General features: G+C 47.9%; 1 long non-coding RNA gene across 1 annotated transcript; it reads left to right on the plus strand.

Moving 5' to 3' along the window:
- The first annotated feature begins 5,776 nt into the window (after positions 1-5,776).
- Positions 5,777-51,333, plus strand: LOC125774516 (uncharacterized). The gene is made up of 3 exons (XR_007420997.1): positions 5,777-6,490; positions 38,439-39,670; positions 51,179-51,333. It is a non-coding gene; the product is annotated as an uncharacterized LOC125774516 (long non-coding RNA).
- The last annotated feature ends 15,096 nt before the right edge of the window (positions 51,334-66,429 follow it).

Raw genomic sequence — 66,429 nt, forward strand, 5'->3', positions numbered from 1 at the left:
TGGCTAATGTGTCTCGGCTAATGTGTCTCGGCTAAGGTGTCTCGGCTAATGTGTCTTGGCTAAGGTGTCTTGGCTAAGGTGTCTTGGCTAATGTGTCTTGGCTAATGTGTCTTGGCTAATGTGTCTTGGCTAATGTGTCTTGGATAAGGTGTCTTGGCTAATGTGTCTTGGCTAAGGTGTCTTGGCTAATGTGTCTTGGCTAATGTGTCTTGGCTAAGGTGTCTTGGCTAATGTGTCTTGGCCAATGTGTCTTGGCTAATGTGTCTCGGCTAATGTGTCTTGGCTAAGGTGTCTTGGCTAATGTGTCTTGGCTAATGTGTCTCGGCTAATGTGTCTTGGCTAAGGTGTCTTGGCTAATGTGTCTTGGCTAATGTGTCTTGGCTAATGTGTCTTGGCTAATGTGTCTCGGCTACGGTGTCTTGGCTAATGTGTCTCGGCTAACGTGTCTTGGCTAAGGTGTCTTGGCTAAGGTGTCTTGGCTAATGTGTCTCGGGTAAGGTGTCTTGGCTAAGGTGTCTTGGCTAATGTGTCTCGGCTAATGTGTCTTGGCTAATGTGTCTTTGCTAAGGTGTCTTGGCTAATGTGTCTTGGCTAATATGTCTTGGCTAAGGTGTCTAGGCTAAGGTGTCTTGGCTAATGTGTCTCGGCTAAGGTGTCTTGGCTAAGGTGTCTTGGCTAAGGTGTCTCGGCTAAGGTGTCTTGGCTAATGTGTCTTGGCTAAGGTGTCTTGGCTAAGGTGTCTTGGCTAAGGTGTCTTGGCTAAGGTGTCTTGGCTAATGTGTCTTGGCTAAGGTGTCTTGGCAAAGGTGTCTTGGCTAATGTGTCTTGGCTAAGGTGTCTTGGCTAAGGTGTCTTGGCTAATGTGTCTTTGCTAATGTGTCTTGGCTAATGTGTCTCGGCTAATGTGTCTCGGCTAAGGTGTCTTGGCTAAGGTGTCTTGGCTAAGGTGTCTTGGCTAAGGTGTCTCGGCTAATGTGTCTTGGCTAAGGTGTCTTGGCTTATGTGTCTTGGCTAAGTTGTCTTGGCTAAGGTGTCTTGGCTAAGGTGTCTTGGCTAATGTGTCTTGGCTAAGGTGTCTAGGCTAAGGTGTCTTGGCTAATGTGTCTCGGCTAAGGTGTCTTGGCTAAGGTGTCTTGGCTAAGGTGTCTCGGCTAAGGTGTCTTGGCTAATGTGTCTCGGCTAAGGTGTCTTGGCTAAGGTGTCTTGGCTAAGGTGTCTCGGCTAAGGTGTCTTGGCTAATGTGTCTTGGCTAAGGTGTCTTGGCTAAGGTGTCTTGGCTAAGGTGTCTTGGCTAAGGTGTCTTGGCTAATGTGTCTTGGCTAAGGTGTCTTGGCAAAGGTGTCTTGGCTAATGTGTCTTGGCTAAGGTGTCTTGGCTAAGGTGTCTTGGCTAATGTGTCTTTGCTAATGTGTCTTGGCTAATGTGTCTCGGCTAATGTGTCTTGGCTAAGGTGTCTTGGCTAAGGTGTCTTGGCTAAGGTGTCTTGGCTAATGTGTCTCGGCTAAAGTGTCTTGGCTAAGGTGTCTTGGCTAAGGTGTCTTGGCTTATGTGTCTTGGCTAAGTTGTCTTGGCTAAGGTGTCTTGGCTAAGGTGTCTTGGCTAATGTGTCTTGGCTAAGGTGTCTAGGCTAAGGTGTCTTGGCTAATGTGTCTCGGCTAAGGTGTCTTGGCTAAGGTGTCTTGGCTAAGGTGTCTCGGCTAAGGTGTCTTGGCTAATGTGTCTTGGCTAAGGTGTCTTGGCTAAGGTGTCTTGGCTAAGGTGTCTTGGCTAATGTGTCTTGGCTAAGGTGTCTTGGCAAAGGTGTCTTGGCTAATGTGTCTTGGCTAAGGTGTCTTGGCTAAGGTGTCTTGGCTAATGTGTCTTTGCTAATGTGTCTTGGCTAATGTGTCTCGGCTAATGTGTCTCGGCTAAGGTGTCTTGGCTAAGGTGTCTTGGCTAAGGTGTCTTGGCTAAGGTGTCTCGGCTAATGTGTCTTGGCTAAGGTGTCTTGGCTAAGGTGTCTTGGCTAAGGTGTCTTGGCTAAGGTGTCTTGGCTAATGTGTCTTGGCTAAGGTGTCTTGGCTAATGTGTCTTGGCTAAGGTGTCTTGGCTAATGTGTCTTGGCTAAGGTGTCTTGGCTAAGGTGTCTTGGCTAATGTGTCTTGGCTAAGGTGTCTTGGCTAATGTGTCTCGGCTAATGTGTCTTGGCTAAGGTGTCTTGGCTAAGGTGTCTTGGCTAAGGTGTCTTGGCTAATGTGTCTCGGCTAAGGTGTCTTGGCTAATGTGTCTTGGCTAAGGTGTCACGGCTAAGGTGTCTTGGCTAATGTGTCTTGGCTAATGTGTCTTGGCTAATGTGTCTTGGTTAAGGTGTCTTGGCTAATGTGTCTCGGCTAATGTGTCTTGGCTAAGGTGTCTTGGCTAATGTGTCTTGGCTAATGTGTCTCGGCTAATGTGTCTTGGCTAAGGTGTCTTGGCTAATGTGTCTTGGCTAATGTGTCTTGGCTAATGTGTCTTGGCTAATGTGTCTTGGCTAATGTGTCTCGGCTAAGGTGTCTTGGCTAATGTGTCTTGACTAATGTGTCTTGGCTAATGTGTCTTGGCTAAGGTGTCTTGGCTAATGTGTCTTGGCTAATGTGTCTCGGCTAATGTGTCTTGGCTAATGTGTCTTGGCTAATGTGTCTTGGCTAAGGTGTCTTGGCTAAGGTGTCTCGGCTAATGTGTCTTGGCTAAGGTGTCTTGGCTAATGTGTCTTGGCTAAAGTGTCTTGGCTAATGTGTCTTGGCTAATGTGTCTTGGCTAAGGTGTCTTGGCTAATGTGTCTTGGCTAATGTGTCTTGGCTAATGTGTCTTGGCTAAGGTGTCTTGGCTAATGTGTCTTGGCTAATGTGTCTTGGCTAATGTGTCTTGGCTAATGTGTCTTGGCTAATGGGTCCTGGCTAAGGTGTCTTGGCTAATGTGTCTTGGCTAATGTGTCTTGGCTAATGTGTCTCGGCTAATGTGTCTCGGCTAAGGTGTCTTGGCTAATGTGTCTTGGCTAATGTGTCTCGGCTAATGTGTCTCGGCTAAGGTGTCTCGGCTAATGTGTCTTGGCTAAGGTGTCTTGGCTAAGGTGTCTTGGCTAATGTGTCTTGGCTAATGTGTCTTGGCTAATGTGTCTTGGCTAATGTGTCTTGGATAAGGTGTCTTGGCTAATGTGTCTTGGCTAAGGTGTCTTGGCTAATGTGTCTTGGCTAATGTGTCTTGGCTAAGGTGTCTTGGCTAATGTGTCTTGGCCAATGTGTCTTGGCTAATGTGTCTCGGCTAATGTGTCTTGGCTAAGGTGTCTTGGCTAATGTGTCTTGGCTAATGTGTCTCGGCTAATGTGTCTTGGCTAAGGTGTCTTGGCTAATGTGTCTTGGCTAATGTGTCTTGGCTAATGTGTCTTGGCTAATGTGTCTCGGCTACGGTGTCTTGGCTAATGTGTCTCGGCTAACGTGTCTTGGCTAAGGTGTCTTGGCTAAGGTGTCTTGGCTAATGTGTCTCGGGTAAGGTGTCTTGGCTAAGGTGTCTTGGCTAATGTGTCTCGGCTAATGTGTCTTGGCTAATGTGTCTTGGCTAAGGTGTCTTGGCTAATGTGTCTTGGCTAATATGTCTTGGCTAAGGTGTCTAGGCTAAGGTGTCTTGGCTAATGTGTCTCGGCTAAGGTGTCTTGGCTAAGGTGTCTTGGCTAAGGTGTCTCGGCTAAGGTGTCTTGGCTAATGTGTCTTGGCTAAGGTGTCTTGGCTAAGGTGTCTTGGCTAAGGTGTCTTGGCTAAGGTGTCTTGGCTAATGTGTCTTGGCTAAGGTGTCTTGGCAAAGGTGTCTTGGCTAATGTGTCTTGGCTAAGGTGTCTTGGCTAAGGTGTCTTGGCTAATGTGTCTTTGCTAATGTGTCTTGGCTAATGTGTCTCGGCTAATGTGTCTCGGCTAAGGTGTCTTGGCTAAGGTGTCTTGGCTAAGGTGTCTTGGCTAAGGTGTCTCGGCTAATGTGTCTTGGCTAAGGTGTCTTGGCTAAGGTGTCTTGGCTTATGTGTCTTGGCTAAGTTGTCTTGGCTAAGGTGTCTTGGCTAAGGTGTCTTGGCTAATGTGTCTTGGCTAAGGTGTCTAGGCTAAGGTGTCTTGGCTAATGTGTCTCGGCTAAGGTGTCTTGGCTAAGGTGTCTTGGCTAAGGTGTCTCGGCTAAGGTGTCTTGGCTAATGTGTCTCGGCTAAGGTGTCTTGGCTAAGGTGTCTTGGCTAAGGTGTCTCGGCTAAGGTGTCTTGGCTAATGTGTCTTGGCTAAGGTGTCTTGGCTAAGGTGTCTTGGCTAAGGTGTCTTGGCTAAGGTGTCTTGGCTAATGTGTCTTGGCTAAGGTGTCTAGGCTAAGGTGTCTTGGCTAATGTGTCTCGGCTAAGGTGTATTAGCTAATGTGTCTTGGCTAAGGTGTCTTGGCTAAGGTGTCTTGGCTAATGTGTCTTTGCTAATGTGTCTTGGCTAATGTGTCTCGGCTAATGTGTCTTGGCTAAGGTGTCTTGGCTAAGGTGTCTTGGCTAAGGTGTCTTGGCTAATGTGTCTCGGCTAAAGTGTCTTGGCTAAGGTGTCTTGGCTAAGGTGTCTTGGCTTATGTGTCTTGGCTAAGTTGTCTTGGCTAAGGTGTCTTGGCTAAGGTGTCTTGGCTAATGTGTCTTGGCTAAGGTGTCTAGGCTAAGGTGTCTTGGCTAATGTGTCTCGGCTAAGGTGTCTTGGCTAAGGTGTCTTGGCTAAGGTGTCTCGGCTAAGGTGTCTTGGCTAATGTGTCTTGGCTAAGGTGTCTTGGCTAAGGTGTCTTGGCTAAGGTGTCTTGGCTAAGGTGTCTTGGCTAATGTGTCTTGGCTAAGGTGTCTTGGCAAAGGTGTCTTGGCTAATGTGTCTTGGCTAAGGTGTCTTGGCTAAGGTGTCTTGGCTAATGTGTCTTTGCTAATGTGTCTTGGCTAATGTGTCTCGGCTAATGTGTCTCGGCTAAGGTGTCTTGGCTAAGGTGTCTTGGCTAAGGTGTCTTGGCTAAGGTGTCTCGGCTAATGTGTCTTGGCTAAGGTGTCTTGGCTAAGGTGTCTTGGCTAAGGTGTCTTGGCTAAGGTGTCTTGGCTAATGTGTCTTGGCTAAGGTGTCTTGGCTAATGTGTCTTGGCTAAGGTGTCTTGGCTAATGTGTCTTGGCTAAGGTGTCTTGGCTAAGGTGTCTTGGCTAATGTGTCTTGGCTAAGGTGTCTTGGCTAATGTGTCTCGGCTAAGGTGTCTTGGCTAATGTGTCTTGGCTAAGGTGTCTTGGCTAAGGTGTCTTGGCTAATGTGTCTCGGCTAAGGTGTCTTGGCTAATGTGTCTTGGCTAAGGTGTCTTGGCTAAGGTGTCTTGGCTAATGTGTCTCGGCTAAAGTGTCTTGGCTAAGGTGTCTTGGCTAAGGTGTCTTGGCTAAGGTGTCTTGGCTAATGTGTCTTGGCTTATATGTCTTGGCTAATGTGTCTCGGCTAATGTGTCTTGGCTAATGTGTCTTGGCTAAGGTGTCTTGGCTAAGGTGTCTTGGCTAATCTGTCTTGGCTAAGGTGTCTTGGCTAATGTGTCTCGGCTAAGGTGTCTTGGCTAAGGTGTTTTGGCTAAGGTGTCTTGGCTAAGGTGTCTTGGCTAATGTGTCTTGGCTAATGTGTCTTGGCTAAGGTGTCTTGGCTAAGGTGTCTTGGCTAAGGTGTCTTGGCTAATGTGTCTTGGCTAAGGTGTCTTGGCTAAGGTGTTTTGGCTAATGTGTCTCGGCTAAGGTGTCTTGGCTAAGGTGTCTTGGCTAATGTGTCTCGGCTAAAGTGTCTTGGCTAAGGTGTCTTGGCTAAGGTGTCTTGGCTAAGGTGTCTTGGCTAAGGTGTCTTGGCTAAGGTGTCTTGGCTAATGTGTCTTGGCTAAGGTGTCTTGGCTAAGGTGTCTTGGCTAAGGTGTCTTGGCTAATGTGTCTTGGCTAATGTGTCTTGGCTAAGGTGTCTTGGCTAAGGTGTCTTGGCTGAGGTGTCTTGGCTAATGTGTCTTGGCTAAGGTGTCTTGGCTAAGGTGTCTTGGCTAATGTGTCTCGGCTAAAGTGTCTTGGCTAATGTGTCTTGGCTAAGGTGTCTTGGCTAAGGTGTCTTGGCTAATGTGTCTTGGCTAAGGTGTCTTGGCTAAGGTGTCTTGGCTAATGTGTCTTGGCTAAGGTGTCTTGGCTAATGTGTCTCGGCTAATGTGTCTTGGCTAAGGTGTCTTGGCTAATGTGTCTTGGCTAATGTGTCTTGGCTAATGTGTCTTGGCTAAGGTGTCTTGGCTAAGGTGTCTTGGCTAAGGTGTCTTGGCTAAAGTGTCTTGGCTAAGGTGTCTTGGCTAAGGTGTCTTGGCTAAGGTGTCTTGGCTAAGGTGTCTTGGCTAAGGTGTCTTGGCTAAGGTGTCTTGGCTAATGTGTCTTGGCTAAGGTGTCTTGGCTAAGGTGTCTTGGCTAATGTGTCTCGGCTAAGGTGTCTTGGCTTAGGTGTCTTGGCTAATGTGTCTCGGCTAATGTGTCGTGGCTAAGGTGTCTTGGCTAAGGTGTCTTGGCTAAGGTGTCTTGGCTAATGTGTCTTGGCTAAGGTGTCTTGGCTAAGGTGTCTTGGCTAATGTGTCTCGGCTAATGTGTCTTGGCTAAGGTGTCTTGGCTAATGTGTCTCGGCTAAGGTGTCTTGGCTAATGTGTCTTGGCTAATGTGTCTTGGCTAAGGTGTCTTGGCTAAGGTGTCTTGGCTAATGTGTCTCGGCTAAGGTGTCTTGGCTAATGTGTCTTGGCTAAGGTGTCTTGGCTAATGTGTCTTGGCTAAGGTGTCTTGGCTAAGGTGTCTTGGCTCAGGTGTCTTGGCTAAGGTGTCTTGGCTAAAGTGTCTTGGCTAAGGTGTCTTGGCTAAGGTGTCTTGGCTAATGTGTCTTGGCTTATATGTCTTGGCTAATGTGTCTCGGCTAATGTGTCTTGGCTAATGTGTCTTGGCTAAGGTGTCTTGGCTAATGTGTCTTGGCTAAGGTGTCTTGGCTAAGGTGTCTTGGCTAAGGGGTCTTGGCTAATGTGTCTTGGCTAAGGTGTCTTGGCTAATGTGTCTTGGCTAAGGTGTCTTGGCTAAGGTGTCTTGGCTAATGTGTCTCGGCTAAGGTGTTTCGGCTAATGTGTCTTGGCTAAGGTGTCTTGGCTAAGGTGTCTTGGCTTAGGTGTCTTGGCTAATGTGTCTTTGCTAATGTGTCTCGGCTAAGGTGTCTTGGCTAATGTGTCTTGGCTAAGGTGTCTTGACTAATGTGTCTTGGCTAAGGTGTCTTGGCTAACGTGTCTTGGCTAATGTGTCTCGGCTAAGGTGTCTTGGCTAATGTGTCTTGGCTAAGGTGTCTTGGCTAATGTGTCTTGGCTAAGGTGTCTTGGCTAAGGTGTATTGGCTCAGGTGTCTTGGCTAATGTGTCTTGGCTAATGTGTCTTGGCTAAGGTGTCTTGGCTAAGGTGTCTTGGCTAATCTGTCTTGGCTAAGGTGTCTTGGCTAATGTGTCTCGGCTAATGTGTCTTGGCTAAGGTGTCTTGGCTAATGTGTCTTGGCTAATGTGTCTTGGCTAAGGTGTCTTGGCTAAGGTGTCTTGGCTAATGTGTTTTGGCTAATGTGTCTCGGCTAAGGTGTCTTGGCTAATGTGTCTTGGCTAAGGTGTCTTGGCTAATGTGTCTTGGCTAAGGTGTCTTGGCTAAGGTGTCTTGGCTCAGGTGTCTTGGCTCAGGTGTCTTGGCTAACGTGTCTTGGCTAATGTGTCTCGGCTAAGGTGTCTTGGCTAATGTGTCTTGGCTAATGTGTCTTGGCTAAGGTGTCTTGGATAAGGTGTCTTGGCTAATATGTCTTGGCTAAGGTGTCTTGGCTAATGTGTCTCGGCTAATGTGTCTTGGCTAATGTGTCTTTGCTAATGTGTCTTGGCTAATGTGTCTCGGCTAAGGTGTTTTGGCTAATGTGTCTTGGCTAAGGTGTCTTGGCTAAGGTGTCTTGGCTAAGGTGTCTTGGCTAACGTGTCTTGGCTAATGTGTCTCGGCTAAGGTGTCTTGGCTAATGTGTCTTGGCTAAGGTGTCTTGGCTAATGTGTCTTGGCTAAGGTGTTTTGGCTAAGGTGTCTTGGCTCAGGTGTCTTGGCTCAGGTGTCTTGGCTAAGGTGTCTTGGCTAAGGTGTCTTGGCTAAGGTGTCTTGGCTAATGTGTCTTGGCTAAGGTGTCTTGGCTAATGTGTCTTGGCTAAGGTGTCTTGGCTAAGGTGTCTTGGCTCAGGTGTCTTGGCTAAGGTGTCTTGGCTAAGGTGTCTTGGCTAATGTGTCTCGGCTAAGGTGTCTTGGCTAATGTGTCTCGGCTAATGTGTCTTGGCTAATGTGTCTTGGCTAAGGTGTCTTGGCTAATATGTCTTGGCTAATATGTCTTGGCTAATATGTCTTGGCTAAGGTGTCTTGGCTAAGGTGTCTTGGCTAAGGTGTCTTGGCTAAGGTGTCTTGGCTAATGTGTCTTTGCTAATGTGTCTTGGCTAAGGTGTCTTGGCTAAGGTGTCTTGGCTAAGGTGTCTTGGCTAAAGTGTCTTGGCTAATGTGTCTTGGCTAAGGTGTCTAGGCTAAGGTGTCTTGGCTAATGTGTCTTGGCTAAGGTGTCTTGGCTAATGTGTCTTGGCTACGGTGTCTTGGCTACGGTGTCTTGGCTAATGTGTCTCGGCTAACGTGTCTTGGCTAAGGTGTCTTGGCTAAGGTGTCTTGGCTAAGGTGTCTTGGCTAATGTGTCTTGGCTAAGGTGTCTTGGCTAATGTGTCTTGGCTACGGTGTCTTGGCTAAGGTGTCTTGGCTAATGTGTCTCGGCTAACGTGTCTTGGCTAAGGTGTCTTGGCTAAGGTGTCTTGGCTAAGGTGTCTTGGCTAAGGTGTCTTGGCTAAGGTGTCTTGGCTAAGGTGTCTCGGCTAATGTGTCTTGGCTAAGGTGTCTTGGCTAAGGTGTCTTGGCTAATCTGTCTTGGCTAAGGTGTCTTGGCTAATGTGTCTCGGCTAAAGTGTCTTGGCTAAGGTGTCTTGGCTAAGGTGTCTTGGCTTATGTGTCTTGGCTAAGGTGTCTTGGCTAAGGTGTCTTGGCTAAGGTGTCTTGGCTAATGTGTCTTGGCTAAGGTGTCTTGGCTAAGGTGTCTTGGCTAAGGTGTCTTGGCTAAGGTGTCTTGGCTAATGTGTCTTGGCTAAGGTGTCTTGGCTAAGGTGTCTTGGCTAATGTGTCTTGGCTAAGGTGTCTTGGCTAAGGTGTCTTGGCTAATGTGTCTTTGCTAATGTGTCTTGGCTAATGTGTCTCGGCTAATGTGTCTCGGCTAACGTGTCTTGGCTAAGGTGTCTTGGCTAAGGTGTCTTGGCTAAGGTGTCTTGGCTAATGTGTCTCGGCTAATGTGTCTTGGCTAATGTGTCTTGGCTAAGGTGTCTTGGCTAAGGTGTCTTGGCTAAGGTGTCTTGGCTAATGTGTCTTGGCTAATGTGTCTTGGCTAAGGTGTCTTGGCTAAGGTGTCTTGGCTAATCTGTCTTGGCTAAGGTGTCTTGGCTAATGTGTCTCGGCTAAAGTGTCTTGGCTAAGGTGTCTTGGCTAAGGTGTCTTGGCTTATGTGTCTTGGCTAAGGTGTCTTGGCTAAGGTGTCTTGGCTAAGGTGTCTTGGCTAATGTGTCTTGGCTAAGGTGTCTTGGCTACGGTGTCTTGGCTACGGTGTCTTGGCTAATGTGTCTCGGCTAACGTGTCTTGGCTAAGGTGTCTTGACTAATGTGTCTTGGCTAAGGTGTCTTGGCTAAGGTGTCTTGGCTAATGTGTCTTGGCTAAGGTGTCTTGGCTAATGTGTCTTGGCTACGGTGTCTTGGCTACGGTGTCTTGGCTAATGTGTCTCGGCTAACGTGTGTTGGCTAAGGTGTCTTGGCTAAGGTGTCTTGGCTAAGGTGTCTTGGCTAAGGTGTCTTGGCTAAGGTGTCTTGGCTAAGGTGTCTTGGCTAAGGTGTCTTGGCTAATCTGTCTTGGCTAAGGTGTCTTGGCTAATGTGTCTCGGCTAAAGTGTCTTGGCTAAGGTGTCTTGGCTAAGGTGTCTTGGCTTATGTGTCTTGGCTAAGGTGTCTTGGCTAAGGTGTCTCGGCTAATGTGTCTTGGCTAAGGTGTCTTGGCTAAAGTGTCTTGGCTAATCTGTCTTGGCTAAGGTGTCTTGGCTAATGTGTCTCGGCTAAGGTGTCTTGGCTAAGGTGTCTTGGCTAAGGTGTCTTGGCTTATGTGTCTTGGCTAAGGTGTCTTGGCTAAGGTGTCTTGGCTAAGGTGTCTTGGCTAATGTGTCTTGGCTAAGGTGTCTTGGCTAAGGTGTCTTGGCTAAGGTGTCTTGGCTAAGGTGTCTTGGCTAATGTGTCTTGGCTAAGGTGTCTTGGTTTATGTGTCTTGGCTAAGGTGTCTTGGCTAAGGTGTCTTGGCTAATGTGTCTTGGCTAAGGTGTCTTGGCTAATGTGTCTTGGCTAAGGTGTCTTGGCTAATGTGTCTTGGCTAAGGTGTCTTGGCTAAGGTGTCTTGGCTAATGTGTCTTGGCTAAGGTGTCTTGGCTAAGGTGTCTTGGCTAAGGTGTCTTGGCTAATGTGTCTTGGCTAATGTGTCTTGGCTAATGTGTCTTGGCTAAGGTGTCTTGGCTAAGGTGTCTTGGCTAAGGTGTCTTGGCTAAAGTGTCTTGGCTAAGGTGTCTTGGCTAAGGTGTCTTGGCTAAGGTGTCTTGGCTAAGGTGTCTTGGCTAAGGTGTCTTGGCTAAGGTGTCTTGGCTAATGTGTCTTGGCTAAGGTGTCTTGGCTAAGGTGTCTTGGCTAATGTGTCTCGGCTAAGGTGTCTTGGCTAATGTGTCTTGGCTACGGTGTCTTGGCTACGGTGTCTTGGCTAATGTGTCTCGGCTAACGTGTCTTGGCTAAGGTGTCTTGGCTAAGGTGTCTTGGCTAAGGTGTCTCGGCTAATGTGTCTTGGCTAAGGTGTCTTGGCTAAGGTGTCTTGGCTAATCTGTCTTGGCTAAGGTGTCTTGGCTAATGTGTCTCGGCTAAAGTGTCTTGGCTAAGGTGTCTTGGCTAAGGTGTCTTGGCTTATGTGTCTTGGCTAATGTGTCTTGGCTAAGGTGTCTTGGCTAAGGTGTCTTGGCTAAGGTGTCTTGGCTAATGTGTCTTGGCTAAGGTGTCTTGGCTAAGGTGTCTTGGCTAAGGTGTCTTGGCTAAGGTGTCTTGGCTAATGTGTCTTTGCTAATGTGTCTTGGCTAAGGTGTCTTGGCTAAGGTGTCTTGGCTAAGGTGTCTTGGCTAAAGTTTCTTGGCTAATGTGTCTTGGCTAAGGTGTCTTGGCTAATGTGTCTTGGCTAAGGTGTCTTGGCTAAGCTGTCTTGGCTAAGGTGTCTTGGCTAAGGTGTCTTGGCTAAGGTGTCTCGGCTAATGTGTCTTGGCTAAGGTGTCTTGGCTAAGGTGTCTTGGCTAAGGTGTCTTGGCTAATGTGTCTTTGCTAATGTGTCTTGGCTAAGGTGTCTTGGCTAAGGTGTCTTGGCTAAGGTGTCTTGGCTAAAGTGTCTTGGCTAATGTGTCTTGGCTAAGGTGTCTTGGCTAAGGTGTCCTGGCTAATGTGTCTTGGCTAAGGTGTCTTGGCTAATGTGTCTTGGCTACGGTGTCTTGGCTACGGTGTCTTGGCTAATGTGTCTCGGCTAACGTGTCTTGGCTAAGGTGTCTTGGCTAAGGTGTCTTGGCTAAGGTGTCTTGGCTAAGGTGTCTCGGCTAATGTGTCTTGGCTAAGGTGTCTTGGCTAAGGTGTCTTGGCTAATCTGTCTTGGCTAAGGTGTCTCGGCTAATGTGTCTCGGCTAAAGTGTCTTGGCTAAGGTGTCTTGGCTAAGGTGTCTTGGCTTATGTGTCTTGGCTAATGTGTCTTGGCTAAGGTGTCTTGGCTAAGGTGTCTTGGCTAATGTGTCTTGGCTAAGGTGTCTTGGCTCAGGTGTCTTGGCTAAGGTGTCTTGGCTAAGGTGTCTTGGCTAAGGTGTCTTGGCTAATGTGTCTTGGCTAAGGTGTCTTGGCTAATGTGTCTTGGCTAAGGTGTCTTGGCTAAGGTGTCTTGGCTCAGGTGTCTTGGCTAAGGTGTCTTGGCTAAGGTGTCTTGGCTAATGTGTCTCGGCTAAGGTGTCTTGGCTAATGTGTCTCGGCTAATGTGTCTTGGCTAATGTGTCTTGGCTAAGGTGTCTTGGCTAATATGTCTTGGCTAATATGTCTTGGCTAATATGTCTTGGCTAAGGTGTCTTGGCTAAGGTGTCTTGGTTAAGGTGTCTTGGCTAAGGTGTCTTGGCTAAAGTGTCTTGGCTAATGTGTCTTGGCTAAGGTGTCTTGGCTAAGGTGTCTTGGCTAATGTGTCTTGGCTAAGGTGTCTTGGCTAATGTGTCTTGGCTACGGTGTCTTGGCTACGGTGTCTTGGCTAATGTGTCTCGGCTAACGTGTCTTGGCTAAGGTGTCTTGGCTAATGTGTCTTGGCTAAGGTGTCTTGGCTAATGTGTCTTGGCTACGGTGTCTTGGCTAAGGTGTCTTGGCTAATGTGTCTCGGCTAACGTGTCTTGGCTAAGGTGTCTTGGCTAAGGTGTCTTGGCTAAGGTGTCTTGGCTAAGGTGTCTTGGCTAAGGTGTCTTGGCTAAGGTGTCTCGGCTAATGTGTCTTGGCTAAGGTGTCTTGGCTAAGGTGTCTTGGCTAATCTGTCTTGGCTAAGGTGTCTTGGCTAATGTGTCTCGGCTAAAGTGTCTTGGCTAAGGTGTCTTGGCTAAGGTGTCTTGGCTTATGTGTCTTGGCTAAGGTGTCTTGGCTAAGGTGTCTTGGCTAAGGTGTCTTGGCTAATGTGTCTTGGCTAAGGTGTCTTGGCTAAGGTGTCTTGGCTAAGGTGTCTTGGCTAAGGTGTCTTGGCTAATGTGTCTTGGCTAAGGTGTCTTGGCTAAGGTGTCTTGGCTAAGGTGTCTTGGCTAAGGTGTCTTGGCTAAGGTGTCTTGGCTAATGTGTCTTTGCTAATGTGTCTTGGCTAATGTGTCTCGGCTAATGTGTCTCGGCTAACGTGTCTTGGATAAGGTGTCTTGGCTAAGGTGTCTTGGCTAAGGTGTCTTGGCTAATGTGTCTCGGCTAATGTGTCTTGGCTAATGTGTCTTGGCTAAGGTGTCTTGGCTAAGGTGTCTTGGCTAATCTGTCTTGGCTAATGTGTCTTGGCTAATGTGTCTTGGCTAAGGTGTCTTGGCTAAGGTGTCTTGGCTAATCTGTCTTGGCTAAGGTGTCTTGGCTAATGTGTCTCGGCTAAAGTGTCTTGGCTAAGGTGTCTTGGCTAAGGTGTCTTGGCTTATGTGTCTTGGCTAAGGTGTCTTGGCTAAGGTGTCTTGGCTAAGGTGTCTTGGCTAATGTGTCTTGGCTAAGGTGTCTTGGCTACGGTGTCTTGGCTACGGTGTCTTGGCTAATGTGTCTCGGCTAACGTGTCTTGGCTAAGGTGTCTCGACTAATGTGTCTTGGCTAAGGTGTCTTGGCTAAGGTGTCTTGGCTAATGTGTCTTGGCTAAGGTGTCTTGGCTAATGTGTCTTGGCTACGGTGTCTTGGCTACGGTGTCTTGGCTAATGTGTCTCGGCTAACGTGTCTTGGCTAAGGTGTCTTGGCTAAGGTGTCTTGGCTAAGGTGTCTTGGCTAAGGTGTCTTGGCTAAGGTGTCTTGGCTAAGGTGTCTTGGCTAAGGTGTCTTGGCTAATCTGTCTTGGCTAAGGTGTCTTGGCTAATGTGTCTCGGCTAAAGTGTCTTGGCTAAGGTGTCTTGGCTAAGGTGTCTTGGCTTATGTGTCTTGGCTAAGGTGTCTTGGCTAAGGTGTCTCGGCTAATGTGTCTTGGCTAAGGTGTCTTGGCTAAGGTGTCTTGGCTAATCTGTCTTGGCTAAGGTGTCTTGGCTAATGTGTCTCGGCTAAAGTGTCTTGGCTAAGGTGTCTTGGCTAAGGTGTCTTGGCTTATGTGTCTTGGCTAAGGTGTCTTGGCTAAGGTGTCTTGGCTAAGGTGTCTTGGCTAATGTGTCTTGGCTAAGGTGTCTTGGCTAATGTGTCTTGGCTAAGGTGTCTTGGTTAATGTGTCTTGGCTAAGGTGTCTTGGCTAAGGTGTCTTGGCTAATGTGTCTTGGCTAAGGTGTCTTGGCTAATGTGTCTTGGCTAAGGTGTCTTGGCTAATGTGTCTTGGCTAAGGTGTCTTGGCTAAGGTGTCTTGGCTAATGTGTCTTGGCTAAGGTGTCTTGGCTAAGGTGTCTTGGCTAATCTGTCTTGGCTAAGGTGTCTTGGCTAATGTGTCTCGGCTAAAGTGTCTTGGCTAAGGTGTCTTGGCTAAGGTGTCTTGGCTTATGTGTCTTGGCTAAGGTGTCTTGGCTAAGGTGTCTTGGCTAAGGTGTCTTGGCTAATGTGTCTTGGCTAAGGTGTCTTGGCTACGGTGTCTTGGCTACGGTGTCTTGGCTAATGTGTCTCGGCTAATGTGTCTTGGCTAAGGTGTCTTGGCTAATGTGTCTTGGCTAAGGTGTCTTGGCTAAGGTGTCTTGGCTAATGTGTCTTGGCTAAGGTGTCTTGGCTAATGTGTCTCGGCTACGGTGTCTTGGCTACGGTGTCTTGGCTAATGTGTCTCGGCTAACGTGTCTTGGCTAAGATGTCTTGGCTAAGGTGTCTTGGCTAAGGTGTCTCGGCTAATGTGTCTTGGCTAAGGTGTCTTGGCTAAGGTGTCTTGGCTAATCTGTCTTGGCTAAGGTGTCTTGGCTAATGTGTCTCGGCTAAAGTGTCTTGGCTAAGGTGTCTTGGCTAAGGTGTCTTGGCTTATGTGTCTTGGCTAAGGTGTCTTGGCTAAGGTGTCTTGGCTAAGGTGTCTTGGCTAAGGTGTCTTGGCTAAGGTGTCTTGGCTAAGGTGTCTTGGCTAATGTGTCTTTGCTAATGTGTCTTGGCTAAGGTGTCTTGGCTAAGGTGTCTTGGCTAAAGTGTCTTGGCTAATGTGTCTTGGCTAAGGTGTCTTGGCTAATGTGTCTTGGCTAAGGTGTCTTGGCTAAGCTGTCTTGGCTAAGGTGTCTTGGCTAAGGTGTCTTGGCTAAGGTGTCTCGGCTAATGTGTCTTGGCTAAGGTGTCTTGGCTAAGGTGTCTTGGCTAAGGTGTCTTGGCTAATGTGTCTTTGCTAATGTGTCTTGGCTAAGGTGTCTTGGCTAAGGTGTCTTGGCTAAGGTGTCTTGGCTAAAGTGTCTTGGCTAATGTGTCTTGGCTAAGGTGTCTTGGCTAAGGTGTCTTGGCTAATGTGTCTTGGCTAAGGTGTCTTGGCTAATGTGTCTTGGCTACGGTGTCTTGGCTACGGTGTCTTGGCTAATGTGTCTCGGCTAACGTGTCTTGGCTAAGGTGTCTTGGCTAAGGTGTCTTGGCTAAGGTGTCTTGGCTAAGGTGTCTCGGCTAATGTGTCTTGGCTAAGGTGTCTTGGCTAAGGTGTCTTGGCTAATCTGTCTTGGCTAAGGTGTCTCGGCTAATGTGTCTCGGCTAAAGTGTCTTGGCTAAGGTGTCTTGGCTAAGGTGTCTTGGCTTATGTGTCTTGGCTAAGGTGTCTTGGCTAAGGTGTCTTGGCTAAGGTGTCTTGGCTAATGTGTCTTGGCTAAGGTGTCTTGGCTAAGGTGTCTTGGCTAAGGTGTCTTGGCTAAGGTGTCTTGGCTAAGGTGTCTTGGCTAAGGTGTCTTGGCTAAGGTGTCTTGGCTAATGTGTCTCGGCTAAGGTGTCTCGGCTAAGGTGTCTTGGCTAAGGTGTCTCGGCTAAGGTGTTTCGGCTAAGGTGTCTTGGCTAATGTGTCTTGGCTACGGTGTCTTGGCTACGGTGTCTTGGCTAATGTGTCTCGGCTAACGTGTCTTGGCTAAGGTGTCTTGGCTAAGGTGTCTTGGCTAAGGTGTCTTGGCTAAGGTGTCTCGGCTAATGTGTCTTGGCTAAGGTGTCTTGGCTAAGGTGTCTTGGCTAATGTGTCTCGGCTAAGGTGTTTCGGCTAATGTGTCTTGGCTAAGGTGTCTTGGCTAAGGTGTCTTGGCTTAGGTGTCTTGGCTAATGTGTCTTTGCTAATGTGTCTCGGCTAAGGTGTCTTGGCTAATGTGTCTTGGCTAAGGTGTCTTGGCTAATGTGTCTTGGCTAAGGTGTCTTGGCTAACGTGTCTTGGCTAATGTGTCTCGGCTAAGGTGTCTTGGCTAATGTGTCTTGGCTAAGGTGTCTTGGCTAATGTGTCTTGGCTAAGGTGTCTTGGCTAAGGTGTATTGGCTCAGGTGTCTTGGCTAAGGTGTCTTGGCTAAGGTGTCTCGGCTAAGGTGTCTTGGCTAATGTGTCTTGGCTAAGGTGTCTTGGCTAATGTGTCTTGGCTAAGGTGTCTTGGCTAATGTGTCTTGGTTAATGTGTCTTGGCTAATGTGTCTTGGCTAATGTGTCTTGGCTAATGTGTCTTGGCTAAGGTGTCTTGGCTAAGGTGTCTTGGCTAAGGTGTCTTGGCTCAGGTGTCTTGGCTCAGGTGTCTTGGCTAATGTGTCTTGGCTAAGGTGTCTTGGCTAAGGTGTCTTGGCTAAGGTGTCTTGGCTTATATGTCTTGGCTAATGTGTCTCGGCTAATGTGTCTTGGCTAATGTGTCTTGGCTAAGGTGTCTTGGCTAAGGTGTCTTGGCTAATCTGTCTTGGCTAAGGTGTCTTGGCTAATGTGTCTCGGCTAAAGTGTCTTGGCTAAGGTGTCTTGGCTAAGTTGTCTTGGCTAAGGTGTCTTGGCTAATGTGTCTTGGCTTATATGTCTTGGCTAATGTGTCTCGGCTAATGTGTCTTGGCTAATGTGTCTTGGCTAAGGTGTCTTGGCTAAGGTGTCTTGGCTAAAGTGTCTTGGCTAAGGTGTCTTGGCTAAGGTGTCTCGGCTAAAGTGTCTTGGCTAAGGTGTCTTGGCTAAGGTGTCTTGGCTAATGTGTCTCGGCTAAGGTGTCTTGGCTTAGGTGTCTTGGCTAATGTGTCTCGGCTAATGTGTCTTGGCTAAGGTGTCTTGGCTAAGGTGTCTTGGCTAAGGTGTCTTGGCTAATGTGTCTTGGCTAAGGTGTCTTGGCTAAGGTGTCTTGGCTAATGTGTCTCGGCTAATGTGTCTTGGCTAAGGTGTCTTGGCTAATGTGTCTCGGCTAAGGTGTCTTGGCTAATGTGTCTTGGCTAATGTGTCTTGGCTAAGGTGTCTTGGCTAAGGTGTCTTGGCTAATGTGTCTTGGCTAAGGTGTCTTGGCTAATGTGTCTTGGCTAAGGTGTCTTGGCTAATGTGTCTTGGCTAAGGTGTCTTGGCTAAGGTGTCTTGGCTCAGGTGTCTTGGCTAAGGTGTCTTGGCTAAAGTGTCTTGGCTAAGGTGTCTTGGCTAAGGTGTCTTGGCTAATGTGTCTTGGCTTATATGTCTTGGCTAATGTGTCTCGGCTAATGTGTCTTGGCTAATGTGTCTTGGCTAAGGTGTCTTGGCTAATGTGTCTTGGCTAAGGTGTCTTGGCTAAGGTGTCTTGGCTAAGGGGTCTTGGCTAATGTGTCTTGGCTAAGGTGTCTTGGCTAATGTGTCTTGGCTAAGGTGTCTTGGCTAAGGTGTCTTGGCTAATGTGTCTCGGCTAAGGTGTTTCGGCTAATGTGTCTTGGCTAAGGTGTCTTGGCTAAGGTGTCTTGGCTTAGGTGTCTTGGCTAATGTGTCTTTGCTAATGTGTCTCGGCTAAGGTGTCTTGGCTAATGTGTCTTGGCTAAGGTGTCTTGGCTAATGTGTCTTGGCTAAGGTGTCTTGGCTAACGTGTCTTGGCTAATGTGTCTCGGCTAAGGTGTCTTGGCTAATGTGTCTTGGCTAAGGTGTCTTGGCTAATGTGTCTTGGCTAAGGTGTCTTGGCTAAGGTGTATTGGCTCAGGTGTCTTGGCTAAGGTGTCTTGGCTAAGGTGTCTTGGCTAAGGTGTCTTGGCTAAGGTGTCTTGGCTAATGTGTCTTGGCTTATATGTCTTGGCTAATGTGTCTCGGCTAATGTGTCTTGGCTAATGTGTCTTGGCTAAGGTGTCTTGGATAAGGTGTCTTGGCTAATATGTCTTGGCTAAGGTGTCTTGGCTAATGTGTCTCGGCTAATGTGTCTTGGCTAATGTGTCTTTGCTAATGTGTCTTGGCTAATGTGTCTCGGCTAAGGTGTTTTGGCTAAGGTGTCTTGGCTAACGTGTCTTGGCTAATGTGTCTCGGCTAAGGTGTCTTGGCTAAGGTGTCTTGGCTAATGTGTCTTGGCTAAGGTGTCTTGGCTAAGGTGTCTTGGCTCAGGTGTCTTGGCTCAGGTGTCTTGGCTAAGGTGTCTTGGCTAAGGTGTCTTGGCTAAGGTGTCTTGGCTAATGTGTCTTGGCTAAGGTGTCTTGGCTAATGTGTCTTGGCTAAGGTGTCTTGGCTCAGGTGTCTTGGCTAAGGTGTCTTGGCTAAGGTGTCTTGGCTAATGTGTCTCGGCTAAGGTGTCTTGGCTAAGGTGTCTTGGCTAATGTGTCTCGGCTAATGTGTCTTGGCTAATGTGTCTTGGCTAAGGTGTCTTGGCTAATATGTCTTGGCTAATATGTCTTGGCTAATATGTCTTGGCTAAGGTGTCTTGGCTAAGGTGTCTTGGCTAAGGTGTCTTGGCTAAGGTGTCTTGGCTAATGTGTCTTTGCTAATGTGTCTTGGCTAAGGTGTCTTGGCTAAGGTGTCTTGGCTAATGTGTCTTGGCTAAGGTGTCTTGGCTAATGTGTCTTGGCTACGGTGTCTTGGCTACGGTGTCTTGGCTAATGTGTCTCGGCTAACGTGTCTTGGCTAAGGTGTCTTGGCTAAGGTGTCTTGGCTAAGGTGTCTTGGCTAATGTGTCTTGGCTAAGGTGTCTTGGCTAATGTGTCTTGGCTACGGTGTCTTGGCTAAGGTGTCTTGGCTAATGTGTCTCGGCTAACGTGTCTTGGCTAAGGTGTCTTGGCTAAGGTGTCTTGGCTAAGGTGTCTTGGCTAAGGTGTCTCGGCTAATGTGTCTTGGCTAAGGTGTCTTGGCTAAGGTGTCTTGGCTAATCTGTCTTGGCTAAGGTGTCTTGGCTAATGTGTCTCGGCTAAAGTGTCTTGGCTAAGGTGTCTTGGCTAAGGTGTCTTGGCTTATGTGTCTTGGCTAAGGTGTCTTGGCTAAGGTGTCTTGGCTAAGGTGTCTTGGCTAATGTGTCTTGGCTAAGGTGTCTTGGCTAAGGTGTCTTGGCTAAGGTGTCTTGGCTAATGTGTCTTGGCTAAGGTGTCTTGGCTAAGGTGTCTTGGCTAATGTGTCTTGGCTAAGGTGTCTTGGCTAAGGTGTCTTGGCTAATGTGTCTTTGCTAAGGTGTATTGGCTAATGTGTCTCGGCTAATGTGTCTCGGCTAACGTGTCTTGGCTAAGGTGTCTTGGCTAAGGTGTCTTGGCTAAGGTGTCTTGGCTAATGTGTCTCGGCTAATGTGTCTTGGCTAATGTGTCTTGGCTAAGGTGTCTTGGCTAAGGTGTCTTGGCTAATCTGTCTTGGCTAATGTGTCTTGGCTAATGTGTCTTGGCTAAGGTGTCTTGGCTAAGGTGTCTTGGCTAATCTGTCTTGGCTAAGGTGTCTTGGCTAATGTGTCTCGGCTAAAGTGTCTCGGCTAAAGTGTCTTGGCTAAGGTGTCTTGGCTAAGGTGTCTTGGCTAAGGTGTCTTGGCTAAGGTGTCTTGGCTAAGGTGTCTTGGCTAAGGTGTCTTGGCTAATGTGTCTTGGCTAAGGTGTCTTGGCTAATGTGTCTTGGCTAAGGTGTCTCGGCTAAGGTGTCTTGGCTAAGGTGTCTTGGCTAATGTGTCTTGGCTAAGGTGTCTTGGCTAATGTGTCTTGGCTAAAGTGTCTTGGCTAAGGTGTCTTGGCTAATGTGTCTCGGCTAAGGTGTCTTGGCTAAGGTGTCTTGGCTAATGTGTCTTGGCTAATGTGTCTCGGCTAAGGTGTCTTGGCTAATGTGTCTCGGCTAATGTGTCTTGGCTAATGTGTCTTGGCTAAGGTGTCTTGGCTAAGGTGTCTTGGTTAAGGTGTCTTGGCTAAGGTGTCTTGGCTAATCTGTCTGGGCTAATGTGTCTCGGCTAAAGTGTCTTGGCTAAGGTGTCTTGGCTAAGGTGTCTCGGCTAAGGTGTCTTGGCTAAGGTGTCTTGGCTAATGTGTCTTGGCTAATGTGTCTTGGCTAAGGTGTCTTGGCTAAGGTGTCTTGGCTAATCTGTCTTGGCTAATGTGTCTTGGCTAAGGTGTCTTGGCTAATGTGTCTTGGCTAAAGTGTCTTGGCTAAGGTGTCTTGGCTAATGTGTCTCGGCTAAGGTGTCTTGGCTAAAGTGTCTTGGCTAAGGTGTCTTGGCTAATGTGTCTTGGCTAAGGTGTCTTGGCTAATGTGTCTTGGCTAAGGTGTCTTGGCTAATGTATCTTGGCTAAGGTGTCTTGGCTAATGTGTCTTGGCTAAGGTGTCTTGGCTAAGGTGTCTTGGCTAAGGTGTCTTGGCTAATGTGTCTTGGCTAAGGTGTCTTGGCTAATGTGTCTTGGCTAAAGTGTCTTGGCTAAGGTGTCTTGGCTAATGTGTCTCGGCTAAGGTGTCTTGGCTAAGGTGTCTTGGCTAATGTGTCTTGGCTAATGTGTCTCGGCTAAGGTGTCTTGGCTAAGGTGTTTTGGCTAAGGTGTCTTGGCTAAGGTGTCTTGGCTAAGGTGTCTTGGCTAATGTGTCTTGGCTAAGGTGTCTTGGCTAATGTGTCTTGGCTAAGGTGTCTTGGCTAAGGTGTCTTGGCTAAGGTGTCTTGTTTAATGTGTCTTGGCTAAGGTGTCTTGGCTAATGTGTCTTGGCTAAAGTGTCTTGGCTAAGGTGTCTTGGCTAAGGTGTCTTGGCTAAGGTGTCTTGGCTAAGGTGTCTTGGCTAATGTGTCTTGGCTAATGTGTCTCGGCTAAGGTGTCTTGGCTAAGGTGTCTTGGCTAAGGTGTCTTGGCTAAGGTGTCTTGGCTAAGGTGTCTTGGCTAATGTGTCTTGGCTAAGGTGTCTTGGCTAAGGTGTCTTGGTTAAGGTGTCTTGGCTAAGGTGTCTTGGCTAATCTGTCTGGGCTAATGTGTCTCGGCTAAAGTGTCTTGGCTAAGGTGTCTTGGCTAAGGTGTCTTGGCTAAGGTGTCTTGGCTAAGGTGTCTTGGCTAATGTGTCTCGGCTAAGGTGTCTTGGCTAAGGTGTCTTGGCTAAGGTGTTTTGATTAAGGTGTCTTGGCTAATCTGTCTTGGCTAATGTGTCTCGGCTAAAGTGTCTTGGCTAAGGTGTCTTGGCTAAGGTGTCTTGGCTAAGGTGTCTTGGCTAAGGTGTCTTGGCTAATGTGTCTCGGCTAAGGTGTCTTGGCTATTCTGTCTTGGCTAATGTGTCTCGGCTAAGGTGTCTTGGCTAAAGTGTCTTGGCTAAGGTGTCTTGGCTAAGGTGTCTTGGCTAAGGTGTCTTGGCTAATGTGTCTCGGCTAATGTGTCTTGGCTAATGTGTCTTGGCTAAGGTGTCTTGGCTAAGGTGTCTTGGTTAAGGTGTCTTGGCTAAGGTGTCTTGGCTAATCTGTCTGGGCTAATGTGTCTCGGCTAATGTGTCTTGGCTAAGGTGTCTTGGCTAAGGTGTCTCGGCTAAGGTGTCTTGGCTAAGGTGTCTTGGCTAATGTGTCTTGGCTAATGTGTCTTGGCTAAGGTGTCTTGGCTAAGGTGTCTTGGCTAATCTGTCTTGGCTTATGTGTCTTGGCTAATGTGTCTTGGCTAATGTGTCTTGGCTAAAGTGTCTTGGCTAAGGTGTCTTGGCTAATGTGTCTCGGCTAAGGTGTCTTGGCTAAAGTGTCTTGGCTAAGGTGTCTTGGCTAATGTGTCTTGGCTAAGGTGTCTTGGCTAATGTGTCTTGGCTAAGGTGTCTTGGCTAATGTATCTTGGCTAAGGTGTCTTGGCTAATGTGTCTTGGCTAAGGTGTCTTGGCTAAGGTGTCTTGGCTAATGTGTCTTGGCTAAGGTGTCTTGGCTAATGTGTCTTGGCTAAAGTGTCTTGGCTAAGGTGTCTTGGCTAATGTGTCTTGGCTAAGGTGTCTTGGCAAAGGTGTCTTGGCTAAGGTGTCTTGGCTAAGGTGTCTTGGCTAAGGTGTCTTGGCTAAAGTGTCTCGGCTAATGTGTCTTGGCTAATGTGTCTTGGCTAAGGTGTCTTGGCTAAGGTGTCTTGGCTAAGGTGTCTTGGCTAAGGTGTCTTGGCTAAGGTGTCTTGGCTAATGTGTCTTGGCTAATGTGTCTCGGCTAAGGTGTCTTGGCTAATGTGTCTTGGCTAAAGTGTCTTGGCTAAAGTGTCTTGGCTAATGTGTCTCGGCTAAGGTGTCTTGGCTAAAGTGTCTTGGCTAAGGTGTCTTGGCTAATGTGTCTTGGCTAAGGTGTCTTGGCTAATGTGTCTTGGCTAAGGTGTCTTGGCTAATGTATCTTGGCTAAGGTGTCTTGGCTAATGTGTCTTGGCTAAGGTGTCTTGGCTAAGGTGTCTTGGCTAAGGTGTCTTGGCTAATGTGTCTCGGCTAAGGTGTCTTGGCTAAAGTGTCTTGGCTAAGGTGTCTTGGCTAATGTGTCTTGGCTAAGGTGTCTTGGCTAATGTGTCTTGGCTAAGGTGTCTTGGCTAATGTATCTTGGCTAAGGTGTCTTGGCTAATGTGTCTTGGCTAAGGTGTCTTGGCTAAGGTGTCTTGGCTAAGGTGTCTTGGCTAATGTGTCTTGGCTAAGGTGTCTTGGCTAATGTGTCTTGGCTAAAGTGTCTTGGCTAAGGTGTCTTGGCTAATGTGTCTTGGCTAAGGTGTCTTGGCTAATGTGTCTTGGCTAAGGTGTCTTGGCAAAGGTGTCTTGGCTAAGGTGTCTTGGCTAAGGTGTCTTGGCTAAGGTGTCTTGGCTAAAGTGTCTCGGCTAATGTGTCTTGGCTAATGTGTCTTGGCTAAGGTGTCTTGGCTAAGGTGTCTTGGCTAAGGTGTCTTGGCTAAGGTGTCTTGGCTAAGGTGTCTTGGCTAAGGTGTCTTGGCTAAGGTGTCTTGGCTAAGGTGTCTTGGCTAATGTGTCTTGGCTAAAGTGTCTTGGCTAAGGTGTCTTGGCTAATGTGTCTCGGCTAAGGTGTCTTGGCTAAAGTGTCTTGGCTAAGGTGTCTTGGCTAATGTGTCTTGGCTAAGGTGTCTTGGCTAATGTGTCTTGGCTAAGGTGTCTTGGCTAATGTATCTTGGCTAAGGTGTCTTGGCTAATGTGTCTTGGCTAAGGTGTCTTGGCTAAGGTGTCTTGGCTAAGGTGTCTTGGCTAATGTGTCTTGGCTAAGGTGTCTTGGCTAATGTGTCTTGGCTAAAGTGTCTTGGCTAAGGTGTCTTGGCTAATGTGTCTTGGCTAATGTGTCTCGGCTAAGGTGTCTTGGCTAAGGTGTCTTGGCTAATGTGTCTTGGCTAATGTGTCTCGGCTAAGGTGTCTTGGCTAAGGTGTCTTGGCTAAGGTGTCTTGGCTAAGGTGTCTTGGCTAAGGTGTCTTGGCTAATGAGTCTTGGCTAATGTGTCTTGGCTAAGGTGTCTTGGCTAAGGTGTCTTGGCTAAGGTGTCTTGGCTAATGTGTCTTGGCTAAGGTGTCTTGGCTAATGTGTCTTGGCTAAAGTGTCTTGGCTAAGGTGTCTTGGCTAATGTGTCTCGGCTAAGGTGTCTTGGCTAAGGTGTCTTGGCTAATGTGTCTTGGCTAATGTGTCTCGGCTATGGTGTCTTGGCTAATGTGTCTCGGCTAATGTGTCTTGGCTAATGTGTCTTGGCTAAGGTGTCTTGGCTAAGGTGTCTTGGTTAAGGTGTCTTGGCTAAGGTGTCTTGGCTAATCTGTCTGGGCTAATGTGTCTCGGCTAAAGTGTCTTGGCTAAGGTGTCTTGGCTAAGGTGTCTCGGCTAAGGTGTCTTGGCTAAGGTGTCTTGGCTAATGTGTCTTGGCTAATGTGTCTTGGCTAAGGTGTCTTGGCTAAGGTGTCTTGGCTAATCTGTCTTGGCTAATGTGTCTTGGCTAAGGTGTCTTGGCTAATGTGTCTTGGCTAAAGTGTCTTGGCTAAGGTGTCTTGGCTAAGGTGTCTTGGCTAAGGTGTCTTGGCTAAGGTGTCTTGGCTAATGTGTCTCGGCTAAGGTGTCTTGGCTAATGTGTCTTGGCTAAGGTATCTTGGCTAAGGTGTCTTGTTTAAGGTGTCTTGTTTAAGGTGTCTTGGCTAATGTGTCTTGGCTAAGGTGTCTTGGCTAATGTGTCTTGGCTAAAGTGTCTTGGCTAAGGTGTCTTGGCTAATGTGTCTCGGCTAATGTGTCTTGGCTAAGGTGTCTTGGCTAATGTGTCTTGGCTAATGTATCTCGGCTAAGGTGTCTTGGCTAAGGTGTCTTCGCTAAGGTGTCTTGGCTAATGTGTCTTGGCTAAGGTGTCTTGGCTAATGTGTCTTGGCTAAGGTGTCTTGGCTAATGTGTCTTGGCTAAAGTGTCTTGGCTAAGGTGTCTTGGCTAATGTGTCTCGGCTAAGGTGTCTTGGCTAAAGTGTCTTGGCTAAGGTGTCTTGGCTAATGTGTCTTGGCTAAGGTGTCTTGGCTAATGTGTCTTGGCTAAGGTGTCTTGGCTAATGTGTCTTGGCTAAGGTGTCTTGGCTAATGTGTCTTGGCTAATGTGTCTTGGCTAAGGTGTCTTGGCTAATGTGTCTTGGCTAATGTGTCTTGGCTAAGGTGTCTTGGCTAAGGTGTCTTGGCTAAGGTGTCTTGGCTAAGGTGTCTTGGCTAATGTGTCTCGGCTAAAGTGTCTTGGCTAAGGTGTCTTGGCTAATGTGTCTTGGCTAATGTGTCTCTTCTAAGGTGTCTTGGCTAAGGTGTCTTGGCTAAGGTGTCTTGGCTAATGTGTCTTGGCTAAGGTGTCTTGGCTAATGTGTCTTGGCTAATGTGTCTTGGCTAAGGTGTCTTGGCTAATGTGTCTTGGCTAATGTGTCTTGGCTAAGGTGTCTTGGCTAAGGTGTCTTGGCTAAGGTGTCTTGGCTAAGGTGTCTTGGCTAATGTGTCTCGGCTAAAGTGTCTTGGCTAAGGTGTCTTGGCTAATGTGTCTTGGCTAATGTGTCTCTTCTAAGGTGTCTTGGCTAAGGTGTCTTGGCTAAGGTGTCTTGGCTAATGTGTCTTGGCTAAGGTGTCTTGGCTAATGTGTCTTGGCTAATGTGTCTCGGCTAATGTGTCTTGGCTAAGGTGTCTTGGCTAATGTGTCTTGGCTAATGTATCTCGGCTAAGGTGTCTTGGCTAAGGTGTCTTGGCTAAGGTGTCTTGGCTAATGTGTCTTGGCTAAGGTGTCTTGGCTAAAGTGTCTTGGCTAAGGTGTCTTGGCTAATGTGTCTTGGCTAAGGTGTCTTGGCTAATGTGTCTTGGCTAAGGTGTCTTGGCTAATGTGTCTTGGCTAATGTGTCTTGGCTAAGGTGTCTTGGCTAATGTGTCTTGGCTAAGGTGTCTTGGCTAATGTGTCTTGGCTAATAAGTCTTGGCTAAGGTGTCTTGGCTAATGTGTCTTGGCTAATGTGTCTTGGCTAAGGTGTCTTGGCTAAGGTGTCTTGGCTAAGGTGTCTTGGCTAAGGTGTCTTGGCTAATGTGTCTCGGCTAAAGTGTCTTGGCTAAGGTGTCTTGGCTAATGTGTCTTGGCTAATGTGTCTCTTCTAAGGTGTCTTGGCTAAGGTGTCTTGGCTAAGGTGTCTTGGCTAAGGTGTCTTGGCTAAGGTGTCTTGGCTAATGTGTCTTGGCTAAGGTGTCTTGGCTAATGTGTCTTGGCTAAGGTGTCTTGGCTTAGGTGTCTTGGCTAAGGTGTCTTGGCTAATGTGTCTTGGCTAAGGTGTCTTGGCTAATGTGTCTTGGCTAAAGTGTCTTGGCTAAGGTGTCTTGGCTAATGTGTCTCGGCTAAGGTGTCTTGGCTAAGGTGTCTTGGCTAATGTGTCTTGGCTAATGTGTCTCGGCTAAGGTGTCTTGGCTAAGGTGTCTTGGCTAAGGTGTCTTGGCTAATGTGTCTCGGCTTATGTGTCTTGGCTAATGTGTCTTGGCTAAGGTGTCTTGGCTAAGGTGTCTTGGTTAAGGTGTCTTGGCTAAGGTGTCTTGGCTAATCTGTCTGGGCTAATGTGTCTCGGCTAAAGTGTCTTGGCTAAGGTGTCTTGGCTAAGGTGTCTCGGCTAAGGTGTCTTGGCTAAGGTGTCTTGGCTAATGTGTCTTGGCTAATGTGTCTTGGCTAAGGTGTCTTGGCTAAGGTGTCTTGGCTAATCTGTCTTGGCTAATGTGTCTTGGCTAAGGTGTCTTGGCTAATGTGTCTTGGCTAAAGTGTCTTGGCTAAGGTGTCTCGGCTAAGGTGTCTTGGCTAAAGTGTCTTGGCTAAGGTGTCTTGGCTAATGTGTCTTGGCTAAGGTGTCTTGGCTAATGTGTCTTGGCTAAGGTGTCTTGGCTAATGTATCTTGGCTAAGTTGTCTTGGCTAATGTGTCTTGGCTAAGGTGTCTTGGCTAAGGTGTCTTGGCTAATGTGTCTCGGCTAAGGTGTCTTGGCTAAGGTGTCTTGGCTAATCTGTGTTGGCTAATGTGTCTTGGCTAATGTGTCTCGGCTAAAGTGTCTTGGCTAAGGTGTCTTGGCTAATGTGTCTTGGCTAAGGTGTCTTGGCTAAGGTGTCTTGGCTAAGGTGTCTTCGCTAAGGTGTCTTGGCTAAGGTGTCTTGGCTAATCTGTCTTGGCTAAGGTGTCTTGGCTAAGGTGTCTTGGCTAATGTGTCTTGGCTAAGGTGTCTTGGCTAATGTGTCTTGGCTAATGTGTCTTGGCTAAGGTGTCTTGGCTAATGTGTCTTGGCTAAAGTGTCTTGGCTAAGGTGTCTTGGCTAATGTGTCTTGGCTAAAGTGTCTTGGCTAAGGTGTCTTGGCTAATGTGTCTCGGCTAAGGTGTCTTGGCTAATGTGTCTTGGCTAAGGTGTCTTGGCTAATGTGTCTTGGCTAAAGTGTCTTGGCTAAGGTGTCTTGGCTAATGTGTCTCGGCTAAGGTGTCTTGGCTAAAGTGTCTTGGCTAAGGTGTCTTGGCTAAGGTGTCTTGGCTAAGGTGTCTTGGCTAATGTGTCTCGGCTAATGTGTCTTGGCTAATGTGTTTTGGCTAAGGTGTCTTGGCTAAGGTGTCTTGGTTAAGGTGTCTTGGCTAAGGTGTCTTGGCTAATCTGTCTGGGCTAATGTGTCTCGGCTAAAGTGTCTTGGCTAAGGTGTCTTGGCTAAGGTGTCTTGGCTAAGGTGTCTTGGCTAAGGTGTCTTGGCTAATGTGTCTCGGCTAAGGTGTCTTGGCTAATGTGTCTTGGCTAATGTGTCTTGGCTAAAGTGTCTTGGCTAAGGTGTCTTGGCTAATGTGTCTTGGCTAAAGTGTCTTGGCTAAGGTGTCTTGGCTAATGTGTCTCGGCTAAGGTGTCTTGGCTAATGTGTCTTGGCTAAGGTGTCTTGGCTAATGTGTCTTGGCTAAAGTGTCTTGGCTAAGGTGTCTTGGCTAATGTGTCTCGGCTAAGGTGTCTTGGCTAAAGTGTCTTGGCTAATGTGTCTTGGCTAAGGTGTCTTGGCTAATGTGTCTTGGCTAAAGTGTCTTGGCTAAGGTGTCTCGGCTAAGGTGTCTTGGCTAAAGTGTCTTGGCTAAGGTGTCTTGGCTAATGTGTCTTGGCTAAGGTGTCTTGGCTAAGGTGTCTTGGCTAATGTGTCTCGGCTAAGGTGTCTTGGCTAAGGTGTCTTGGCTAAGGTGTCTTGACTAAGGTGTCTTGGCTAATCTGTCTTGGCTAATGTGTCTCGGCTAAAGTGTCTTGGCTAAGGTGTCTTGGCTAAGGTGTCTTGGCTAAGGTGTCTTGGCTAAGGTGTCTTGGCTAATGTGTCTCGGCTAAGGTGTCTTGGCTAATGTGTCTTGGCTAAGGTGTCTTGGCTAAGGTGTCTTGGCTAAGGTGTCTTGTTTAAGGTGTCTTGGCTAATGTGTCTTGGCTAAGGTGTCTTGGCTAATGTGTCTTGGCTAAAGTGTCTTGGCTAAGGTGTCTTGGCTAACGTATCTCGGCTAAGGTGTCTTGGCTAAGGTGTCTTGGCTAATGTGTCTTGGCTAAGGTGTCTTGGCTAAGGTGTCTCGGCTAAGGTGTCTTGGCTAATGTGTCTTGGCTAAGGTGTCTTGGCTAGTGTGTCTTGGCTAAGGTGTCTTGGCTAATGTGTCTTGGCTAAGGTGTCTTGGCTAATGTGTCTTGGCTAATGTGTCTTGGCTAAGGTGTCTTGGCTAATGTGTCTTGGCTAAAGTGTCTTGGCTAAGGTGTCTCGGCTAAGGTGTCTTGGCTAAAGTGTCTTGGCTAAGGTGTCTTGGCTAATGTGTCTTGGCTAAGGTGTCTTGGCTAAGGTGTCTTGGCTAATGTGTCTCGGCTAAGGTGTCTTGGCTAAGGTGTCTTGGCTAAGGTGTCTTGACTAAGGTGTCTTGGCTAATCTGTCTTGGCTAATGTGTCTCGGCTAAAGTGTCTTGGCTAAGGTGTCTTGGCTAAGGTGTCTTGGCTAAGGTGTCTTGGCTAAGGTGTCTTGGCTAATGTGTCTCGGCTAAGGTGTCTTGGCTAATGTGTCTTGGCTAAGGTGTCTTGGCTAAGGTGTCTTGGCTAAGGTGTCTTGTTTAAGGTGTCTTGGCTAATGTGTCTTGGCTAAGGTGTCTTGGCTAATGTGTCTTGGCTAAAGTGTCTTGGCTAAGGTGTCTTGGCTAACGTATCTCGGCTAAGGTGTCTTGGCTAAGGTGTCTTGGCTAATGTGTCTTGGCTAAGGTGTCTTGGCTAAGGTGTCTCGGCTAAGGTGTCTTGGCTAAGGTGTCTTGGCTAAGGTGTCTTGGCTAAAGTGTCTTGGCTAATCTGTCTAGGCTAATGTGTCTTGGCTAAGGTGTCTTGGCTAATGTGTCTTGGCTAAGGTGTCTTGGCTAAGGTGTCTTGGCTAAGGTGTCTTGGCTAATGTGTCTTGGCTAAGGTGTCTTGGCTAATGTGTCTTGGCTAAAGTGTCTTGGCTAAGGTGTCTTGGCTAATGTGTCTTGGCTAAAGTGTCTTGGCTAAGGTGTCTTGGCTAATGTGTCTCGGCTAAGGTGTCTTGGCTAAAGTGTCTTGGCTAAGGTGTCTTGGCTAATGTGTCTTGGCTAAGGTGTCTTGGCTAATGTGTCTTGGCTAAAGTGTCTTGGCTAAGGTGTCTTGGCTAATGTGTCTCGGCTAAGGTGTCTTGGCTAAAGTGTCTTGGCTAAGGTGTCTTGGCTAATGTGTCTTGGCTAAGGTGTCTTGGCTAATGTGTCTTGGCTAAAGTGTCTTGGCTAAGGTGTCTTGGCTAATGTGTCTCGGCTAAGGTGTCTTGGCTAAGGTGTCTTGGCTAATGTGTCTTGGCTAATGTGTCTCGGCTAAGGTGTCTTGGCTAAGGTGTCTTGGCTAAGGTGTCTTGGCTAATGTGTCTTGGCTAAGGTGTCTTGGCTAATGTGTCTTGGCTAAAGTGTCTTGGCTAAGGTGTCTTGGCTAATGTGTCTCGGCTAAGGTGTCTTGGCTAAGGTGTCTTGGCTAATGTGTCTTGGCTAATGTGTCTCGGCTAAGGTGTCTTGGCTAAGGTGTCTTGGCTAAGGTGTCTTGGCTAATGTGTCTTGGCTAAGGTGTCTTGGCTAATGTGTCTTGGCTAAAGTGTCTTGGCTAAGGTGTCTTGGCTAATGTGTCTCGGCTAATGTGTCTTGGCTAAGGTGTCTTGGCTAATGTGTCTTGGCTAATGTGTCTCGGCTAAGGTGTCTTGGCTAAGGTGTCTTGGCTAAGGTGTCTTGGCTAAGGTGTCTTGGCTAAGGTGTCTTGGCTAATGTGTCTTGGCTAAGGTGTCTTGGCTAAGGTGTCTTGGTTAAGGTGTCTTGGCTAAGGTGTCTTGGCTAATCTGTCTGGGCTAATGTGTCTCGGCTAAAGTGTCTTGGCTAAGGTGTCTTGGCTGAGGTGTTTTGGCTAAGGTGTCTTGGCTAAGGTGTCTTGGCTAAGGTGTCTCGGCTAAGGTGTCTTGGCTAATGTGTCTTGGCTAAGGTGTCTTGGCTAGTGTGTCTTGGCTAAGGTGTCTTGGCTAATGTGTCTTGGCTAAGGTGTCTTGGCTAATGTGTCTTGGCTAATGTGTCTTGGCTAAGGTGTCTTGGCTAATGTGTCTTGGCTAAAGTGTCTTGGCTAAGGTGTCTCGGCTAAGGTGTCTTGGCTAAAGTGTCTTGGCTAAGGTGTCTTGGCTAATGTGTCTTGGCTAAGGTGTCTTGGCTAAGGTGTCTTGGCTAATGTGTCTCGGCTAAGGTGTCTTGGCTAAGGTGTCTTGGCTAAGGTGTCTTGACTAAGGTGTCTTGGCTAATCTGTCTTGGCTAATGTGTCTCGGCTAAAGTGTCTTGGCTAAGGTGTCTTGGCTAAGGTGTCTTGGCTAAGGTGTCTTGGCTAAGGTGTCTTGGCTAATGTGTCTCGGCTAAGGTGTCTTGGCTAATGTGTCTTGGCTAAGGTGTCTTGGCTAAGGTGTCTTGGCTAAGGTGTCTTGTTTAAGGTGTCTTGGCTAATGTGTCTTGGCTAAGGTGTCTTGGCTAATGTGTCTTGGCTAAAGTGTCTTGGCTAAGGTGTCTTGGCTAACGTATCTCGGCTAAGGTGTCTTGGCTAAGGTGTCTTGGCTAATGTGTCTTGGCTAAGGTGTCTTGGCTAAGGTGTCTCGGCTAAGGTGTCTTGGCTAAGGTGTCTTGGCTAAGGTGTCTTGGCTAAAGTGTCTTGGCTAATCTGTCTAGGCTAATGTGTCTTGGCTAAGGTGTCTTGGCTAATGTGTCTTGGCTAAGGTGTCTTGGCTAAGGTGTCTTGGCTAAGGTGTCTTGGCTAATGTGTCTTGGCTAAGGTGTCTTGGCTAATGTGTCTTGGCTAAAGTGTCTTGGCTAAGGTGTCTTGGCTAATGTGTCTTGGCTAAAGTGTCTCGGCTAAGGTGTCTTGGCTAATGTGTCTTGGCTAAGTTGTCTTGGCTAATGTGTCTTGGCTAAGGTGTCTTGGCTAAGGTGTCTCGGCTAAGGTGTCTTGGCTAAGGTGTCTTGGCTAAGGTGTCTTGGCTAAAGTGTCTTGGCTAATCTGTCTAGGCTAATGTGTCTTGGCTAAGGTGTCTTGGCTAATGTGTCTTGGCTAAGGTGTCTTGGCTAAGGTGTCTTGGCTAAGGTGTCTTGGCTAATGTGTCTTGGCTAAGGTGTCTTGGCTAATGTGTCTTGGCTAAAGTGTCTTGGCTAAGGTGTCTTGGCTAATGTGTCTTGGCTAAGGTGTCTTGGCTAGTGTGTCTTGGCTAAGGTGTCTTGGCTAATGTGTCTTGGCTAAGGTGTCTTGGCTAATGTGTCTTGGCTAATGTGTCTTGGCTAAGGTGTCTTGGCTAATGTGTCTTGGCTAAAGTGTCTTGGCTAAGGTGTCTCGGCTAAGGTGTCTTGGCTAAAGTGTCTTGGCTAAGGTGTCTTGGCTAATGTGTCTTGGCTAAGGTGTCTTGGCTAAGGTGTCTTGGCTAATGTGTCTCGGCTAAGGTGTCTTGGCTAAGGTGTCTTGGCTAAGGTGTCTTGACTAAGGTGTCTTGGCTAATCTGTCTTGGCTAATGTGTCTCGGCTAAAGTGTCTTGGCTAAGGTGTCTTGGCTAAGGTGTCTTGGCTAAGGTGTCTTGGCTAAGGTGTCTTGGCTAATGTGTCTCGGCTAAGGTGTCTTGGCTAATGTGTCTTGGCTAAGGTGTCTTGGCTAAGGTGTCTTGGCTAAGGTGTCTTGTTTAAGGTGTCTTGGCTAATGTGTCTTGGCTAAGGTGTCTTGGCTAATGTGTCTTGGCTAAAGTGTCTTGGCTAAGGTGTCTTGGCTAACGTATCTCGGCTAAGGTGTCTTGGCTAAGGTGTCTTGGCTAATGTGTCTTGGCTAAGGTGTCTTGGCTAAGGTGTCTCGGCTAAGGTGTCTTGGCTAAGGTGTCTTGGCTAAGGTGTCTTGGCTAAAGTGTCTTGGCTAATCTGTCTAGGCTAATGTGTCTTGGCTAAGGTGTCTTGGCTAATGTGTCTTGGCTAAGGTGTCTTGGCTAAGGTGTCTTGGCTAAGGTGTCTTGGCTAATGTGTCTTGGCTAAGGTGTCTTGGCTAATGTGTCTTGGCTAAAGTGTCTTGGCTAAGGTGTCTTGGCTAATGTGTCTTGGCTAAAGTGTCTTGGCTAAGGTGTCTTGGCTAATGTGTCTCGGCTAAGGTGTCTTGGCTAAAGTGTCTTGGCTAAGGTGTCTTGGCTAATGTGTCTTGGCTAAGGTGTCTTGGCTAATGTGTCTTGGCTAAAGTGTCTTGGCTAAGGTGTCTTGGCTAATGTGTCTCGGCTAAGGTGTCTTGGCTAAAGTGTCTTGGCTAAGGTGTCTTGGCTAATGTGTCTTGGCTAAGGTGTCTTGGCTAATGTGTCTTGGCTAAAGTGTCTTGGCTAAGGTGTCTTGGCTAATGTGTCTCGGCTAAGGTGTCTTGGCTAAGGTGTCTTGGCTAATGTGTCTTGGCTAATGTGTCTCGGCTAAGGTGTCTTGGCTAAGGTGTCTTGGCTAAGGTGTCTTGGCTAATGTGTCTTGGCTAAGGTGTCTTGGCTAATGTGTCTTGGCTAAAGTGTCTTGGCTAAGGTGTCTTGGCTAATGTGTCTCGGCTAAGGTGTCTTGGCTAAGGTGTCTTGGCTAATGTGTCTTGGCTAATGTGTCTCGGCTAAGGTGTCTTGGCTAAGGTGTCTTGGCTAAGGTGTCTTGGCTAATGTGTCTTGGCTAAGGTGTCTTGGCTAATGTGTCTTGGCTAAAGTGTCTTGGCTAAGGTGTCTTGGCTAATGTGTCTCGGCTAATGTGTCTTGGCTAAGGTGTCTTGGCTAATGTGTCTTGGCTAATGTGTCTCGGCTAAGGTGTCTTGGCTAAGGTGTCTTGGCTAAGGTGTCTTGGCTAAGGTGTCTTGGCTAAGGTGTCTTGGCTAATGTGTCTTGGCTAAGGTGTCTTGGCTAAGGTGTCTTGGTTAAGGTGTCTTGGCTAAGGTGTCTTGGCTAATCTGTCTGGGCTAATGTGTCTCGGCTAAAGTGTCTTGGCTAAGGTGTCTTGGCTGAGGTGTTTTGGCTAAGGTGTCTTGGCTAAGGTGTCTTGGCTAAGGTGTCTTGGCTAATGTGTCTCGGCTAAGGTGTCTTGGCTAAGGTGTCTTGGCTAAGGTATCTTGACTAAGGTGTCTTGGCTAATCTGTCTTGGCTAATGTGTCTCGGCTAAAGTGTCTTGGCTAAGGTGTCTTGGCTAAGGTGTCTTGGCTAAGGTGTCTTGGCTAAGGTGTCTTGGCTAATGTGTCTCGGCTAAGGTGTCTTGGCTAATGTGTCTTGGCTAAGGTGTCTTGGCTAAGGTGTCTTGGCTAAGGTGTCTTGTTTAAGGTGTCTTGGCTAATGTGTCTTGGCTAATGTGTCTTGGCTAAGGTGTCTTGGCTAATGTGTCTTGGCTAAAGTGGCTTGGCTAAGGTGTCTTGGCTAATGTGTCTTGGCTAAAGTGTCTTGGCTAAGGTGTCTTGGCTAATGTGTCTCGGCTAAGGTGTCTTGGCTAATGTGTCTCGGCTAAGGTGTCTTGGCTAAGGTGTCTTGGCTAAGGTGTCTTGGCTAATGTGTCTTGGCTAAAGTGTCTTGGCTAAGGTGTCTTGGCTAAGGTGTCTTGGCTAAGGTGTCTTGGCTAATCTGTCTGGGCTAATGTGTCTCGGCTAAAGTGTCTTGGCTAAGGTGTCTTGGCTAAGGTGTCTTGGCTAAGGTGTCTTGGCTAATGTGTCTCGGCTAAGGTGTCTTGGCTAAGGTGTCTTGGCTAAGGTGTCTTGACTAAGGTGTCTTGGCTAATCTGTCTTGGCTAATGTGTCTCGGCTAAAGTGTCTTGGCTAAGGTGTCTTGGCTAAGGTGTCTTGGCTAAGGTGTCTTGGCTAAGGTGTCTTGGCTAAGGTGTCTTGGCTAATGTGTCTCGGCTAAGGTGTCTTGGCTAATGTGTCTTGGCTAAGGTGTCTTGGCTAAGGTGTCTTGGCTAAGGTGTCTTGTTTAAGGTGTCTTGGCTAATGTGTCTCGGCTAAGGTGTCTTGGCTAAGGTGTCTTGGCTAATGTGTCTTGGCTAATGTGTCTTGGCTAATGTGTCTTGGCTAAAGTGTCTTGGCTAAGGTGTCTTGGCTAATGTGTCTCGGCTAATGTGTCTTGGCTAAGGTGTCTTGGCTAATGTGTCTTGGCTAATGTATCTCGGCTAAGGTGTCTTGGCTAAGGTGTCTTGGCTAAGGTGTCTTGGCTAATGTGTCTTGGCTAAGGTGTCTTGGCTAATGTGTCTTGGCTAAGGTGTCTTGGCTAATGTGTCTTGGCTAAAGTGTCTTGGCTAAGGTGTCTTGGCTAATGTGTCTCGGCTAAGGTGTCTTGGCTAAAGTGTCTTGGCTAAGGTGTCTTGGCTAATGTGTCTTGGCTAAGGTGTCTTGGCTAATGTGTCTTGGCTAAGGTGTCTTGGCTAATGTGCCTTGGCTAAGGTGTCTTGGCTAATGTGTCTTGGCTAATGTGTCTTGGCTAAGGTGTCTTGGCTAATGTGTCTTGGCTAAAGTGTCTTGGCTAAGGTGTCTTGGCTAATGTGTCTTGGCTAATGTGTCTTGGCTAATGTGTCTTGGCTAATGTGTCTCGGCTAAGGTGTCTTGGCTAATGTGTCTTGGCTAAGGTGTCTTGGCTAATGTGTCTTGGCTAAGGTGTCTTGGCTAATCTGTCTTGGCTAATGTGTCTTGGCTAAGGTGTCTTGGCTAATGTGTCTTGGCTAAAGTGTCTTGGCTAAGGTGTCTCGGCTAAGGTGTCTTGGCTAAAGTGTCTTGGCTAAGGTGTCTTGGCTAATGTGTCTTGGCTAAGGTGTCTTGGCTAATGTGTCTTGGCTAAGGTGTCTTGGCTAAGGTGTCTTGGCTAAGGTGTCTTGGCTAATGTGTCTTGGCTAAGGTGTCTTGGCTAATGTGTCTTGGCTAAGGTGTCTTGGCTAAGGTGTCTTCGCTAAGGTGTCTTGTTTAAGGTGTCTTGGCTAATGTGTCTTGGCTAAGGTGTCTTGGCTAATGTGTCTCGGCTAAGGTGTCTTGGCTAAGGTGTCTTGGCTAATGTGTCTTGGCTAATGTGTCTCGGCTAAGGTGTCTCGGCTAAGGTGTCTTGGCTAAAGTGTCTTGGCTAATCTGTCTTGGCTAATGTGTCTTGGCTAAGGTGTCTTGGCTAAGGTGTCTTGGCTAATGTGTCTTGGCTAAGGTGTCTTGGCTAAGGTGTCTCGGCTAAGGTGTCTCGGCTAAGGTGTCTTGGCTAAGGTTTCTTGGCTAAGGTGTCTTGGCTAAGGTGTCTTGGCTAATGTGTCTTGGCTAAAGTGTCTTGGCTAAGGTGTCTTGGCTAATGTGTCTCGGCTAAGGTGTCTTGGCTAAAGTGTCTTGGCTAAGGTGTCTTGGCTAATGTGTCTTGGCTAAGGTGTCTTGGCTAATGTGTCTTGGCTAAAGTGTCTTGGCTAAGGTGTCTTGGCTAATGTGTCTTGGCTAAGGTGTCTTGGCTAATGTGTCTTGGCTAAAGTGTCTTGGCTAAGGTGTCTTGGCTAATGTGTCTCGGCTAAGGTGTCTTGGCTAAGGTGTCTTGGCTAATGTGTCTTGGCTAATGTGTCTCGGCTAAGGTGTCTTGGCTAAGGTGTCTTGGCTAAGGTGTCTTGGCTAATGTGTCTTGGCTAAGGTGTCTTGGCTAATGTGTCTTGGCTAAAGTGTCTTGGCTAAGGTGTCTTGGCTAATGTGTCTCGGCTAAGGTGTCTTGGCTAAGGTGTCTTGGCTAATGTGTCTTGGCTAATGTGTCTTGGCTAATGTGTCTTGGCTAATGTGTCTTGGCTAAGGTGTCTTGGCTAATGTGTCTTGGCTAAGGTGTCTTGGCTAAGGTGTCTTGGCTAATGTGTCTTGGCTAATGTGTCTTGGCTAATGTGTCTTGGCTAAGGTGTCTTGGCTAAGGTGTCTTGGCTAAGGTGTCTTGACTAAGGTGTCTTGGCTAAGGTGTCTTGGCTAAGGTGTCTTGGCTAAGGTGTCTTGGCTAAGGTGTCTTGGCTAATGTGTCTCGGCTAAGGTGTCTTGGCTAAGGTGTCTTGGCTAATGTGTCTTGGCTAAAGTGTCTTGGCTACGGTGTCTTGGCTAATGTGTCTCGGCTAAGGTGTCTTGGCTAAGGTGTCTTGGCTAATGTGTCTCGGCTAAGGTGTCTTGGCTAAGGTGTCTTGGCTAATGTGTCTTGGCTAATGTGTGTCGGCTAATGTGTCTCGGCTAATGTGTCTTGGCTAAAGTGTCTTGGCTAAGGTGTCTTGGCTAAGGTGTCTTGTCTAATGTGTCTTGGCTAAAGTGTCTTGGCTAATGTGTCTCGGCTAAGGTGTCTTGGCTAAGGTGTCTTGGCTAATGTGTCTTGGCTAAGGTGTCTTGGCTAATGTGTCTTGGCTAAGGTGTCTTGGCTAAGGTGTCTTGGCTAAGGTGTCTTGGCTAATGTGTCTCGGCTAAGGTGTCTTGGCTAAGGTGTCTTGGCTAATGTGTCTTGGCTAAAGTGTCTTGGCTACGGTGTCTTGGCTAATGTGTCTCGGCTAAGGTGTCTTGGCTAAGGTGTCTTGGCTAATGTGTCTTGGCTAATGTGTCTCGGCTAATGTGTCTTGGCTAAGGTGTCTTGGCTAATGTGTCTTGGCTAAGGTGTCTTGGCTAATGTGTCTTGGCTAAGGTGTCTTGGCTAAGGTGTCTTGGCTAATGTGTCTTGGCTAAGGTGTCTTGGCTAATGTGTCTTGGCTAAGGTGTCTTGGCTAAGGTGTCTTGGCTAAGGTGTCTTGGCTAATGTGTCTCGGCTAAGGTGTCTTGGCTAAGGTGTCTTGGCTAATGTGTCTTGGCTAAAGTGTCTTGGCTACGGTGTCTTGGCTAATGTGTCTCGGCTAAGGTGTCTTGGCTAAGGTGTCTTGGCTAATGTGTCTTGGCTAATGTGTCTCGGCTAATGTGTCTTGGCTAATGTGTCTCGGCTAATGTGTCTTGGCTAAAGTGTCTTGGCTAAGGTGTCTTGGCTAAGGTGTCTTGGCTAAGGTGTCTTGGCTAAGGTGTCTTGGCTAAGGTGTCTTGGCTAAGGTGTCTTGGCTAATGTGTCTTGGCTAAGGTGTCTTGGCTAATGTGTCTCGGCTAAGGTGTCTTGGCTAATGTGTCTCGGCTAAGGTGTCTTGGCTAAGGTGTCTTGGCTAAGGTGTCTCGGCTAATGTGTCTTGGCTTAAGTGTCTTGGCTAAAGTGTCTTGGCTAAGGTGTCTTGGCTAAGGTGTCTTGGCTAATGTGTCTCGGCTAAAGTGTCTTGGCTAAGGTGTCTTGGCTAAGGTGTCTTGGCTAAGGTGTCTTGGCTAAGGTGTCTTGGCTAAGGTGTCTTGGCTAAGGTGTCTTGGCTAAAGTGTCTTGGCTAAGGTGTCTTGGCTAATGTGTCTTGGCTAAAGTGTCTTGGCTAAGGTGTCTTGGCTAAGGTGTCTTGACTAAGGTGTCTTGGCTAAGGTGTCTTGGCTAAGGTGTCTTGGCTAAGGTGTCTTGGCTAAGGTGTCTTGGCTAATGTGTCTTGGCTAAGGTGTCTTGGCTAATGTGTCTCGGCTAAGGTGTCTTGGCTAAGGTGTCTTGGCTAAGGTGTCTTGGCTAAGGTGTCTTGGCTAAGGTGTCTTGGCTAATGTGTCTCGGCTAAGGTGTCTTGGCTAAGGTGTCTTGGCTAATGTGTCTTGGCTAAAGTGTCTTGGCTACGGTGTCTTGGCTAATGTGTCTCGGCTAATGTGTCTTGGCTAAAGTGTCTTGGCTAAGGTGTCTTGGCTAATGTGTCTTGGCTAATGTGTCTTGGCTAAGGTGTCTTGGCTAAGGTGTCTTGGCTAAGGTGTCTTGGCTAAGGTGTCTTGGCTAAGATGTCTTGGCTAATGTGTCTCGGCTAAGGTGTCTTGGCTAAGGTGTCTTGGCTTAGGTGTCTTGGCTAATGTGTCTCGGCTAAGGTGTCTTGGCTAAGGTGTCTTGGCTAATGTGTCTTGGCTAAAGTGTCTTGGCTAATGTGTCTCGGCTAAGGTGTCTTGGCTAAGGTGTCTTGGCTAAGGTGTCTTGGCTAAGGTGTCTTGGCTAAGATGTCTTGGCTAAGGTGTCTTGGCTAAGATGTCTTGGCTAAGGTGTCTTGGCTAATGTGTCTTGGCTAAAGTGTCTTGGCTACGGTGTCTTGGCTAATGTGTCTCGGCTAATGTGTCTTGGCTAAAGTGTCTTGGCTAAGGTGTCTTGGCTAATGTGTCTTGGCTAATGTGTCTTGGCTAAGGTGTCTTGGCTAAGGTGTCTTGGCTAAGGTGTCTTGGCTAAGGTGTCTTGGCTGAGATGTCTTGGCTAAGGTGTCTTGGCTAAGGTGTCTTGGCTAAGGTGTCTTGGCTAAGATGTCTTGGCTAAGGTGTCTTGGCTAATGTGTCTTGGCTTAGGTGTCTTGGCTAATGTGTCTCGGCTAAGGTGTCTTGGCTAAGGTGTCTTGGCTAAGGTGTCTTGGCTAATGTGTCTTGGCTAAGGTGTCTTGGCTAATGTGTCTTGGCTAATGTGTCTTGGCTAAGGTGTCTTGGCTAAGGTGTCTTGGCTAAGGTGTCTTGGCTAAGGTGTCTTGGCTAATGTGTCTTGGCTAAGGTGTCTTGGCTAATGTGTCTCGGCTAAGGTGTCTTGGCTAAGGTGTCTTGGCTTAGGTGTCTTGGCTAATGTGTCTCGGCTAAGGTGTCTTGGCTAAAGTGTCTTGGCTAAGGTGTCTTGGCTAAGGTGTCTTGGCTAAGGTGTCTTGGCTAAGGTGTCTCGGCTAATGTGTCTTGGCTAATGTGTCTTGGCTAAAGTGTCTTGGCTAAGGTGTCTTGGCTAATGTGTCTTGGCTAATGTGTCTTGGCTAATGTGTCTTGGCTTAGGTGTCTTGGCTAATGTGTCTCGGCTAAGGTGTCTTGGCTAAGGTGTCTTGGCTAAGGTGTCTTGGCTAAGGTGTCTTGGCTAATGTGTCTTGGCTAAGGTGTCTTGGCTAATGTGTCTCGGCTAAGGTGTCTTGGCTAAGGTGTCTTGGCTTAGGTGTCTTGGCTAATGTGTCTCGGCTAAGGTGTCTTGGCTAAAGTGTCTTGGCTAAGGTGTCTTGGCTAAGGTGTCTTGGCTAAGGTGTCTTGGCTAAGGTGTCTCGGCTAATGTGTCTTGGCTAATGTGTCTTGGCTAAAGTGTCTTGGCTAAGGTGTCTTGGCTAATGTGTCTTGGCTAATGTGTCTTGGCTAAGGTGTCTTGGCTAAGGTGTCTTGGCTAAGGTGTCTTGGCTAAGGTGTCTTGGCTAAGATGTCTTGGCTAAGGTGTCTTGGCTAATGTGTCTTGGCTAATGTGTCTTGGCTAAGGTGTCTTGGCTAATGTGTCTTGGCTAAGGTGTCTTGGCTAAGGTGTCTTGGCTAAGGTGTCTTGGCTAATGTGTCTCGGCTAAGGTGTCTTGGCTAAGGTGTCTTGGCTAAGGTGTCTTGGTTAAGGTGTCTTGGCTAAGTTGTCTTGGCTAATGTGTCTTGGCTAATGTGTCTTGGCTAATGTGTCTTGGCTAAGGTGTCTTGGCTAAGGTGTCTTGGCTAAGGTGTCTTGGCTAAGGTGTCTTGGCTAAGGTGTCTTGGCTAAGGTGTCTTGTCTAATGTGTCTTGGCTAAAGTGTCTTGGCTAATGTGTCTCGGCTAAGGTGTCTTGGCTAAGGTGTCTTGGCTAATGTGTCTTGGCTAAGGTGTCTTGGCTAATGTGTCTTGGCTAAGGTGTCTTGGCTAAGGTGTCTTGGCTAAGGTGTCTTGGCTAATGTGTCTCGGCTAAGGTGTCTTGGCTAAGGTGTCTTGGCTAATGTGTCTTGGCTAAAGTGTCTTGGCTACGGTGTCTTGGCTAATGTGTCTCGGCTAAGGTGTCTTGGCTAAGGTGTCTTGGCTAATGTGTCTTGGCTAATGTGTCTCGGCTAATGTGTCTTGGCTAAGGTGTCTTGGCTAATGTGTCTTGGCTAAGGTGTCTTGGCTAATGTGTCTTGGCTAAGGTGTCTTGGCTAAGGTGTCTTGGCTAATGTGTCTTGGCTAAGGTGTCTTGGCTAATGTGTCTTGGCTAAGGTGTCTTGGCTAAGGTGTCTTGGCTAAGGTGTCTTGGCTAATGTGTCTCGGCTAAGGTGTCTTGGCTAAGGTGTCTTGGCTAATGTGTCTTGGCTAAAGTGTCTTGGCTACGGTGTCTTGGCTAATGTGTCTCGGCTAAGGTGTCTTGGCTAAGGTGTCTTGGCTAATGTGTCTTGGCTAATGTGTCTCGGCTAATGTGTCTTGGCTAATGTGTCTCGGCTAATGTGTCTTGGCTAAAGTGTCTTGGCTAAGGTGTCTTGGCTAAGGTGTCTTGGCTAAGGTGTCTTGGCTAAGGTGTCTTGGCTAAGGTGTCTTGGCTAATGTGTCTTGGCTAAGGTGTCTTGGCTAATGTGTCTCGGCTAAGGTGTCTTGGCTAATGTGTCTCGGCTAAGGTGTCTTGGCTAAGGTGTCTTGGCTAAGGTGTCTCGGCTAATGTGTCTTGGCTTAAGTGTCTTGGCTAAAGTGTCTTGGCTAAGGTGTCTTGGCTAAGGTGTCTTGGCTAATGTGTCTCGGCTAAAGTGTCTTGGCTAAGGTGTCTTGGCTAAGGTGTCTTGGCTAAGGTGTCTTGACTAAGGTGTCTTGGCTAAGGTGTCTTGGCTAAGGTGTCTTGGCTAAGGTGTCTTGGCTAAGGTGTCTTGGCTAATGTGTCTTGGCTAAGGTGTCTTGGCTAATGTGTCTCGGCTAAGGTGTCTTGGCTAAGGTGTCTTGGCTAAGGTGTCTTGGCTAAGGTGTCTTGGCTAATGTGTCTCGGCTAAGGTGTCTTGGCTAAGGTGTCTTGGCTAATGTGTCTTGGCTAAAGTGTCTTGGCTACGGTGTCTTGGCTAATGTGTCTCGGCTAATGTGTCTTGGCTAAAGTGTCTTGGCTAAGGTGTCTTGGCTAATGTGTCTTGGCTAATGTGTCTTGGCTAAGGTGTCTTGGCTAAGGAGTCTTGGCTAAGGTGTCTTGGCTAAGGTGTCTTGGCTAAGATGTCTTGGCTAAGGTGTCTTGGCTAATGTGTCTTGGCTTAGGTGTCTTGGCTAATGTGTCTCGGCTAAGGTGTCTTGGCTAAGGTGTCTTGGCTAATGTGTCTTGGCTAAAGTGTCTTGGCTAATGTGTCTCGGCTAAGGTGTCTTGGCTAAGGTGTCTTGGCTAAGGTGTCTTGGCTAAGGTGTCTTGGCTAAGATGTCTTGGCTAAGGTGTCTTGGCTAAGATGTCTTGGCTAAGGTGTCTTGGCTAATGTGTCTTGGCTAAAGTGTCTTGGCTACGGTGTCTTGGCTAATGTGTCTCGGCTAATGTGTCTTGGCTAAAGTGTCTTGGCTAATGTGTCTTGGCTAAAGTGTCTTGGCTAAGGTGTCTTGGCTAATGTGTCTCGGCTAAGGTGTCTTGGCTAAGGTGTCTTGGCTAATGTGTCTTGGCTAAGGTGTCTTGGCTAAGGTGTCTTGGCTAAGGTGTCTTGGCTAAGGTGTCTTGGCTGAGATGTCTTGGCTAAGGTGTCTTGGCTAAGGTGTCTTGGCTAAGGTGTCTTGGCTAAGATGTCTTGGCTAAGGTGTCTTGGCTAATGTGTCTTGGCTTAGGTGTCTTGGCTAATGTGTCTCGGCTAAGGTGTCTTGGCTAATGTGTCTTGGCTAAGGTGTCTTGGCTAATGTGTCTTGGCTAAGGTGTCTTGGCTAATGTGTCTTGGCTAATGTGTCTTGGCTAAGGTGTCTTGGCTAAGGTGTCTTGGCTAAGGTGTCTTGGCTAATGTGTCTTGGCTAAGGTGTCTTGGCTAATGTGTCTCGGCTAAGGTGTCTTGGCTAAGGTGTCTTGGCTTAGGTGTCTTGGCTAATGTGTCTCGGCTAAGGTGTCTTGGCTAAAGTGTCTTGGCTAAGGTGTCTTGGCTAAGGTGTCTTGGCTAAGGTGTCTTGGCTAAGGTGTCTCGGCTAATGTGTCTTGGCTAATGTGTCTTGGCTAAAGTGTCTTGGCTAAGGTGTCTTGGCTAATGTGTCTTGGCTAATGTGTCTTGGCTAATGTGTCTTGGCTTAGGTGTCTTGGCTAATGTGTCTCGGCTAAGGTGTCTTGGCTAAGGTGTCTTGGCTAAGGTGTCTTGGCTAAGGTGTCTTGGCTAATGTGTCTTGGCTAAGGTGTCTTGGCTAATGTGTCTCGGCTAAGGTGTCTTGGCTAAGGTGTCTTGGCTTAGGTGTCTTGGCTAATGTGTCTCGGCTAAGGTGTCTTGGCTAAAGTGTCTTGGCTAAGGTGTCTTGGCTAAGGTGTCTTGGCTAAGGTGTCTTGGCTAAGGTGTCTCGGCTAATGTGTCTTGGCTAATGTGTCTTGGCTAAAGTGTCTTGGCTAAGGTGTCTTGGCTAATGTGTCTTGGCTAATGTGTCTTGGCTAAGGTGTCTTGGCTAAGGTGTCTTGGCTAAGGTGTCTTGGCTAAGGTGTCTTGGCTAAGATGTCTTGGCTAAGGTGTCTTGGCTAATGTGTCTTGGCTAATGTGTCTTGGCTAAGGTGTCTTGGCTAATGTGTCTTGGCTAAGGTGTCTTGGCTAAGGTGTCTTGGCTAAGGTGTCTTGGCTAATGTGTCTCGGCTAAGGTGTCTTGGCTAAGGTGTCTTGGCTAAGGTGTCTTGGTTAAGGTGTCTTGGCTAAGTTGTCTTGGCTAATGTGTCTTGGCTAATGTGTCTTGGCTAATGTGTCTTGGCTAAGGTGTCTTGGCTAAGGTGTCTTGGCTAAGGTGTCTTGGCTAAGGTGTCTTGGCTAAGGTGTCTTGGCTAATGTGTCTTGGCTAAGGTGTCTTGGCTAATGTGTCTTGGCTAATGTGTCTTGGCTAAGGTGTCTTGGCTAAAGTGTCTTGGCTAAGGTGTCTTGGCTAATGTGTCTTGGCTAATGTGTCTTGGCTAAGGTGTCTTGGCTAAGGTGTCTTGGCTAAGGTGTCTTGGCTAAGGTGTCTTGGCTAAGATGTCTTGGCTAAGGTGTCTTGGCTAATGTGTCTTGGCTTAGGTGTCTTGGCTAATGTGTCTCGGCTAAGGTGTCTTGGCTAAGGTGTCTTGGCTAATGTGTCTTGGCTAAGGTGTCTTGGTTAAGGTGTCTTGGCTAAGTTGTCTTGGCTAATGTGTCTTGGCTAAGGTGTCTTGGCTAATGTGTCTCGGCTAAGGTGTCTTGGCTAATGTGTCTCGGCTAAGGTGTCTTGGCTAAGGTGTCTTGGCTAAGGTGTCTTGGCTAAGGTGTCTTGGCTAAGGTGTCTTGGCTAATGTGTCTTGGCTAAGGTGTCTTGGCTAATGTGTCTCGGCTAAGGTGTCTTGGCTAAGGTGTCTTGGCTTAGGTGTCTTGGCTAATGTGTCTCGGCTAAGGTGTCTTGGCTAAAGTGTCTTGGCTAAGGTGTCTTGGCTAAGGTGTCTTGGCTAAGGTGTCTTGGCTAAGGTGTCTCGGCTAATGTGTCTTGGCTAATGTGTCTTGGCTAAAGTGTCTTGGCTAAGGTGTCTTGGCTAATGTGTCTTGGCTAATGTGTCTTGGCTAAGGTGTCTTGGCTAAGGTGTCTTGGCTAAGGTGTCTTGGCTAAGGTGTCTTGGCTAAGGTGTCTTGGCTAAGGTGTCTTGGCTAAGGTGTCTTGGCTAAAGTGTCTTGGCTAATGTGTCTCGGCTAAGGTGTCTTGGCTAATGTGTCTTGGCTAATGTGTCTTGGCTAATGTGTCTTGGCTAAGGTGTCTTGGCTAATGTGTCTTGGCTAAGGTGTCTTGGCTAAGGTGTCTTGGCTAAGGTGTCTTGGCTAATGTGTCTTGGCTAAGGTGTCTTGGCTAATGTGTCTTGGCTAATGTGTCTTGGCTAAGGTGTCTTGGCTAAAGTGTCTTGGCTAAGGTGTCTTGGCTAATGTGTCTTGGCTAATGTGTCTTGGCTAAGGTGTCTAGGCTAAGGTGTCTTGGCTAAGGTGTCTTGGCTAAGGTGTCTTGGCTAAGATGTCTTGGCTAAGGTGTCTTGGCTAATGTGTCTTGGCTTAGGTGTCTTGGCTAATGTGTCTCGGCTAAGGTGTCTTGGCTAAGGTGTCTTGGCTAATGTGTCTTGGCTAAAGTGTCTTGGCTAATGTGTCTCGGCTAAGGTGTCTTGGCTGATGTGTCTCGGCTAAGGTGTCTTGGCTAATGTGTCTTGGCTAAGGTGTCTTGGCTAAGGTGTCTTGGCTAAGGTGTCTTGGCTAAGGTGTCTTGGCTAATGTGTCTTGGCTAAGGTGTCTTGGCTAATGTGTCTTGGCTAAGGTGTCTTGGCTAAGGTGTCTTGGCTAATGTGTCTTGGCTAAGGTGTCTTGGCTAATGTGTCTTGGCTAAGGTGTCTTGGCTAAGGTGTCTTGGCTAAGGTGTCTTGGCTAATGTGTCTCGGCTAAGGTGTCTTGGCTAAGGTGTCTTGGCTAATGTGTCTTGGCTAAAGTGTCTTGGCTACGGTGTCTTGGCTAATGTGTCTCGGCTAAGGTGTCTTGGCTAAGGTGTCTTGGCTAATGTGTCTTGGCTAATGTGTCTCGGCTAATGTGTCTTGGCTAATGTGTCTCGGCTAATGTGTCTTGGCTAAAGTGTCTTGGCTAAGGTGTCTTGGCTAAGGTGTCTTGGCTAAGGTGTCTTGGCTAAGGTGTCTTGGCTAAGGTGTCTTGGCTAATGTGTCTTGGCTAAGGTGTCTTGGCTAATGTGTCTCGGCTAAGGTGTCTTGGCTAAGGTGTCTTGGCTAAGGTGTCTTGGCTAAGGTGTCTTGGCTAATGTGTCTTGGCTAATGTGTCTTGGCTAAGGTGTCTTGGCTAAAGTGTCTTGGCTAAGGTGTCTTGGCTAAGGTGTCTTGGCTAATGTGTCTTGGCTAATGTGTCTCGGCTAATGTGTCTCGGCTAATGTGTCTTGGCTAAAGTGTCTTGGCTAATGTGTCTCGGCTAAAGTGTCTTGGCTAAGGTGTCTTGGCTAAGGTGTCTTGGCTAAGGTGTCTTGGCTAAGGTGTCTTGGCTAAGGTGTCTTGGCTAAAGTGTCTTGGCTAAGGTGTCTTGGCTAAGGTGTCTTGGCTAAGGTGTCTTGGCTAAGGTGTCTTGGCTAAGGTGTCTTGGCTAATGTGTCTTGGCTAAGGTGTCTTGGCTAATGTGTCTTGGCTAAGGTGTCTTGGCTAAGGTGTCTTGGCTAAGGTGTCGTGGCTAATGTGTCTCGGCCAAGGTGTCTTGGCTAAGGTGTCTTGGCTAATGTGTCTTGGCTAAAGTGTCTTGGCTAAGGTGTCTTGGCTAAGGTGTCTTGGCTAATGTGTCTTGGCTAATGTGTCTTGGCTAAGGTGTCTTGGCTAAGGTGTCTTGGCTAATGTGTCTTGGCTAAGGTGTCTTGGCTAATGTGTCTTGGCTAATGTGTCTTGGCTAATGTGTCTTGGCTAAAGTGTCTTGGCTAATGTGTCTCGGCTAAGGTGTCTTGGCTGATGTGTCTCGGCTAAGGTGTCTTGGCTAATGTGTCTTGGCTAAGGTGTCTTGGCTAAGGTGTCTTGGCTAAGGTGTCTTGGCTAATGTGTCTTGGCTAAGGTGTCTTGGCTAATGTGTCTTGGCTAAGGTGTCTTGGCTAAGGTGTCTTGGCTAATGTGTCTTGGCTAAGGTGTCTTGGCTAATGTGTCTTGGCTAAGGTGTCTTGGCTAAGGTGTCTTGGCTAAGGTGTCTTGGCTAATGTGTCTTGGCTAATGTGTCTTGGCTAAGGTGTCTTGGCTAAGTTGTCTTGGCTAATGTGTCTTGGCTAAGGTGTCTTGGCTAATGTGTCTTGGCTAATGTGTCTTGGCTAATGTGTCTTGGCTAAAGTGTCTTGGCTAATGTGTCTCGGCTAAGGTGTCTTGGCTGATGTGTCTCGGCTAAGGTGTCTTGGCTAATGTGTCTTGGCTAAGGTGTCTTGGCTAAGGTGTCTTGGCTAATGTGTCTTGGCTAAGGTGTCTTGGCTAAGGTGTCTTGGCTAATGTGTCTTGGCTAAGGTGTCTTGGCTAATGTGTCTTGGCTAAGGTGTCTTGGCTAAGGTGTCTTGGCTAAGGTGTCTTGGCTAATGTGTCTCGGCTAAGGTGTCTTGGCTAAGGTGTCTTGGCTAATGTGTCTTGGCTAAAGTGTCTTGGCTACGGTGTCTTGGCTAATGTGTCTCGGCTAAGGTGTCTTGGCTAAGGTGTCTTGGCTAATGTGTCTTGGCTAATGTGTCTCGGCTAATGTGTCTTGGCTAATGTGTCTCGGCTAATGTGTCTTGGCTAAGGTGTCTTGGCTAAGGTGTCTTGGCTAAGGTGTCTTGGCTAATGTGTCTCGGCTAAGGTGTCTTGGCTAAGGTGTCTTGGCTAAGGTGTCTTGGCTAATGTGTCTCGGCTAAGGTGTCTTGGCTAAGGTGTCTTGGCTAAGGTGTCTTGGCTAAGGTGTCTTGGCTAAGGTGTCTTGGCTAAGGTGTCTTGGCTAATGTGTCTTGGCTAAGGTGTCTTGGCTAATGTGTCTCGGCTAAGGTGTCTTGGCTAAGGTGTCTTGGCTAAGGTGTCTTGGCTAAGGTGTCTTGGCTAAGGTGTCTTGGCTAATGTGTCTCGGCTAAGGTGTCTTGGCTAAGGTGTCTTGGCTAATGTGTCTTGGCTAAAGTGTCTTGGCTACGGTGTCTTGGCTAATGTGTCTCGGCTAATGTGTCTTGGCTAAAGTGTCTTGGCTAAGGTGTCTTGGCTAATGTGTCTTGGCTAATGTGTCTTGGCTAAGGTGTCTTGGCTAAGGTGTCTTGGCTAAGGTGTCTTGGCTAAGGTGTCTTGGCTAAGATGTCTTGGCTAAGGTGTCTTGGCTAATGTGTCTTGGCTTAGGTGTCTTGGCTAATGTGTCTCGGCTAAGGTGTCTTGGCTAAGGTGTCTTGGCTAATGTGTCTTGGCTAAAGTGTCTTGGCTAATGTGTCTCGGCTAAGGTGTCTTGGCTAAGGTGTCTTGGCTAAGGTGTCTTGGCTAAGGTGTCTTGGCTAAGATGTCTTGGCTAAGGTGTCTTGGCTAAGATGTCTTGGCTAAGGTGTCTTGGCTAATGTGTCTTGGCTAAAGTGTCTTGGCTACGGTGTCTTGGCTAATGTGTCTCGGCTAATGTGTCTTGGCTAAAGTGTCTTGGCTAAGGTGTCTTGGCTAATGTGTCTTGGCTAAGGTGTCTTGGCTAATGTGTCTTGGCTAATGTGTCTTGGCTAAGGTGTCTTGGCTAAGGTGTCTTGGCTAAGGTGTCTTGGCTAAGGTGTCTTGGCTAATGTGTCTTGGCTAAGGTGTCTTGGCTAATGTGTCTTGGCTACGGTGTCTTGGCTAATGTGTCTCGGCTAAGGTGTCTTGGCTAAGGTGTCTTGGCTAATGTGTCTTGGCTAATGTGTCTTGGCTGATGTGTCTCGGCTAAGGTGTCTTGGCTAATGTGTCTTGGCTAAGGTGTCTTGGCTAAGGTGTCTTGGCTAATGTGTCTTGGCTAAGGTGTCTTGGCTAAGGTGTCTTGGCTAATGTGTCTTGGCTAAGGTGTCTTGGCTAATGTGTCTTGGCTAAGGTGTCTTGGCTAAGGTGTCTTGGCTAAGGTGTCTTGGCTAATGTGTCTCGGCTAAGGTGTCTTGGCTAAGGTGTCTTGGCTAATGTGTCTTGGCTAAAGTGTCTTGGCTACGGTGTCTTGGCTAATGTGTCTCGGCTAAGGTGTCTTGGCTAAGGTGTCTTGGCTAATGTGTCTTGGCTAATGTGTCTCGGCTAATGTGTCTTGGCTAATGTGTCTCGGCTAATGTGTCTTGGCTAAGGTGTCTTGGCTAAGGTGTCTTGGCTAAGGTGTCTTGGCTAATGTGTCTCGGCTAAGGTGTCTTGGCTAAGGTGTCTTGGCTAAGGTGTCTTGGCTAATGTGTCTCGGCTAAGGTGTCTTGGCTAAGGTGTCTTGGCTAAGGTGTCTTGGCTAAGGTGTCTTGGCTAAGGTGTCTTGGCTAAGGTGTCTTGGCTAATGTGTCTTGGCTAAGGTGTCTTGGCTAATGTGTCTCGGCTAAGGTGTCTTGGCTAAGGTGTCTTGGCTAAGGTGTCTTGGCTAAGGTGTCTTGGCTAAGGTGTCTTGGCTAATGTGTCTCGGCTAAGGTGTCTTGGCTAAGGTGTCTTGGCTAATGTGTCTTGGCTAAAGTGTCTTGGCTACGGTGTCTTGGCTAATGTGTCTCGGCTAATGTGTCTTGGCTAAAGTGTCTTGGCTAAGGTGTCTTGGCTAATGTGTCTTGGCTAATGTGTCTTGGCTAAGGTGTCTTGGCTAAGGTGTCTTGGCTAAGGTGTCTTGGCTAAGGTGTCTTGGCTAAGATGTCTTGGCTAAGGTGTCTTGGCTAATGTGTCTTGGCTTAGGTGTCTTGGCTAATGTGTCTCGGCTAAGGTGTCTTGGCTAAGGTGTCTTGGCTAATGTGTCTTGGCTAAAGTGTCTTGGCTAATGTGTCTCGGCTAAGGTGTCTTGGCTAAGGTGTCTTGGCTAAGGTGTCTTGGCTAAGGTGTCTTGGCTAAGATGTCTTGGCTAAGGTGTCTTGGCTAAGATGTCTTGGCTAAGGTGTCTTGGCTAATGTGTCTTGGCTAAAGTGTCTTGGCTACGGTGTCTTGGCTAATGTGTCTCGGCTAATGTGTCTTGGCTAAAGTGTCTTGGCTAAGGTGTCTTGGCTAATGTGTCTCGGCTAAGGTGTCTTGGCTAAGGTGTCTTGGCTAAGGTGTCTTGGCTAAGGTGTCTTGGCTAAGATGTCTTGGCTAAGGTGTCTTGGCTAAGATGTCTTGGCTAAGGTGTCTTGGCTAATGTGTCTTGGCTAAAGTGTCTTGGCTACGGTGTCTTGGCTAATGTGTCTCGGCTAATGTGTCTTGGCTAAAGTGTCTTGGCTAAGGTGTCTTGGCTAATGTGTCTTGGCTAAGGTGTCTTGGCTAATGTGTCTTGGCTAATGTGTCTTGGCTAAGGTGTCTTGGCTAAGGTGTCTTGGCTAAGGTGTCTTGGCTAAGGTGTCTTGGCTAATGTGTCTTGGCTAAGGTGTCTTGGCTAAAGTGTCTTGGCTACGGTGTCTTGGCTAATGTGTCTCGGCTAAGGTGTCTTGGCTAAGGTGTCTTGGCTAATGTGTCTTGGCTAATGTGTCTCGGCTAATGTGTCTTGGCTAATGTGTCTCGGCTAATGTGTCTTGGCTAAGGTGTCTTGGCTAAGGTGTCTTGGCTAAGGTGTCTTGGCTAATGTGTCTCGGCTAAGGTGTCTTGGCTAAGGTGTCTTGGCTAAGGTGTCTTGGCTAATGTGTCTCGGCTAAGGTGTCTTGGCTAAGGTGTCTTGGCTAAGGTGTCTTGGCTAAGGTGTCTTGGCTAAGGTGTCTTGGCTAAGGTGTCTTGGCTAATGTGTCTTGGCTAAGGTGTCTTGGCTAATGTGTCTCGGCTAAGGTGTCTTGGCTAAGGTGTCTTGGCTAAGGTGTCTTGGCTAAGGTGTCTTGGCTAAGGTGTCTTGGCTAATGTGTCTCGGCTAAGGTGTCTTGGCTAAGGTGTCTTGGCTAATGTGTCTTGGCTAAAGTGTCTTGGCTACGGTGTCTTGGCTAATGTGTCTCGGCTAATGTGTCTTGGCTAAAGTGTCTTGGCTAAGGTGTCTTGGCTAATGTGTCTTGGCTAATGTGTCTTGGCTAAGGTGTCTTGGCTAAGGTGTCTTGGCTAAGGTGTCTTGGCTAAGGTGTCTTGGCTAAGATGTCTTGGCTAAGGTGTCTTGGCTAATGTGTCTTGGCTTAGGTGTCTTGGCTAATGTGTCTCGGCTAAGGTGTCTTGGCTAAGGTGTCTTGGCTAATGTGTCTTGGCTAAAGTGTCTTGGCTAATGTGTCTCGGCTAAGGTGTCTTGGCTAAGGTGTCTTGGCTAAGGTGTCTTGGCTAAGGTGTCTTGGCTAAGATGTCTTGGCTAAGGTGTCTTGGCTAAGGTGTCTTGGCTAAGGTGTCTTGGCTAATGTGTCTTGGCTAAAGTGTCTTGGCTACGGTGTCTTGGCTAATGTGTCTCGGCTAATGTGTCTTGGCTAAAGTGTCTTGGCTAAGGTGTCTTGGCTAATGTGTCTTGGCTAAGGTGTCTTGGCTAATGTGTCTTGGCTAATGTGTCTTGGCTAAGGTGTCTTGGCTAAGGTGTCTTGGCTAAGGTGTCTTGGCTAAGGTGTCTTGGCTAATGTGTCTTGGCTAAGGTGTCTTGGCTAATGTGTCTCGGCTAAGGTGTCTTGGCTAAGGTGTCTTGGCTTAGGTGTCTTGGCTAATGTGTCTCGGCTAAGGTGTCTTGGCTAAAGTGTCTTGGCTAAGGTGTCTTGGCTAAGGTGTCTTGGCTAAGGTGTCTTGGCTAAGGTGTCTCGGCTAATGTGTCTTGGCTAAAGTGTCTTGGCTAAGGTGTCTTGGCTAATGTGTCTTGGCTAATGTGTCTTGGCTAATGTGTCTTGGCTTAGGTGTCTTGGCTAATGTGTCTCGGCTTAGGTGTCTTGGCTAATGTGTCTCGGCTAAGGTGTCTTGGCTAAGGTGTCTTGGCTAAGGTGTCTTGGCTAATGTGTCTTGGCTAAGGTGTCTTGGCTAATGTGTCTCGGCTAAGGTGTCTTGGCTAAGGTGTCTTGGCTTAGGTGTCTTGGCTAATGTGTCTCGGCTAAGGTGTCTTGGCTAAAGTGTCTTGGCTAAGGTGTCTTGGCTAAGGTGTCTTGGCTAAGGTGTCTCGGCTAATGTGTCTTGGCTAATGTGTCTTGGCTAAAGTGTCTTGGCTAAGGTGTCTTGGCTAATGTGTCTTGGCTAATGTGTCTTGGCTAAGGTGTCTTGGCTAAGGTGTCTTGGCTAAGGTGTCTTGGCTAAGGTGTCTTGGCTAAGATGTCTTGGCTAAGGTGTCTTGGCTAATGTGTCTTGGCTAATGTGTCTTGGCTAAGGTGTCTTGGCTAATGTGTCTTGGCTAAGGTGTCTTGGCTAAGGTGTCTTGGCTAAGGTGTCTTGGCTAATGTGTCTCGGCTAAGGTGTCTTGGCTAAGGTGTCTTGGCTAAGGTGTCTTGGTTAAGGTGTCTTGGCTAAGTTGTCTTGGCTAATGTGTCTTGGCTAATGTGTCTTGGCTAAGGTGTCTTGGCTAAGGTGTCTTGGCTAAGGTGTCTTGGCTAAGGTGTCTTGGCTAAGGTGTCTTGGCTAATGTGTCTTGGTTAAGGTGTCTTGGCTAATGTGTCTTGGCTAATGTGTCTTGGCTAAGGTGTCTTGGCTAAAGTGTCTTGGCTAAGGTGTCTTGGCTAATGTGTCTTGGCTAATGTGTCTTGGCTAAGGTGTCTTGGCTAAGGTGTCTTGGCTAAGGTGTCTTGGCTAAGGTGTCTTGGCTAAGATGTCTTGGCTAAGGTGTCTTGGCTAATGTGTCTTGGCTTAGGTGTCTTGGCTAATGTGTCTCGGCTAAGGTGTCTTGGCTAAGGTGTCTTGGCTAATGTGTCTTGGCTAAGGTGTCTTGGTTAAGGTGTCTTGGCTAAGTTGTCTTGGCTAATGTGTCTTGGCTAAGGTGTCTTGGCTAATGTGTCTCGGCTAAGGTGTCTTGGCTAATGTGTCTCGGCTAAGGTGTCTTGGCTAAGGTGTCTTGGCTAAGGTGTCTTGGCTAAGGTGTCTTGGCTAAGGTGTCTTGGCTAATGTGTCTTGGCTAAGGTGTCTTGGCTAATGTGTCTCGGCTAAGGTGTCTTGGCTAAGGTGTCTTGGCTTAGGTGTCTTGGCTAATGTGTCTCGGCTAAGGTGTCTTGGCTAAAGTGTCTTGGCTAAGGTGTCTTGGCTAAGGTGTCTTGGCTAAGGTGTCTTGGCTAAGGTGTCTCGGCTAATGTGTCTTGGCTAATGTGTCTTGGCTAAAGTGTCTTGGCTAAGGTGTCTTGGCTAATGTGTCTTGGCTAATGTGTCTTGGCTAAGGTGTCTTGGCTAAGGTGTCTTGGCTAAGGTGTCTTGGCTAAGGTGTCTTGGCTAAGGTGTCTTGGCTAAGGTGTCTTGGCTAATGTGTCTTGGCTAAAGTGTCTTGGCTAATGTGTCTCGGCTAAGGTGTCTTGGCTGATGTGTCTCGGCTAAGGTGTCTTGGCTAATGTGTCTTGGCTAAGGTGTCTTGGCTAAGGTGTCTTGGCTAAGGTGTCTTGGCTAATGTGTCTTGGCTAAGGTGTCTTGGCTAATGTGTCTTGGCTAAGGTGTCTTGGCTAAGGTGTCTTGGCTAATGTGTCTTGGCTAAGGTGTCTTGGCTAATGTGTCTTGGCTAAGGTGTCTTGGCTAAGGTGTCTTGGCTAAGGTGTCTTGGCTAATGTGTCTCGGCTAAGGTGTCTTGGCTAAGGTGTCTTGGCTAATGTGTCTTGGCTAAAGTGTCTTGGCTACGGTGTCTTGGCTAATGTGTCTCGGCTAAGGTGTCTTGGCTAAGGTGTCTTGGCTAATGTGTCTTGGCTAATGTGTCTCGGCTAATGTGTCTTGGCTAATGTGTCTCGGCTAATGTGTCTTGGCTAAAGTGTCTTGGCTAAAGTGTCTTGGCTAATGTGTCTTGGCTAAGGTGTCTTGGCTAAGGTGTCTTGGCTAAGGTGTCTTGGCTAATGTGTCTCGGCTAAGGTGTCTTGGCTAAGGTGTCTTGGCTAAGGTGTCTTGGTTAAGGTGTCTTGGCTAAGTTGTCTTGGCTAATGTGTCTTGGCTAATGTGTCTTGGCTAAGGTGTCTTGGCTAAGGTGTCTTGGCTAAGGTGTCTTGGCTAAGGTGTCTTGGCTAATGTGTCTTGGCTAAGGTGTCTTGGCTAATGTGTCTTGGCTAATGTGTCTTGGCTAAGGTGTCTTGGCTAAAGTGTGTTGGCTAAGGTGTCTTGGCTAATGTGTCTTGGCTAATGTGTCTTGGCTAAGGTGTCTTGGCTAAGGTGTCTTGGCTAAGGTGTCTTGGCTAAGGTGTCTTGGCTAAGATGTCTTGGCTAAGGTGTCTTGGCTAATGTGTCTTGGCTTAGGTGTCTTGGCTAATGTGTCTCGGCTAAGGTGTCTTGGCTAAGGTGTCTTGGCTAATGTGTCTTGGCTAAAGTGTCTTGGCTAATGTGTCTCGGCTAAGGTGTCTTGGCTGATGTGTCTCGGCTAAGGTGTCTTGGCTAATGTGTCTTGGCTAAGGTGTCTTGGCTAAGGTGTCTTGGCTAAGGTGTCTTGGCTAATGTGTCTTGGCTAAGGTGTCTTGGCTAATGTGTCTTGGCTAAGGTGTCTTGGCTAAGGTGTCTTGGCTAATGTGTCTTGGCTAAGGTGTCTTGGCTAAGGTGTCTTGGCTAAAGTGTCTTGGCTAATGTGTCTCGGCTAAGGTGTCTTGGCTGATGTGTCTCGGCTAAGGTGTCTTGGCTAATGTGTCTTGGCTAAGGTGTCTTGGCTAAGGTGTCTTGGCTAAGGTGTCTTGGCTAATGTGTCTTGGCTAAGGTGTCTTGGCTAATGTGTCTTGGCTAAGGTGTCTTGGCTAAGGTGTCTTGGCTAATGTGTCTTGGCTAAGGTGTCTTGGCTAATGTGTCTTGGCTAAGGTGTCTTGGCTAAGGTGTCTTGGCTAAGGTGTCTTGGCTAATGTGTCTCGGCTAAGGTGTCTTGGCTAAGGTTTTTTTTTTTTTTTTTTTTACAAGGAGTTTAAAATCTTCGAAAGACACCCACAATGGGGGACATGGGATTTTTACCCAGTAAAAAACTCTCCTTGAACCCTGTGCACCCTCCCACGGAATCACCTCGCGGTATTACTTCATGGGAGGGGCAGTGCTGTGGCACTCAGTCTGTCTTATGATACGCGCTAGCAACAAGCAACACTTTTGTTTGTTTTTTTTTTATTTTTTTCACAACACAACACAACACTGGACATCACATACACAGCACAGCACACACTCATGCGAGACCAAACCGTTGATCTTGTCGCCACTGTTTCTGCAGTTTCACCAGAATCGATCGCATCGCCGTTTCAGCTGCCTTCCACAGATCTGCACTCTGCAACATCACTTGCAGGATGTTCGACGCGTTCACTGCCGTTCCGCACTTGTCGCTCAATTGCCGGCGCTCCTCAGCAAATCTAGGACAGTAGAACAAAACGTGTTCAGCTGTCTCATCTACGTCCTCGCATGCTGGGCATCGTGGTGAAGTGGCATGTCGGAATCTATGCAGGTAGTTCCTGAAACAGCCATGACCGGAGAGAAATTGTGTGACGAAGAAGTTCACTTCGCCATGTTTCCTTCCCAGCCACGTTTCAACGTCGGGGATCAAGGAATAGGTCCATCTCCCTTTCGCCGAGTTGCTCCAAGCCACCTGCCATTTCCTCTTTGACTCCGACTTAACTGCTCCATCAGCAAGAGGTTCCCCCGAGCGTGCGTTGCGGAAGTTCTTCGCGTCTTCTTCAAGGGTGATGTAGAGCGGCATGATTCCCGCAATTACGCATACCGCATCATACGATATGGTACGATACGCACTGGTAACACGCATGACCAATCGTCTGTGTACCTTATCCACAGCTTTCCGGTTCTGCTTCGCCGACATGATGTGCGCCCACGCAGGGGCTCCGTACCTCACTACGGACGTGGCTACATTAGCGTGTAGGCGCCTAATGTTGCTGCTTGGTCCACCTATATTTGGCATGAATGTTGCCATCATATTTGCGGTCTTCATAGCCTTCCCACACACTTCTGCGAGGTGCTGCTTGAAGTTCAGCCGATCGTCGATTATGACTCCGAGATATTTTAGATATCTGGTAGACTCAATGTGGTGCGAGCCAACCAATATCGTAGCTTTCTGTACTTCCCTGTGGCTGCTGATGACTATAAACTTCGTCTTCGCGTGCTCAATTTGCAGCTTTACCCCTCTCATCCACCTATCAATCCTGTTGACTGCGTCCGTTGCCAGCATCTCGATCTCCTCAATCGTTTCGCCGGTTATTGTAAGGGCGATGTCATCTGCAAACCCGATCAATTGAGCTCCTGGTGGCAGTGCGAGAGTCAGCACCCCGTCATACATGACGTTCCACAGAGTGGGTCCTAAAACTGATCCCTGTGGGACGCCTGCCGTAATCGAGGTTGTCCGGACTCCTTCCTCCGTGTCATATTGTAGCACCCGTCCTTGAAGATAATTACTCAAGAGCCTGCACAAGTACGGGGGAACCTCCATGCGCTCCAACGCAGCTGCAATTGCCTCCCAGCTAGCACTGTTAAAGGCGTTTTTTACATCGATTGTAATCAACGCGCAGTAACGTGCACCGGACCTTTTTCTCCGAAACGCAGCATATCCCGTCTCCAGCACTGCCAACATTGCATCGACTGTTGAGCGCTTCTTCCGAAATCCAAACTGCCGCTTAGAAAGTCCAAGCGGACCTTCCGTGTGCACTGTCAGGCGATCCAGAATTGGAATTTCCTGTACCTTAGCCAGGGAATCAGTGAGCCCCAAAGGCCTTAGAGCTGATGGGTCGCCCGGCTGCTTTCCTGGTTTTGGTATTAGCACCAGCTTCTGCTGTTTCCACGTCGACGGGAATTGGCCTGACTTCAGTGTGTCTTGGAGTACAATCTGGAACACTTTCGGGAAAGCTCTCATGGCTACTTTGACTGCTTCGTTTGGAATGCCATCCGGGCCAGGTGCTTTCCCAGGTTTAAGACGGTCGGCAATCCGTAGAATTTCGTCTTCAGTTATTGGCTCAATCTCTTTTTCTGAAGTTCTGAAGGTAGTGTAGAGTTCTGGAGCGTCATGAGTGGGGAACAAATTCCCAATGATCCTTTTAAGCCTCATGGGACATCGTTCCACAGGCTCTTGGCGAGTTTTCACCTTCTGCATCACTGTCTTGTAGGCAAAACCCCAGGGCTTCCGAGCAATTTCAGCACTAAGCTCCAGGAAGCATCTCCTCTTACTGTCTTTAATTGCTCTCTTCAGATCAGACCTGGCCGTGACGTATGCTGCTCGCAGTTGATCTCGGTTTCCAATACGTCTCTCCTGCTGTAATTTCCGGCGTACTGCTATGCACCTGGCCCTTAGTGTCGCGATAGAAGCGTTCCACCAATAGGCAGGGTTTCGCTTACAGCTGGAGGCTTTTCTCCTCGGCATTGACGCATCGCAAGCATCAGTCAACCCAGCTGCTAGTTCGTGCACGCTGCGCGCATCTGCGAAGCCACCAAAGGCTAACGCCTCCTTGAACAGCTCCTCGTCGAAAAACTGGATTTTCCAACCTAGGGTGCCGTTAGTATACACTGTCGTTGGCATGCTCCTTCTGATGGCAGCGTATCGGACAACTCGATGGTCGCTGAGAGTGTACGCTTCGCTCACTCTCCAGTTCAGATGTCGCGCTAGGATTGGGCTACAGAACGTGATGTCTATAATCGAAGTCCTATCATTTCTACTAAACGTGGGAGTAGAACCTACGTTTCCCAAAACAACATCCAGTCGAGCAAGGCTTTCTAGCACCGCGTCTCCTCTGGCGTTCGTCCGTCTACTTCCCCATTCAACCGCCCAGGCATTGAAGTCTCCAGCTATAACTACTGGGCTTCGCCCCTCGAGCTGTTCCACTAGGCTGTCTAACATATCGTTGAATTTGTTTAGCTCCCACCTGGGGGGAGCGTAGCAGCTGCAGAAATAGACTCCGTTGATCAGGGCGATGACGAACCCCTCGAAGCCGCAGGATACTACTGTTTGAATGGGAAAAGGTCCCACAGCCCAGATTGCAGCCATCTCAGTTTTATCCATGACCCAGTTGTTGGTGTTACCTGGTGCACGATAGGGTTCTGATATAATGGCCACATCGCCTTTTTCCTCCATTATCACCTGCCACAGAAGATCCTGTGCAGCCTCGCAGTGGTTAAGGTTCACTTGGACTACTTCCATGCTTTCCGAGCTGCGTGGCAACGGGTTCCTCCGACTTGGTGTGCATTGCTTCCCGGGGGACACAAGAGACACACTGCTGGTTTGACGCAGGTTCGTGCTTGATGCCCTTTTTCACCGCAGCGTAGACAGTGCTCTCTTCTGTCTGGGCCCTTACAGTCACGTAGGACATGGTCGAACTCCCAACAACGATAACACCTTCTGGTCTGGGGCAAAATGCGGACGCGACAGATTGACCAATCAACCTCTACCTCTCTGGCTTCTGCTACAATCAACGCTTGCTTTAACGGCATTTTTATGTACGCCGTCTGCGTTCCATTAAACGCCGGTTTCATCTTTATTTCCACGGTGGCATTTCCTAGTTCGAACCGACTTCGCAAAGCGAGTTCAACTGTCTCTGCTGCTGTGACTTCATCTATATCACGACATTCAATTGTCGCCTCGTTGCCACGTACTGTTACTTTCCCCGCTTCTCCCACAGACTCCTGTAGGAGATCCTTGTAATTCATCCCACAGGCCGTTTCGTCCTTTTTCAGCTCGAAGATCATATTTCCTTCTCGCGTGCGCCTGATCTTCGAGACCTGTTTACCCAGCGTCTGTAGCTTTGGGTCTGTCTTAACACGCCGTAAGATATCCGCGTAGGAATCTTTTTCGTTAAGCCCGATCACTATGGCTTCTGTTTTCGGACGCACTTGCGGCTTCGATGGAGGATAAGTCCAAGCAGCATGTTTTTCTTCTGAGGGTGTTGGTCTCTGCTGTTTTTTCCTTACAACAGTATTCCACTGATACTCGCTGCTTTCATCGGCTGAAGTCGGCATTTTCTTCTCCGTGATATTGCTCTTCTGCTTCTTTTGTCCTTCTACATCGGCCTCCGGTGTTCTCTGGTTTCTCCCACGTTTCGAGGGGCCTGCCGGAGGGATAACAGGAGTAGCCGATGAATCGCGGGTTGCTTCAGCATAGCTTAGTGCCTTTTCCGCTTTTTCTGCTCGCAGCTTCAAGGTAGCAAGCTCACGTTCCACGTTGCTAAGAGCATTCAATATTTTCACCGACATCCTCTTTATCGGCGCATGGACATTGTTGCGATCCTTAGTGTACAGGTGCAACTCACGCGCCGTGTCAAGCGCTTCTTGAAGCCTGCTTTTGGTCAATGCTTCGGCGCTCTCCTGCCTCGGAAATATTTGCATCTGCACAAGCTTTTTTCCGCCAGCAATACCTGCAGGATCTTTTTCCGCCTGTGCTTCCTGAGCTAAATCGCAACATTCGATTGTAGTATGCTCACCTGCTCCCTGTCCTTCACTGTCCTTCTTCCCTTCTTCTACCGACTGGGAATTTCCACTGGGCGGAGAACGCACAGTTTTACTGCTACGGCCGAAGAAAACGCTCAGTGCAGTACCCAATGCATTTGGGTGACTTCCTTCGTGTTCACTCATTTTAAAAAATGCTGCGTTTCGCTCGTGTAAATGAGCCTTAAGCACAGCACTCACCGCTGAACACCATCTGACGCACTATACGAACACTCACGCAGGCTCACACTCACGTTCGAACAGCACGTAGTCAGGATCAGTGTACGCAACGTCGCACTAAACCAGGGACGCACATGTACCTATGTGCGTGGAGACACGCTTTACTTTAATGTGCGTGGGGACGCCTGCTGCCCTCACGAATACTATTTTCGATCGACACAAAGGACGCGCCGCGCAAAATACTGATTCGTACCAAGCACCGTACCAAACACTTTGTTGCTAGCGACGCACCGTTTTTGTTAGTAAACAAAACGCAAGCCACCCACGAGCACTAAGGTTTCAGCACATTAGTCTGTCCCTCGATACCAAAGCACTTCACACGAAAGATGCAGCAGGCTGCCTGTCGCCGAAGCGACCTGACGCCGAAGATGCACGGCCGCGAATGCAGTTTTTAATTTCCTTCCTTTCGCTTCAAAAAAGGGGTGCAAACTCGCACACTCCACAACAATGTTCACTTAGGACTTTGAACTTTTCACTTTTGTCGAATTTATCACGACCAACGCGACTTTTCACCAAGTTATTTATATAAAACCACGGATCGCAAAACACTACACGTCTGCTTGCACCGACTGTCACTCACTCCTCACTTACTAAGGTGTCTTGGCTAATGTGTCTTGGCTAAGGTGTCTTGGCTAATGTGTCTTGGCTAAAGTGTCTTGGCTACGGTGTCTTGGCTAATGTGTCTCGGCTAAGGTGTCTTGGCTAAGGTGTCTTGGCTAATGTGTCTTGGCTAATGTGTCTCGGCTAATGTGTCTTGGCTAATGTGTCTCGGCTAATGTGTCTTGGCTAAAGTGTCTTGGCTAAGGTGTCTTGGCTAAGGTGTCTTGGCTAAGGTGTCTTGGCTAAGGTGTCTTGGCTAAGGTGTCTTGGCTAATGTGTCTTGGCTAAGGTGTCTTGGCTAATGTGTCTCGGCTAAGGTGTCTTGGCTAATGTGTCTCGGCTAAGGTGTCTTGGCTAAGGTGTCTTGGCTAAGGTGTCTCGGCTAATGTGTCTTGGCTAAAGTGTCTTGGCTAAAGTGTCTTGGCTAATGTGTCTTGGCTAAGGTGTCTTGGCTAATGTGTCTTGGCTAATGTGTCTCGGCTAATGTGTCTCGGCTAATGTGTCTTGGCTAAAGTGTCTTGGCTAATGTGTCTCGGCTAAAGTGTCTTGGCTAAGGTGTCTTGGCTAAGGTGTCTTGGCTAAGGTGTCTTGGCTAAGGTGTCTTGGCTAAGGTGTCTTGGCTAAGGTGTCTTGGCTAAAGTGTCTTGGCTAAGGTGTCTTGGCTAAGGTGTCTTGGCTAAGGTGTCTTGGCTAAGGTGTCTTGGCTAAGGTGTCTTGGCTAATGTGTCTTGGCTAAGGTGTCTTGGCTAATGTGTCTTGGCTAAGGTGTCTTGGCTAAGGTGTCTTGGCTAAGGTGTCGTGGCTAATGTGTCTCGGCCAAGGTGTCTTGGCTAAGGTGTCTTGGCTAATGTGTCTTGGCTAAAGTGTCTTGGCTAAGGTGTCTTGGCTAAGGTGTCTTGGCTAATGTGTCTTGGCTAATGTGTCTTGGCTAAGGTGTCTTGGCTAAGGTGTCTTGGCTAATGTGTCTTGGCTAAGGTGTCTTGGCTAATGTGTCTTGGCTAATGTGTCTTGGCTAATGTGTCTTGGCTAAAGTGTCTTGGCTAATGTGTCTCGGCTAAGGTGTCTTGGCTGATGTGTCTCGGCTAAGGTGTCTTGGCTAATGTGTCTTGGCTAAGGTGTCTTGGCTAAGGTGTCTTGGCTAAGGTGTCTTGGCTAATGTGTCTTGGCTAAGGTGTCTTGGCTAATGTGTCTTGGCTAAGGTGTCTTGGCTAAGGTGTCTTGGCTAATGTGTCTTGGCTAAGGTGTCTTGGCTAATGTGTCTTGGCTAAGGTGTCTTGGCTAAGGTGTCTTGGCTAAGGTGTCTTGGCTAATGTGTCTTGGCTAATGTGTCTTGGCTAAGGTGTCTTGGCTAAGGTGTCTTGGCTAATGTGTCTTGGCTAAGGTGTCTTGGCTAATGTGTCTTGGCTAATGTGTCTTGGCTAATGTGTCTTGGCTAATGTGTCTCGGCTAAGGTGTCTTGGCTAATATGTCTTGGCTAAGGTGTCTTGGCTAAGGTGTCTCGGCTAAGGTGTCTTGGCTAATGTGTCTTGGCTAAGGTGTCTTGGCTAAGGTGTCTTGGCTAATGTGTCTTGGCTAAGGTGTCTTGGCTAATGTGTCTTGGCTAAGGTGTCTTGGCTAATGTGTCTTGGCTAATGTGTCTTGGCTAAGGTGTCTTGGCTAAGGTGTCTTGGCTAAGGTGTCTTGGCTAAGGTGTCTTGGCTAAGGTGTCTTGGCTAATGTGTCTTGGCTAAGGTGTCTTGGCTAATGTGTCTTGGCTAAGGTGTCTTGGCTAAGGTGTCTTGGCTAAGGTGTCGTGGCTAATGTGTCTCGGCCAAGGTGTCTTGGCTAATGTGTCTTGGCTAAGGTGTCTTGGCTAATGTGTCTTGGCTAAGGTGTCTTGGCTAAGGTGTCTTGGCTAAGGTGTCTTGGCTAATGTGTCTTGGCTAATGTGTCTTGGCTAAGGTGTCTTGGCTAAGGTGTCTTGGCTAATGTGTCTTGGCTAAGGTGTCTTGGCTAATGTGTCTTGGCTAATGTGTCTTGGCTAATGTGTCTTGGCTAATGTGTCTCGGCTAAGGTGTCTTGGCTAATATGTCTTGGCTAAGGTGTCTTGGCTAAGGTGTCTCGGCTAAGGTGTCTTGGCTAATGTGTCTTGGCTAAGGTGTCTTGGCTAAGGTGTCTTGGCTAATGTGTCTTGGCTAAGGTGTCTTGGCTAATGTGTCTTGGCTAAGGTGTCTTGGCTAAGGTGTCTTGGCTAAGGTGTCTTGGCTAATGTGTCTTGGCTAATGTGTCTTGGCTAAGGTGTCTTGGCTAAGGTGTCTCGGCTAAGGTGTCTTGGCTAATGTGTCTTGGCTAAGGTGTCTTGGCTAAGGTGTCGTGGCTAAGGTGTCTTGGCTAATGTGTCTTGGCTAATGTGTCTTGGCTAAGGTGTCTTGGCTAAGGTGTCTTGGCTAATGTGTCTTGGCTAAGGTGTCTTGGCTAAGGTGTCTTGGCTAAAGTATCTTGGCTAAGGTGTCTTGGCTAATGTGTCTCGGCTAAGGTGTCTTGGCTAATATGTCTTGACTAAGGTGTCTTGGCTAAGGTGTCTCGGCTAAGGTGTCTTGGCTAATGTGTCTTGGCTAAGGTGTCTTGGCTAAGGTGTCTTGGCTAATGTGTCTTGGCTAAGGTGTCTTGGCTAATGTGTCTTGGCTAAGGTGTCTTGGCTAATGTGTCTTGGCTAAGGTGTCTTGGCTAAGGTGTCTTGGCTAAGGTGTCTTGGCTAATGTGTCTCGGCTAAGGTGTCTTGGCTAAGGTGTCTTGGCTAATGTGTCTTGGCTAAAGTGTCTTGGCTACGGTGTCTTGGCTAATGTGTCTCGGCTAAGGTGTCTTGGCTAAGGTGTCTTGGCTAATGTGTCTTGGCTAATGTGTCTCGGCTAATGTGTCTTGGCTAATGTGTCTCGGCTAATGTGTCTTGGCTAAGGTGTCTTGGCTAATGTGTCTAAGCTAATGTGTCTTGGCTAAGGTGTCTTGGCTAAGGTGTCTTGGCTAAGGTGTCTTGGCTAATGTGTCTCGGCTAAGGTGTCTTGGCTAAGGTGTCTTGGCTAAGGTGTCTTGGTTAAGGTGTCTTGGCTAAGTTGTCTTGGCTAATGTGTCTTGGCTAATGTGTCTTGGCTAATGTGTCTTGGCTAAGGTGTCTTGGCTAATGTGTCTTGGCTAAGGTGTCTTGGCTAAGGTGTCTTGGCTAAGGTGTCTTGGCTAATGTGTCTTGGCTAAGGTGTCTTGGCTAATGTGTCTTGGCTAATGTGTCTTGGCTAAGGTGTCTTGGCTAAAGTGTCTTGGCTAAGGTGTCTTGGCTAATGTGTCTTGGCTAATGTGTCTTGGCTAAGGTGTCTTGGCTAAGGTGTCTTGGCTAAGGTGTCTTGGCTAAGGTGTCTTGGCTAAGATGTCTTGGCTAAGGTGTCTTGGCTAATGTGTCTTGGCTTAGGTGTCTTGGCTAATGTGTCTCGGCTAAGGTGTCTTGGCTAAGGTGTCTTGGCTAATGTGTCTTGGCTAAAGTGTCTTGGCTAATGTGTCTCGGCTAAGGTGTCTTGGCTGATGTGTCTCGGCTAAGGTGTCTTGGCTAATGTGTCTTGGCTAAGGTGTCTTGGCTAAGGTGTCTTGGCTAAGGTGTCTTGGCTAATGTGTCTTGGCTAAGGTGTCTTGGCTAATGTGTCTTGGCTAAGGTGTCTTGGCTAAGGTGTCTTGGCTAATGTGTCTTGGCTAAGGTGTCTTGGCTAATGTGTCTTGGCTAAGGTGTCTTGGCTAAGGTGTCTTGGCTAAGGTGTCTTGGCTAATGTGTCTCGGCTAAGGTGTCTTGGCTAAGGTGTCTTGGCTAATGTGTCTTGGCTAAAGTGTCTTGGCTACGGTGTCTTGGCTAATGTGTCTCGGCTAAGGTGTCTTGGCTAAGGTGTCTTGGCTAAGGTGTCTTGGCTAATGTGTCTCGGCTAATGTGTCTTGGCTAATGTGTCTCGGCTAATGTGTCTTGGCTAAAGTGTCTTGGCTAAGGTGTCTTGGCTAAGGTGTCTTGGCTAAGGTGTCTTGGCTAAGGTGTCTTGGCTAAGGTGTCTTGGCTAATGTGTCTTGGCTAAGGTGTCTTGGCTAATGTGTCTCGGCTAAGGTGTCTTGGCTAATGTGTCTCGGCTAAGGTGTCTTGGCTAAGGTGTCTTGGCTAAGGTGTCTCGGCTAATGTGTCTTGGCTAAAGTGTCTTGGCTAAAGTGTCTTGGCTAAGGTGTCTTGGCTAAGGTGTCTTGGCTAATGTGTCTCGGCTAAAGTGTCTTGGCTAAGGTGTCTTGGCTAAGGTGTCTTGGCTAAGGTGTCTTGGCTAAGGTGTCTTGGCTAAGGTGTCTTGGCTAAAGTGTCTTGGCTAAGGTGTCTTGGCTAAGGTGTCTTGGCTAAGGTGTCTTGGCTAAGGTGTCTTGGCTAAGGTGTCTTGGCTAATGTGTCTTGGCTAAGGTGTCTTGGCTAATGTGTCTTGGCTAAGGTGTCTTGGCTAAGGTGTCTTGGCTAAGGTGTCGTGGCTAATGTGTCTCGGCCAAGGTGTCTTGGCTAAGGTGTCTTGGCTAATGTGTCTTGGCTAAAGTGTCTTGGCTAAGGTGTCTTGGCTAAAGTGTCTTGGCTAAGGTGTCTTGGCTAAGGTGTCTTGGCTAATGTGTCTTGGCTAAGGTGTCTTGGCTAATGTGTCTTGGCTAAGGTGCCTTATCTAAGGTGTCTTGGCTAAAGTGTCTTGGCTAATGTGTCTTGGCTAAGGTGTCTTGGCTGATGTGTCTCGGCTAAGGTGTCTTGGCTAATGTGTCTTGGCTAAGGTGTCTTGGCTAAGGTGTCTTGGCTAAGGTGTCTTGGCTAATGTGTCTTGGCTAAGGTGTCTTGGCTAATGTGTCTTGGCTAAGGTGTCTTGGCTGATGTGTCTCGGCTAAGGTGTCTTGGCTAATGTGTCTTGGCTAAGGTGTCTTGGCTAAGGTGTCTTGGCTAAGGTGTCTTGGCTAAGGTGTCTTGGCTAATGTGTCTTGGCTAAGGTGTCTTGGCTAAGGTGTCTTGGCTAAGGTGTCTTGGCTAAGGTGTCTTGGCTAAGGTGTCTCGGCTAATGTGTCTTGGCTAAAGTGTCTTGGCTAATGTGTCTTGGCTAAGGTGTCTTGGCTAAGGTGTCTTGGCTAATGTGTCTCGGCTAATGTGTCTTGGCTAATGTGTCTTGGCTAAAGTGTCTTGGCTAAGCTGTCTTGGCTAATGTGTCTTGGCTAATGTGTCTTGGCTAAGGTGTCTTGGCTAAGGTGTCTTGGCTAAGGTGTCTTGGCTAAGGTGTCTTGGCTAAGATGTCTTGGCTAATGTGTCTTGGCTAATGTGTCTTGGCTAATGTGTCTTGGCTAAGGTGTCTTGGCTAATGTGTCTTGGCTAAGGTGTCTTGGCTAAGGTGTCTTGGCTAAGGTGTCTTGGCTAATGTGTCTCGGCTAAGGTGTCTTGGCTAAGGTGTCTTGGCTAAGGTGTCTTGGTTAAGGTGTCTTGGCTAAGTTGTCTTGGCTAATGTGTCTTGGCTAATGTGTCTTGGCTAATGTGTCTTGGCTAAGGTGTCTTGGCTAAATTGTCTTGGCTAATGTGTCTTGGCTTAGGTGTCTTGGCTAATGTGTCTCGGCTAAGGTGTCTTGGCTAAGGTGTCTTGGCTAATGTGTCTTGGCTAAAGTGTCTTGGCTAATGTGTCTCGGCTAAGGTGTCTTGGCTAAGGTGTCTTGGCTAAGGTGTCTTGGCTAAGGTGTCTTGGCTAATGTGTCTCGGCTAAGGTGTCTTGGCTAAGGTGTCTTGGCTGATGTGTCTCGGCTAAGGTGTCTTGGCTAATGTGTCTTGGCTAAGGTGTCTTGGCTAAGGTGTCTTGGCTAAGGTGTCTTGGCTAATGTGTCTTGGCTAAGGTGTCTTGGCTAAGGTGTCTTGGCTAATGTGTCTTGGCTAAGGTGTCTTGGCTAAGGTGTCTTGGCTAAGGTGTCTTGGCTAATGTGTCTCGGCTAAGGTGTCTTGGCTAATGTGTCTTGGCTAAGGTGTCTTGGCTAAGGTGTCTTGGCTAATGTGTCTTGGCTAAGGTGTCTTGGCTAATGTGTCTTGGCTAAGGTGTCTTGGCTAAGGTGTCTTGGCTAAGGTGTCTTGGCTAATGTGTCTCGGCTAAGGTGTCTTGGCTAAGGTGTCTTGGCTAATGTGTCTTGGCTAAAGTGTCTTGGCTACGGTGTCTTGGCTAATGTGTCTCGGCTAAGGTGTCTTGGCTAAGGTGTCTTGGCTAATGTGTCTTGGCTAATGTGTCTCGGCTAATGTGTCTTGGCTAATGTGTCTCGGCTAATGTGTCTTGGCTAAAGTGTCTTGGCTAAGGTGTCTTGGCTAAGGTGTCTTGGCTAAGGTGTCTTGGCTAAGGTGTCTTGGCTAAGGTGTCTTGGCTAATGTGTCTTGGCTAAGGTGTCTTGGCTAATGTGTCTCGGCTAAGGTGTCTTGGCTAATGTGTCTCGGCTAAGGTGTCTTGGCTAAGGTGTCTTGGCTAAGGTGTCTCGGCTAATGTGTCTTGGCTAAAGTGTCTTGGCTAAAGTGTCTTGGCTAAGGTGTCTTGGCTAAGGTGTCTTGGCTAATGTGTCTCGGCTAAAGTGTCTTGGCTAAGATGTCTTGGCTAAGGTGTCTTGGCTAAGGTGTCTTGGCTAAGGTGTCTTGGCTAAGGTGTCTTGGCTAAGGTGTCTTGGCTAAAGTGTCTTGGCTAAGGTGTCTTGGCTAATGTGTCTTGGCTAAAGTGTCTTGGCTAAGGTGTCTTGGCTAAGGTGTCTTGACTAAGGTGTCTTGGCTAAGGTGTCTTGGCTAAGGTGTCTTGGCTAAGGTGTCTTGGCTAAGGTGTCTTGGCTAATGTGTCTTGGCTAAGGTGTCTTGGCTAATGTGTCTCGGCTAAGGTGTCTTGGCTAAGGTGTCTTGGCTAAGGTGTCTTGGCTAAGGTGTCTTGGCTAAGGTGTCTTGGCTAATGTGTCTCGGCTAAGGTGTCTTGGCTAAGGTGTCTTGGCTAAGGTGTCTTGGCTAATGTAACTCGGCTAAGGTGTCTTGGCTAATGTGTCTCGGCTAAGGTGTCTTGGCTAAGGTGTCTTGGCTAAGGTGTCTTGGCTAAGGTGTCTTGGCTAAGGTGTCTTGGCTAATGTGTCTTGGCTAATGTGTCTTGGCTTATGTGTCTTGGCTAATGTGTCTTGGCTAATGTGTCTTGGCTAATGTGTCTCGGCTAATGTGTCTTGGCTAAGGTGTCTTGGCTAATGTGTCTTGGCTAATGTGTCTTGGCTAATGTGTCTTGGCTAAGGTGTCTTGGCTAATGTGTCTTGGCTAAGGTGTCTTGGCTAATGTATCTTGGCTAAGGTGTCTTGACTAAGGTGTCTTGGCTAAGGTGTCTCGGCTAAGGTGTCTTGGCTAAGGTGTCTTGGCTAAGGTGTCTTGGCTAAGGTGTCTTGGCTGATGTAACTCGGCTAATGTGTCTTGGCTAAGGTGTCTTGGCTAAGGTGTCTTGG

The sequence above is a fragment of the Anopheles funestus genome, unplaced genomic scaffold, assembly GCF_943734845.2.
Source record: "Anopheles funestus unplaced genomic scaffold, idAnoFuneDA-416_04 scaffold_16_ctg1, whole genome shotgun sequence".
NCBI classification, from domain to species: Eukaryota; Metazoa; Arthropoda; class Insecta; order Diptera; family Culicidae; genus Anopheles; species Anopheles funestus.